This window comes from Olea europaea, chromosome 13 (genome assembly GCF_002742605.1).
Source record: "Olea europaea var. sylvestris chromosome 13, O_europaea_v1, whole genome shotgun sequence".
Taxonomy (NCBI): Eukaryota; Viridiplantae; Streptophyta; class Magnoliopsida; order Lamiales; family Oleaceae; genus Olea; species Olea europaea.
Genome location: NC_036249.1, coordinates 1,293,885 through 1,365,973, shown reverse-complemented (window position 1 = coordinate 1,365,973; position 72,089 = coordinate 1,293,885). Strand labels below are relative to the sequence as shown.

Here is a 72,089-nt window from a genome sequence, read left to right as displayed (position 1 = left end):
TTTGAATGAACTATTATATAATATATTATGGCCAATTTTCTTGGCATAATACACAGAAATCATGACATTGTGCTATCAATATATCAGCTGTCCTTGGTTTAAAATTAGGTAAACTATCTTGTTTGAGTTTGAAATGAATTGAAGAAACGTACTCATCAAAAGACAAACCAATAAATTGAGCCACTTACGTGGAAAAACACGTGGCTTTATGTTGTAATACAAATATCATTGATAGTATACAAGTAAAGAATTTTTGTCTACCTTAAATAAATATTTCAAGTTCGGAATAAAAGTTGGATATACACGCACTATATCGGAGAAAAGTCTTACATCTTGTTTGATATTTATTCTCTAAAAATATATTTTTCTCTCTCTTCTTTTCAATCATGCATTATTCATTAAAATAATATTACAAGTAAATAAAAATCTTTTTCATATTTTTCAACTACACATTTTCCATTAATCTACTATTATAAAATACACTTTTCATAAAATTGGGGCTCAAAAACCCTCTTAAATCGTAAAACTATTGCCTTTTTTAAATTTAAAAAAAAAAAAAAACCTCTTTTTATCAATCAAGGTAGGATTTTGAGGTGCAAGTGATTTGTTCCATTTAATTTTATTACTTCTTGTTAATAAAGATTATGCCGATGAATTTACGCGATATGATATGATGTAAGCTTTTATCAGATTTTTAAAGATACGATATACGTTATTATTATTTTGATGCAAGAGTTTATATTTTTATTTGGGACTATGTAATACTCGTGTCCTATTGAGTATTCTCGTATACTCACTTCTTTTCTCAAGTTAGAAGGGGTCCTTGGTTAGTGAATGATTAAGTGTTGCTATTGTAACTGGATCTAATAAAGATAATAAATTAAATTCAGTGTAACATGTCTAAAATTTATTCCTTTATGTTATGAATCCATCTGCATGTGGAATTTGAAATATATTTTATTTGTCAAATCAATTTCATATTTGTTGGCTATGATGTAAAATAAAATGACCATTTGTATGATTTCATCACATGAATTACGATGTGCAGAAGTTATGAAATGAACATACGTAAAATTATCGCTGAACTTCAAATTTTGAGGCACTAGCAGCAAGTTATATTTTTATGGACTTCTCCTTCTAATTTCGTGTTTCCTTACAATTCTAGAAAATAGCTTTCGGTGGCATTTACATAATATACAATTCCAGAAAAATTGCTTGTGCGAGATTTATATAATATACATTAATTCAGTAATAAATAAACCTTATGTTTCTTTTATCCTTGATTTTGCATATCATTGAAAATATGGATACTGTAGCTTCAAAGATTAATAAAATAAAATCAAATATTTAATTATCATACATATATGTAAATTTTGGAAAATGATGAAATGTAAAACACAGAATCAGGAAATGAACAGAAATGATTGAAGAGAAATTCTCATTCTATATTTATCAACTTGCTGAAAAATTAATTATACACACCTTACGTTATATACACATAGACGAGACAAAAAGAATATTCCAACCTAACCAACTCTATACATGCAGCAAAAGAAAAAATTACACATCACACTATTCTGTCATAATTGCAGTAGATAGCTAGTCTTGTGTATCAAAAATTGTCTTCTGCATATCTGGGCTTAGATGGGCAGCTGCTGGTGAAAATGGACCACATGACAGATTTGTTACTGATGCTGTGTATCTGTTGGGCTTGATGGATTTCTTATTCTGCAAGAGCCCCCGGCAAGATGGAGAATAGATGTTAACTATTCCCATCTTGGACATATAAGCAAAGAGAAGAGAGGAAGGTAAAGCTTTGGTAAGCAAGTCTGCAAGTTGAAATTGTGTTCTAACATGTTTAGTGATGATAGAGCCTTCTTGAATTTTATCTCGTACAAGATGACAGTCCAATTCAATGTGTTTTGTGCGTTCATGAAACACCGAGTTGGCTGCAATATGTAAGGCAGCTTGGTTGTCGCAATGTAACACAACTGGTTGGATATGAGGAATCTGGAGATCAAGAAGAAGATATTTTAGCCAAGTGATCTCACAACAAGTGCTAGCCATGGCTCTGTACTCGGCTTCTGCAGATGATCGAGATACAATGGTCTGTTTCTTTGAGCGCCATGAGATTAAGGACTGTCCTAGGAGAATGCAATAACCTGTCACTGATCTTCTAGAGTCAGGACATGAGGTCCAACTAGAATCACAGAAGGCTTGTAAAGTCAGTGAAGATGAAGAGGGAAATAAAATCCCTTGGCCAGGAGCATTCTTCAAATAGCGCAAAATGTTGTTCGCAACTTGAAGATGTGGAAGCCTTGGTGAATCCATGAATTGACTCAAGTTGTGGACTGCATAACTCAAGTCCGGTCTGGTGATAGTAAGATAGAGCAAACGCCCTACCAACCTGCGATACATAGAAGGATCTGTAAGAGACTCCTCTGTGGTTTTGCTCAGATTCAAATTAGGGTCCATTGGAAGCTTCAAAGGCTTAACACCAAGGGCACCCGAGTTAGCTAGGATGTCAAGAGCATATTTTCTTTGAAAAATATGTATTCCTTGATCTGATCGAGCCACTTCTATGCCAAGAAAATATTTAAGAGCGCCAAGTGTTTTAATTTGAAACTGATCACTTAGAAAGGCTTGTAAAGCATGAATAGAGTTCATAGAAGTACTTGCCACGATAATGTCATCTACATAAACTAAGAGAGCAGTGAATGTAGAGTCTTTAATTTGAGTGAAGAGGCTGTAATCTGCCTTTGATTGGATATAACCAAATTGAATCAATAGACTGGAAAATTTTGCATACCATTGTCTCGAGACTTGTTTCAAGCCATAAAGACTTTTATTCAACCTGCAAACTTGTTTGTGTTCTCCTTTAGCGTAGCCTGGTGGTCTCTTCATATACACTTCCTCATCTAAATCTCCATGGAGAAAGGCATTGTTAACATCGAATTGATACAAGTGCCACCCCTTAATGGCTACAATGGCCAAAAGAGATCTAATGGTAACCAACTTAGCTACGGGGGAAAATGTTTCATGATAATCTATTCCTTCTTGTTGTGTAAATCTCTTAGCTACCAACCTCGCTTTATATCTCTCGACACTACAATCAGCATGATATTTGATTTTGTAAACCCACCTACAACCCACTGCCTCCTTGCCAGGCGGTAAATCAGTGAGTGTCCAAGTGTTATTGATTTCAAGAGCCATCAACTCATTATCCATAGCTTTAACCCAATGGGGACTCCTTACAGCTTCACTGAAATTTGTCCCTTGACCCTTGACAGTGAAGGAGAAGAAGTGGTGGAAGTGGCTCGTACAGGTTATGTAGAAACAGCTTGCTTACAATGAAAATCTTGTAAATATTGAGGAGCATTTCTAGTCCTACATGATCTGCGAAGAGATGGTTCAACAAGCCTAACAGGTGAAGATGTTGTTTGCGGAGAAGATGTAGGACTGGAGTGAGAAATGGGAGAATCGGAAGAGTGAGGTGCAGGGGAATCGGTTGAGTGAATTATGGGAGATTGAGTGGAGGTAATAGAAGTAGGTGGAGAAAGAGAAAATGAAGAATTGTCTGGTATAGGATTTGTGATAACATGTTGATTAGGGAAAGATTGATGTGAAGGAATAGGTGTAGAAGACTTAAGAGGGAACGCCGTTTCATGAAAAATGACATTGCGAGAGATAAAGATGGTGTGAGATTGTAAATCAAGTAACTTGTAACCTTTGACGCCGAAAGGATAACCAATAAAAAAGGAAGGTCTGCTCCTAGGATCGAATTTCTTGCGGCCTTGTGAGAGAGTAGAAGCAAAAGTTAAACAACCAAACACTTTCATGTGGTTGTATTGAGGCTTGACGCCAAACAAAATTTCAAAAGGGCTCTTGTTGTGCAATAATGGAGTAGGAGTACGATTTATGATGTAAGTAGCTGTGAGGATACATTCTGACCAAAATTTGACAGGAACACCAGATTGGAACAATAAGGCTCGTGCTACATTAAGCAAATGCTGATTTTTTCTTTCAGCGACTCCATTTTGTTGTGGGGTTTCGACACACGTTTTTTGATGAATGATTCCCTTTTGGGAGTAAAAATCATTAAGGTGAAACTCTGTTCCATTGTCACTCAGAAGTATTTTTATTCTAGTTCCAAATTGATTTTTAACTAGGTTGGTAAAAGACACAAGGCATTTCTTAGTGTCTGATTTGTGTTTGAGCATGTATACCCATGTACTACGTGACAAGTCATCAATGATGGATAAGAAATATGAAGAACCATCATGTGAAGTGACAGAATAGGGCCCCCACAAGTCACAGTGAATTAATTCAAACAAATTAACTGATTTGTGCTCACTTAAGGAAAAAGAAGATTTGTGTTGCCTAGCCAAATAATAGTTAGAGCAAGGAAGAGAAGTTTGTGACTTCAAGTTTAAAGATGCAGTTACAAACGAGTCTTTTATAAGCCCGAGTCTAGCATCTGCAATATGGCCTAAGCGATAGTGCCATAACTCATGCTCAGTGAGTTTGTTGATTACAAAAGCTGAAGAGAAATTTAAATTGCAAGAAAGTCGAGAGACGGCATGTTGGAGAGCTTTAGGGGAGATCTCGTCAAGCTGTAGGTAGTACAAGCCACGCTCCATCCTACCCTTCCCAATCGTTGTCCAGGATGCAAGGTCCAGACATAGGAGTGGATTGAGAGTTAGAAGAACTAGTAGGAAGCAGAGATTGAATCTGGTTAGCCACATGTGAAGTTGTAGGAGAGTCCTTGTGTTTGAACAAAGCCATGAGGTCATTCTATTGATCTTTGGTCAAAGAAACGCTATCACAATTATCCTCCCCATTAATGTCCATGCTCTGAACAGAAACATGATTAGCAAATTTTCCAGTTCCCTTAGACTTGTTGTGCATTTTATGACTCGCTGGGTAGCCATGTAACTTATAACATCTGTCTACCATGTGTCCTGTCATATTGCAATGGCTGCAAATTGGTGCCTCTGCATTACTAGCTTTAAAACACTTTTCAAAATGATGACCAGGGATTTTACAGAATTTGCAGTATGGCCTTTCCTTATTGGGATCAGTATTTTGTGGGTTTTGAGGTTTAAAATTGGGATTGGTGTTTCTGGTGTAAAAGGCAACAGAGTCAGAACCAGCAAGAGTGGAGGTAGTTTGTCGTTGCCTTTCCTTCTGTTGAACATACGAAAAGACTTTATCGACATGGGAAAGTGGCTCAATAAGCATGATTTGGTCTCGGGTATGTTCATAAACATCATTTAGGCCCATCAAAAATTGAAAAGTGCAGTCTCTATGATATCTATCAACCAATACCTTAAGCTTTCTTTCCACAATGACAATCTGGAATTGGGTCATAAATAGCAAGTTCATCCCAAATACCTTTTAGTTTACCATAATAAACACTAACAAAATCTCCCTCTTGAGACAAATTGACCAGTGCTCTTTTGAGTTGGTAAATACGTGGAGCATTCTGCAGAGAAAAGCGTTCAGCCAATTCATTCCAAATCCCAGAGGCATCATCCATGAAGGCAACACTAGACCGAAGTTCTGGACTGATAGCATTATGAATCTAAGAAATTACCATGTCATTGCACCTTGCCCAAGCTTCAAACAGATCATCTGTCGGATTGAGAGGTTTGGAAATTTTTCCATTGATGAAGCCAAGCTTGTTCTTGGCTCTAAGAGCACGCTGCATCGAGCGTGACCAGGTTTCATAATTGTTTGTAGTTAACAGATCAGAAACAAGATTTGCTCCTGGGTTATCTGATGTTTCAAGGCGAAAAAGGATTAAGTGGGTCTGCAAAATTGGTATGTTGGTTGGTCTTTGATTGAAGGAAAGAAGATGTATTCTCGAGAGGAGTTTCAATAGGAGGTGAAGATGTATTCTCAAGAGCCGCCATTAAAGCTCTGATACCATGTAAATTTGGGAAAATGATGAAATGTAAAACACTGAATTAGGAAATGAACTGAAATGATTGAAGAGAAATTCTCATTCTATATTCATCAACTTACTGAAAAATTGAATTATACACAAGAGGCACCTTACGTTATATACACATAGAGGAGACAAAAGGAATATTCCAACCTAACCAACTCTATACATGCAGCAAAAGAAAAAATTACACATCACATTATTCTGTTATAATTGCAGTAGATAGCTAGTCTTGTGTATCAGAAATTGTCTTTTGCATATCAGGACTTAGATGGCCAGCTGCTGGTGAAAATGGGCCACATGACAGATTTGTTACTGATGCTGTGTATTTGTTGGGCTTGATGGATTTCTTATTCTGCAAGAGAGAATAAGAAGAAGGGAAGCAATGCTACTGACTTTGCTTGCAAGTAGGAGCAAGGCAAGACGACATGCTAAAATGAGAGGGCACAAAAGGAAAGAAACGGCATACAATTTGAGTTTGCTCGATTGAGCAAACAAACACTACTAATGGCTTGCACCTGCGAGCGATTAGAGGAAACTTACGATATTTCTCGCTTGCTATTTTCCGAATTTGGTCTAGTTTGCACGACCTTCAAGGACATTATTGGTACTTTTTGCACGAGATGAGGGGTCGAAAACATCGGAGTGTATTTTGTGCCTTTGATATAGGCCTGGGCATCAGGTGGGTCGGTCCGGGCATTGAAATACCCAGAATCACCCATTATGTTTTGGGTATTTCGCAAATGAAACCATTCCGATCTTTGTAAATACTGGAACCAAACTCAAACCCAAATCGTAGGCTCCGATTCAATTTCAGTTCTACCCATAACATTTTTATATACATTTATTTAATAAATATTTCACATAAACCCCTTGTACATATACATAATACGCTGCTACTTGAAAATATATGTGCAATGGAGAAAATCCAGTTAAAAAATCTTCAAAAAGCAAAATATTGGATACTAAAAGTCACGAAAATAGGAGAAAAATAAAAATAAAAAATGAAATTATAATTTGAGGAAAATCACTTTTCTTAATAAATCTTATTCGATCTCTAAGAGATGCATACTAGGCATGTAATTTAATTATGAACAATGCTTGAATTCTTCTACTTGTAAAACCAACTGATATAAATAAATAAATAAATAAATAGTTAATATAGTATCAAAAAATTACTGTCTACATATTGAACTTACCCTTTTTGAATAAAAAATAAATATTTAAAAAGAGAATCACGAACTCAAGATAACAAAAAGGTACAACACGACATGAGCAATGAATATATCAAATTCAATTACCACGCATCATGAAATAATTAAAAAATCAGTTAAATTTATTAATGATACAAGAAAGTAAAAAGCTTGGATTGCAAAAGAATGAACGCTTTGATTCATGAACTTATATTATAATCTATTTGAAATTTTTTATTTATAAAAAGCTCAAATTGTAAATATTAACATATCATAACCTCCGAGATACAACATTCTGATGTAAGGTGAAATGTAAAAAAGTAAGAATCAATCTTATTATTTTAGGTTGGAGTTTAAAGTTTTAGACTAGTTATTACCAAAATTAGGATCTCTAGGTTTTATATGTTTTTTCCAACCAATAAATTTTAAATAATTTTTTTTTTTATAAAAATTGGTTCATTCGAGTACCCACGATTCTGATTTAGGAACCAAGAACCGAATCGAACCCTCATTCCATTTCCTAATTTATTTTTTCGGGGAACCGGACCGAAACCTTCTATTCCCGTTCTGTTTCGGTTCGAGAGTTTTGGTTTCGATTAAAATGCCTAGACCTACTTTGATACGTTAGTGAGACATAACAGGTGATGACCTCAAAAATTCCTAAAGCTTTACTGATCTCTTGCCAAGCCTCCATCAACATAAATGTTATCTTCAAGACTTTGATAAAAATCGTTAATTAGCATTAAGATCACCAAACAAGAAAAATGATCTTCGAATGTTGGTACTCTGACTGTTGTGAGCTGCCCCCAAACTTGCTTTCTTTAGATCCTTTTGATCGGTCACATATAATTTGCATATAAAGTACAAGGCTTTGTCTCGAGATGTGCATGTTTGATATTAATTTTTCTCCCCAAAAAATTATTTTTTAATCGTTATTTTATTATTTCAGTGGTCATTTTTTACTTCTTCTCTCACAGGTAAGACCCACTTTTCTCTCTAACTGTCAAAAAATTAATTCTCAAAATCACTATTGAACAAGCTCATGTAATCCTTCCATTTCACAGTCAGAGGCAAAAGTTGAGCGGTTGCATAAGGCGGCGTCATTGTAAGGGCACCAAAACATTCTTGTTATAATTACATATTTAAAATGTTTTATTAATTTTAAAATTTTAAATTATTATTATGTTAAGTTAAAGGACAAAATATTTATAAAAAAGAGTACAAATATTTATATTAATATTTTTTAATTTAACATATTATTAAAAAAATTATTTTTCAAGTTTTAACTATCTTATTTTCCAAAAAAAAATGAAATGAAACTATCTATTTTACTAGTCCTACCAATTACTGATCCAACAAGACAATAAACAGTCAAAGATTCAAGTGATTAAAGTGAAGAGTGAAAAACTAACCTAGCATCCTTTTTCGTCATTTCTCTCTCTTCCACGCTTTAACCCACGAAAAATCATCAAATAGACAAGAGAAGAAACTCTACCATTCGTCTTTGTTGCTTGCTATACAATAATACAATCTCGTAACATCGTCTTTCTATTGGTGTTGGTTGTCCACTCGTTAATTACTATTTCATATTTTTTGTTCTGAAAGGATAAGTGATAAGACAAATAAACAAATAATGTCTCTTATTTAATATTATTTTATTTCTTATAATTCCTAATTCTTCTACACTTCCATTTGATTGGTGGTACTTAGGTTTTTGAAGATTCAAGATAGCTTTAATTAAGCTTATAAAGCTTTTGCCAGTTCGATCTTTAATTAGGTGCTATCTTTTTTTTTTTTCCTTTTTTTTTCAAATCTCTTTTGAACTTTATATACTTTTATTATAATTTTTATTGTTACCATAAAATAAAATTTTAAAATGTATCCTCAAAAACAACAATCAAAATTCGGAAAACAAATGAAAAAGAGAAAAATTGAGGAGTTGATAGAGTCTCAAAAAGGCGCTCTTCATAGATTTATTTTTAAAGAAGCGAAAAATATGGACCAAGTACTTGGAACTAGTAAAAGTGAAAATGATGAAAATGAAGATGCTGAGGAATTAAGACAAAATGAAAATGACAATGTTGATGATAAAATTTCTAAGAAAAGATATGTGAAGATGTTGATGATGAATCTCCTAACATAAATGATAATAACGAAGATGTAGATGGTTTAATTCATAATACGTCCACTCCTTTCAACATCTATTATACAAGAATTTGGGATAATCGTGACATAAAATCAAGAGATAGCTAGTGATCATATTGACATTGTTCTATGACATGCAATTTTTTGCAAACTTGATGACAAAGATTTGTTTTAAAAGTTAAAAATTTTGCAATATCTTTAATCCAAAGAAATAAAGAAAACTTTTGATATATTGACTTATTTGAAAAAATCGGATTGCTTTCCAAATACATTTATTGCTTATAGAATTCCATAGATAATTCATATTACTGTTGCATATGTCAAAAGAAGTTTTTCAAAATTGAAGTTATTAAAATCTTATTTGCGATCAACCATATTACAAGAATAATTGAATGAGCCAGCTATCTATTGAACAAGGTTTGCTAAAATATATTGACTACGAAAGTTTAATTAGTAGGTTAATTTGCTTCTAGAAATGCAAGAAGAAATATTTTTACATGATTTGTTGCATTTTAAGGCTTAAAAATGGTATTCGCTATTTTTTATTTCAAGATTTGCTCGTATGAAATTGCACGAAGAGGTTAGTGGCTTAGACAGTTCTTTGTAGATGACATATATATTTTGATGAAGTTGGGCGTTGCTTTTGAACTTTACTTGTACTTTTTTTTATTCATGACATGTAAAAAAAAAAAGAAGCAAATATTTAAATGTTATATTTTTACAATGAAATAATATTATTGAAATATTTTTTTCCTTAATATATGTTTTTAATTACACGAAAGGGATAGCATTTTAAAATGTCATACCGGGAATCCAAAATTTAAGGGTCAGCCCTTTTCAGAGTGTCGATTTCTTCTTCAATACATTGTAAGTTTGGCTCTCTTCTTCCGAGACTCCATGATGCAAGCCATAAAGTATGTTTTACCAAGAGTGCTGAAATTCCGAGATTGTTTGTCTCTCAATAACTACTTCTAAATAGTACGTAAGACTGCCTCTTGTCCTACTATCTTTCTCATCAGTGCTATAGCAACTACATTAGCTTTCTTGAGATGATAGTGAAATGCACACTCGTGGTCATTGATTGGCTCGAGCCACATTGCCTCATATTTAACTCATTTTAGATAATGCCTCCATGGTGATAGTCTCCAAGTCTTTAGTGCATGGATCACTACTGCCACTGCTACCAATTCTAAAAAATGGGTTAGATAATTATGCTTATAATGTTTTATTTATCAAGGCACATAAGCAACAACCTTGTCGTGCCGCATGCCAAGCCTTGCTTCGATGCGTTAAGGTAAATAAAGAAAACCTTTACATTCCTTGTACAATAGTTAGTACTAGAGCATACATTAAGCTTTGCTAGCACTTATTAGTCTACTAAAACTTGAAATTCATCTTTGTTAACTGGCTTATTGGTACAACCATTTTTTGCAAACCTTTCAATAATTCTTCTTTAACAACCAACCAATCTTAAAAACATGTGGACCTCTCCTACTTTAGTCGGTCAAAACCAATTGGTGATCTTCCTTTACTGCATCAACCTCAGTGCCTCAAGCTGTAACTATGTGCCTCATGAGTCAATTTATAAAGATAATGGAGAGTCTCGTGAGTGTGTGAATAGTAATTATGAATATGGTTATGAAATTTTAATTTTCACTAATTTTATATATCGTTTATGAGTTGATTGCGAAATGGAGGTTGAAACAAAATATTCCAAACAATTCAAGTACGAACGTAATTGTGAAATCATGTAAAAACTGATAAAAATAGAAATAAATAATGAATCAGGGAGAACATCATTAGAACATCTCTGATCATGCTCTCATATTTTGTAATATAAAGAATATCTTAATTTTTTTAAAAATAGTGACTGAATTATACAATACACTATATGTCACTCTTTATTTTGCTAATTTCCATAAATAATTATGACCAACATTTTTTTTCTTCATTTTCTTTACTTATGTAGAATTAGGGTGTGATTCGAATTCTATTTGGAAGATGATTGAGACTTCTATTAAAGTCGACTTAAAAAAGAATTCTCTTTAGAATGCTATTTTGGAATCCTATTTGACAAATTCTAATTGAAATTTTATTTGGAAGCCTAGTTGGGAGTTTGAAGTTTGTGTTAGATTTGAAGAGTCAAGGTATGGACCAAGGAGAAATTTTCAATGTTTTTTTTGCAAGCTGATCGCTAGCCTACCGTTTGAGTGACACTGTCAAAATCTTGTACAGAAAGTCGGTGCCTAGCTTGGCGCCAAACTAGCGTTCGAGCTATGACAACGTCGTTCACTTGGCACCCTTCTGGTGCTTGAGCCGTGACTCGTGCGACCCAGGCCCGTTTTCATTTTTTGGCGCGTCTTGAACATTCATTTCTATCTATAACTCTACTCCTAGATTTGAAACATCTTTTATATATATTTAGCTTTTCATTGTATTTTAGATTAAGTTAGACATTATTTATAAACACGAGTCTTTGTATTCTTTCTCCATATTTTACTAAATCATTTTTACCCTGTAAATTATATTGTTCTCGAGTGTTTGTGATTAATTACTCTATATTATGCGTATAGTCTCATATTTTCTTCAATAAATTGGTATTAGAGTAATCTAATATCATCTTTATTTTCAACAAATTGATATCAGAGTCAGGCTTCAAAATTCTCGGGAGATTGAGATTTTGATGAAGTTAGGGGCTCGACTTGATCTTTTGTGATGGCAACCACGAGTACGATATTTCACTTTTGAATGGCATCACAAGATTCTCATTGTAGTAGGTTAAAATGCGAGTAGTACTCGCTCAAATAGATTTGGGCAATGAGTCGTTGGGCTTTGATAAGATACCCACAATTTGGACGAAGGAGGAGAAACAACAGAGGAATCGAAAGGCCCTATCTCAGATTCATCTTCATCTTTCAAATAATATTCTTCAGGGTGTTTTGAATGAGAAGTCAGCCACTGCATTATGGTTGAAATCGGAGCAATTATACATGATGAAGAGTCTAAGAAGCAAATTGCATCTGAAGCAGCGTCTATGTTATCATATGACAGAAAGTACATTCCTTGAAGATCACCCAACTATTTCTAAGAATAATCGCTGATTTCGAAACCTTGGAGGTTAAATATGATAAAGAGAATTCGGGTTTGATTTTATTGTGTTTGTTGTCCCCATCATATATATCTTTCGAAAACATGATCTTATATAGTCATTATACTCTCACCATTGAAAAATTCTATGATACTCTATATTCAACAAGAAGATGAAAGCATTTTGTTGGATCTAAGGTTCATGGAAATGGCCTCGTTGTTGATAGTAGTTATACAAGGGGCAAATTAAAGTCTAACTTCAAATTTTGTAATTATTGCAAGAAAAATGACACCTGATGAATAATTGTTATAAATTGCCGAATGAAGAAAAATTGGCTGCAAATCAGCATTTAGAAAGTTTAGAAGAAGCCAAAATTGCAGAAAGTTGTCATAGTGATGGGGAACTTTTACTTAATTCTGACTATGACTCCAAAACTGATGAAGATTGGATTTTTGATACATCTTGCACTTTTCAAGTGTCCCAAATAGGATTTATTTTTAACATGTAAAATAGTTTCGAAAGGTATTGTGGTAATAAGAAATGATAAACCTTGTAGGAGATGATATTAGATGGGTTAGAATAAAGATTTTTAATGGGACGGTTAGAATATTTGACGCAGTTAGACACGTTCCAGATTTGAAGAAAAATTTTATCTCCTTGAGTACTCTTGTTTCAAAATTGTACAAATACACTGTTGAAGGTGGAGTCTTGAAAGTTAGTAAAGGAGCCCATGTTTTGATAAAATGACGTAGAAAATCCAAGTTATATGTCTGTAGTGTTCTACATATCAATGAGCATATTTTAAAAACTCAGGCTAATTTGGAATTGGAGTCAAGTTTGGGGTCTTTGAAGAATACATCTTAATTGAGTTCAAAAGTTATGGGTAATTATATTTTGCCACCAATATCGACAATGCGATTTGTATTCAATTGCTATTAACAGGCTTATTTTCATCTTAAGCATTTACATAGGTACAATGTTGCTGATTCAGTTGATTATGGTTTGAATGTGGTTAAGGATGTTAATTATAGCCATGACCTTATTTTGATTCATTCAATTGTGATGATTATGTTTCAGGGCTTGTTTCTGCCTTGTTTGGTGATATGCAAGCCCATCGCTTGAAATTTTGTTAATACTTAGTTATTGAGTTTTGCCCTGGTTGGGTGGCAAAGTTTTGGAGAGTATTTTCAGTTGAAATTTTTTATGGAGAATTTCGCTTGTGTTTTTGTTGAAAAGTTGAAGTTCATTCCTTGTAATTGAATCTGTCTCTTGGTGAAGAACTTTGAAGTTTACTCATTACAATGAAATTCATGTTAAAGTGGAGTTTGTTTAAATTAGGGTGTGACCCGAATTCTATTTGAAAAATAATTGAGAAATATAATTAAAGTCGACTTAAGAAAAATTCTATATGGAATGCTATTTTGGAACCCTATTCAAAATTTATTTGAATTTTCTAGTTGATGTTTTATTTGAAAGCCTAATTGGGAGTTTTGGAAATTCTATTGGTCTTGAAGAGGTCAAGATATGGACCACGAAAATTTTTCGACGCTTTTTCACTAGAGCCTACCACTCAAGCGATGGCGTTGAAATTTCATGCAGAAAGCTGGAGCCAGATTGGCTCTTGAGCGACACCAACATCGCCCACCTGTCACCTTCCTGGTGCTCAAGCAGTGGCTCGTCTAGCCCATGCCCATTCTTGCGTTTTGAGCATTCTGTTCCATTTATAACACTACTTCGAGAGTTTGAAATGTTTCCTATATATATTTAACTCTAATTGTATTTTAGATTAAGTTAGACATTATATATAAATATAAGTATTTATATTCTTTCTCCATATTTTAATTAATCTCATTCATAGTTATTAAAATCAGATCGGACCAACCTGTCCAAATCGAGAACCGCCGAATTGGAACTTAATCCAATTCGAGAGATTTAATTGATCTAGTAAGCATGTGAATCGGTTAGAACTTAGTTAAACCACTAATCAACCGAATCTGATTCAACGAGTGAACCGAATGGTTACTGAATTGAAGTAAAATTTTAAGTTAAATTTGATAGAACTTTGATTCGAACCCTAACAACAAAGGATATATTTTACCTCCACGACCATTATGGCAATTGATGGTCTTTAGTCAATTAATGTGAACAATGTGTGTGTGTATTAAATTTCGGAAAAATTGTTTCATTTTTATTTCAAAAATATAATATAATTAAAATTAAAGTCTAACAATAACCTACCGGTTAAATCGTCGACCCCGTTGACCCGACGATTTTTTCGGGTTGAGTCGAATAACTATGATCTCATTTACTTTGTACATTATATTGTTCTTCAGCATTTTGATCAATTACTTTATATTGTGCCTATAATTTCATATTTTATCAATAAATTGGTATCAGAGTAATTTGATATCACCTTCATTTTCACCAACTTATTTTCCATATCAAATAAGTGTATAAGAAGTTTTACCCGTTTGACATAACTTTTACTTTTGTTTTTGTTTCCTGTAGAATAACTTTTGGAGAAAGTTGCCTTAAAGGGTGTTTGAATTCCATTTTTATGAAAAAATGCATTTTAGAATAGTAGATTAATAAAAAATGTGTGGTTAAAAAATAAGGATAAGTTTTTTATTTACATGTAATATTATTTTAATGAATAATGTGTTGTTGAAAAAAAGAGAAAAAAATATTCTGAGAACCAAACAAGGCTTTGATTTTTGTTTGAAAAACTAATTTTTAATAAAGCTTTCTATTCTGGAAGTATTTTTAGAGGAATATATATTGAATCAACTTCCTTTAAAAACTCTTCTAACTAAAAGAAACAATTTCATAAAATTAACAAAACGAATCCAAAAACAATTTTTAAGTCTTAAAACTCCTTTTGAATTTTCAAAAGTCATGCCAAACGAGCAATTATAATCTTGTGTGAAGGTATTAAAATCTCTACTTGTGAAGATAGGGATGACAATGTACCGAGTCAAGTTGCTTTGGCCCTTAAAATAAGATAAAAAAGGATCAATTTTTTAAAAAATTGATAAAAACAAGTTGACACACAAACCTACATAAGGTAACTTGTAGAGTTATACTAAGAGCTCAAATGAGCTAGCTTGTGAAAAATAATGTGAGCTTGACTTGATTTATAGCTCATCTCTAAACGAGTCAAAGTTGAGTCTACAAACCTGCGAGTGGCTCAACCAGTTTGTCAGCCCTATTTAGGGATGTCAAAAGGGCCGAGCCACTCGGCTCGTTGAAATAGGGCTCGTGCACGGCTCGATCTCGTAAAATCACGAGCCCGAGCGCGAGTCGAGCGGGCCTCGTCGGGAGGCGAGCCGAGCTTGAAGACAAGCCCGGCTCGTTATTTTTTAAAAAGTGACTCCTTCTACTATAAATACCCCTTAACTCCCCTTTTTTTTCATATTAATTACTCAATCACTACTTCAACTCTCTTTTATTATATCAATTATCGAGTTTTTACTCTTTTGTGCTGCAAAATATAAAATATCGATTTAATTTTTACAGTTTATTATTTACAATTTCAATTCATCCAATTCTCAATTCTCATAATTTCACTACATTTATATTTTTCTAATTATTATATTTGGATTTCATCATAAACAATCAAACAAATGGACTAACGTTCATTTGTTGAGAGCTTATTCAATACGAGATGTGGGCTACATCATGGCGAATCGCATAGGACACCACAAAATCAATTTCCAAATGAATTTGTCGGTCTAAATAACGTGCTCATATCTAAAGATGTTCACATTCACGGTCAGGGAAACCACGATTCAATTGATTTGAATGATATTAACGTTCCCGAAGAGGAACATTAGGATGAAAATGTCGAATTAAACATCCCAGATGCGAGGGGAAAGCGAAAGGACAAAAAACAAGTAAAATGTTGGGATCATTTTAAGTTGATTTCAACGGGAAAAATCGTCGATGGCCTTACAAAATTTAAAGCAGTATGTAAATACTGCCAACAAAGATTGGCATGACAAAAAGGAATTGGTACCACCCATCTCAATTGTCACTACAAAGCATGTGCAGCCAGATATAGACTTCTTCCAGATGGTCAAACACAATTGCAATTGGCAGTCCAGGCGCCGGTTCTATGACTTCACCCCTATCTACGTGGGTGTATTCGGAGGACAATACTCGAACCAGAACGGTGAAATTTTTTGCCGCCACTGAGTTACCTCTGACTATTGCAGACAACCAACACTTCGTCTCGTTCGTGAAAGAATATCTGCAACCAATGTACATTGGGGTAAGTCGAAACACTCTTCATTCCAATACAATACAATATTTCAATAATTCAAAACAACAATTAATTATGAATTTACAACAATATGGAGGTGTTATATCTTTAACTTCTGATATATGGGAAGAGGTTAATAAAATATCATAAATAGCTGCAACTGTACACTATATAGACTCACTTTGGTGCATGCATAAAAAAATTATTTCTTTTAGAATTATTGAGTTTCCTCACAATACTAATAATATATATAATTTTATTATCAGTATTGTTAGAGAATATAATTACAAGACTAAAATTCGGTCTATTATTTTTTATAATGCTAGTGTTAATAAAGTGTCAATAAATTGTGTAGGACACTTCAACCTGATTTTGGTGAGTATTTGTTTCATATTCGTTGTGTGTGTTATATCTTGAATTTAATTGTGCAAGATGGCTTAAAACATATAAAAGATGAATTTCAAAGGATTAGGAATGCATTAGTATATATTACGATCTCTCCTAGTAAAAAATAAGTATTTGAAGATTTTTGTGTCGAATTAGGAGTGACGACTGCTAAAATATTTGCTAGCGACGTAGGTTATAGATGGAACTCTACTTGCTATTAAAGTCATGTAAAGGTTTTGAAAATTTAATAACTGACTTTTATAACGATCGACTCGTTAGAAGTGATAACGATGGTATGTTAAATGAATCTGATTAGGTTTTAGCTTTGAAAGTTAAACGATTTTTAACATCTTTTTATGAGACCATAAAGATTTTATCTGACGTTTATTATTCCACAAGCTGTATGGTGCTTAAACGCCTTTATATAATTGCAAGAACATTCCATAAATATAAAAATGATCCTGATTTTAGTGAAATTATAATCGTTATGGAATTAAAGTTTAGAAAATATTAGGAAGAACTGCGTATATTATTTCCATTAGCATGCGCAATGGACCCTCGATATAATATTTCAGGAATTAAATACGTAATTGATCAAATCAATAGAACCTTAATATTTGATACATCTATCACCTATAAGAATTTAGAGCAAACATTATGTGTAATATATAATTTATCTGCGGAAAGAATGGGAGCGAATGTTAGTAGGCTACCCTCTGCACCTACTCCTTCGGCTAAAATTGAAGAAGATGGTGTCGAAATAATGAATTTATTTCAAGGCATTAATACATTTAAATATGATGCAACTGATATTGGCCGAAACTCAAAATGTGATGCCTGCCTAGTTAATTGATCACTTCTCATAATATGCCAACAGACGGAATAATTAAAAAAGTTCAGAAGAAGTAATTGAATTCTGGCGAAAGTATGAAAGACGTTGGTCAATTGTTTCTGCAATTATGAAAGATCTGCTGACACCTCCAATTAGCACTATTGCTTTGGAATTTGCTTTAAGTGCAGGTAAAAGAGTTTTGACCGATGTCGGGAGAGGAGCCGACTAGAAAAAGATGTTTTGAAAATGTTAATGTGCTTGAAAGATTAGCAGGACGCTCATTTTCGACTACAAGATAAATACGCTGAAATTGTATGTCGTCAAGTAAGTGATATTTGATTTAACTATATAAATCAAAATTTCCTTATTTTTTAATCGTTAAATTTAATTTTATTTAAAAAATTGTACACGTTACAACAAGTTGTTCGTGTAACGTGTACAATTTTTAACTCCGCTTATTTAAAATTGATGTGGCCGGTCCCAAACCCGGATAAAAGAGGAGGATTTACATTTTATCTACTTTAAAAAGAAATAAAAAAATATTTTTTGTAAATATATTTCAAAAAACAATTCGTTTTCATTAAATAAATATTTTATACTTTATAAAAAATATTACAATATGATATAAATAAAATATAAAAAAAGTCTTCATTAAATTATTTGTATTTTTTTTAACACTTTTTACTTTTTAAAAAAGTGTTTTCATTACATTATTTGTGTTTTTCTCTATTTAAAAAAAAAAAAGACGAAGCCACGAGTCAAAGCTCTGCTCGACCCACGAGCTCGTCTCAAAATCAACGAACGGAGCCCAAGCTCGGCTCATTGAAAACGAGCCGCGAGTGTGAGGTTAAGGGCCGAGCCGGCTCGACTCGACCCATTGCTACCACTAGCCCTATTTGAAGAGTCATATTAACTATTGTTATTAATTTTTATAAATAAAGAGTTTAACTATCTAAAATAAAGAGAACGAGAGATGTATAAAGTCTATTGGAGAAAAAAGATCATAAAAAAGAAAATTATTGGAGACTCTCTTAGTCCATCAAATTCAGACATTTTTAATGTTTCATATTGAAAATATTTCAACGGTAAAATCAAACCACTGTCTGGGTTTCATTTTCTTTGTTAAAATTTTACTTTTCAAAAAATGAGTGATGAGTAAGTGAATTGTATTTATGAATCGTACAAATGTGGGGTCAAAAATAATGTTTGATTTTGAAAAATATTTTTTAGTGAAAAATGAAACTCATACATAGCCTAGGTATAAAGATATCCATAAAAGATGATTTGGTGTCGTAAGTTGTAGTTTTATTTATCTGTTAAAAACTTGTTGAAGTGCTCTCGTTTATTGAATGGGACAACGACAAACTTAGCCCATAATTGATAATCATTATTTGAAATTTCTATTTTTTTCCTACATATTAATTTTCAACAACACATTCATATAATAAAATACTCTGTATGTAAAATTAATGGTTTTACTATTTCATAAATTTTGACAATAAAATTAAGCCTATATTTGGATTTCATTTTCTTTTGCTAAAATTTTACTTTCCAATAAATGATTAGTGAATAAATGTGTAGTACCCATGGATTTTACAAATGTGAGATTAGAAGTACTGTTTAATTTTGAAAAGTATTTTGTTAGTAAATAAAATGAAACCCAGACATATGATACGTATAAATATATCCCTAAAAGATGATTTGACATCATAAGATGTGTTTTATTTATTAGCTAACGTTAAACTCATTAAATAGGCTAATTTACTTCCTATGTATATAAAAGAGCGAAAGCATTGGCCCGCCCCGTTTGGTCAAAACTCTGCCCCACCTTAGATAGGGTAGGGCGGGGACAGGGCAATTTTTTGTCCTGTTTAATTTTTTTTATATTTTGAAAGTTTCGAATTATGTTATTATTAGAAAATAAAATACAAATTTAAAATGAGCTTTTAACGGATAAATTGTCTAAAAATAAAATTATTATTATTATTTTTTTATTTTTTACTTTTTCTTCACGGGACGGGGTAAATTGCCATCCCTATTGGGCCATTGGAAGGAAGTATGGGCAACTGAATTTTTCCATTTTTCACTCAATCTATCATACATCTATCGCTCTTCTTATTCGTCTTCTTTCTCTTCATTTCTTATTCTGTTCAAAATTTCAAAAAATTGAAATCTCAAATTCGAGTTGCAATACATTGGAGGGGGTTCATTTGTGCTCATTGTAAGTGAAAATCTTCTTTACTTGTGATTTGTTTCTCGTGCTATAGTTCATTTTGTTTCATTATTTACTAATTCATAGTGTTAATGATAAGTAAGATTGTCTGGATAACTTTAAAGACCAAAATAATCAGATATTACCAAGGTTAATTTTTTAAAAAAATTATAATGATTTTAAAAATTTTGATCCTTTTTGGTTTACTTATATTCGAGTTGCAGTACATTGAATGTGATTCATTTGTGCTCCTTATAAGTGAATTTTTTTTTCAATTTAAAATTCTTTTTAATTCTTTTCTCTTCATGATAAAACTTAATTTTTTCAATTTTAATTAAATAATATTTATATATTTTTTTATTTAATTTTCATAACTTTCTTTTGTTTTTATTATATATTTTTTGAAAATTGTTTTAATTTTTTTCATATTATAAATAATTTTTTTGATTTAAAATTATTTTTGTAATTTTTTCAATTTTAATAAAAAATAATATTAATTTTTCATTTTTATTATTTCAATTTAATTAAAAAACTTTATAATAATATTTTTTCTATTTTTACTTGCAATTCTTTTTTTTTTTGTTCTTTAATTTGTTAAATCATCTAGATTCTTTTCTTTATTAGTATTGGATTGGATGAAGTGAAGTGGCGTATGAAAATGGAGAAATGTTACAGTAGAGGTGATGGTTACAGTGAAGTGATATGTGAAAATAAAGAAATCATTGAAGGCAATACGCATCGTTTTTGCTCCCACGATGAAAACAAATCGAAATTCTTTTCTCTTTATGATAAAACTTAATTTTTTAATTTTAATTAAATAATATTTATATATTCTTAATTTAATTTTCATAACTTTCTTTTCTTTAATTTGTTTTGTTTTTATTATATATTTCGAAAAAAATTTAAAAATTTCTTTTTTCTTCATATAATAAATAATTTTTTGTTCGATTTAAAATTCTTTTGAATTAAACTTTGAAAAGTTTGGAGAGGTTTTCTCCCTTTATGGTTATGCCCATGTCTACGTTATGTCTAATGTTCTAATTACTTTTTGCAATCTTACAGTCAAGTTCCAATGACAACAAAATCAAGTTCTCGGAAGAAGGTTAATACATGAACTTGCATTTAACATTTTTATTTATATATTCTTAATTTAATTTTCATAACTTTCTTTTCTTTAATTTGTTTTGTTTTTATTATATATTTCGAAAAAAATTTAAAAAATTTCTTTTTTCTTCATATAATAAATAATTTTTTGTTCGACTTAAAATTCTTTTGAATTAAACTTTGAAAAGTTTGGAGAGGTTTTCTCCCTTTATGGTTATGCCCATGTCTACATTATGTCTAATGTTCTAATTACTTTTTGCAATCTTACAGTCAAGTTCCAATGACAACAAAATCAAGTTCTCGGAAGAAGGTTAATACATGAACTTGCATTTAACATTTTAAGTTATAATTTAGGATTCTACATGATGGATGCCAACATAACATAAAAAAAATGTAATGAAATAGTGTAGATATTGTTATATTGTATATTTTGGTGATATTTAATTATTATAATCATAGTATCGATTAGGGGCAAAGTTTGAGTGGGCTAAATCATATTTCAAGCTGAGCTAATATATATATAGAGAAATATATTTCGCATAAAAAAAATTTTCACAAACTTTTGTATAGAGAAATGCCTGGTACAAATATATGTAAATTCTCAAAGGTTCATATGAATAATAAAAAATATACATAAAAAATTGACAAAAAATAAGTCATTTTCATCAAATTTATAAATACCTTTCAAATTTATAAATGATTTTTTCTAAAATTTACATACACGTATTTTAAAGACTAACCAATTGCAAGTTCACTAACTAGTCTTACTAATAAAAATTGTTTACAAATAGTTGAAGAAGGCGACAACAATAAACCTAATGTTGAGGCTCACCCTTCGATTTTCATCACATTAGCCCTTGTGTGAACTTTGAGCTCCATTAATTTTAAAATGTATTTTTCTCTCTTTCCTTTTAAACACACATTTTCCAATAAAATTATATTACATGTAAACTCAAATTTTTTTTTCTTTTTTAAACACATATTCTTCAAAAAATTACTATTACAAAATACGATTTTTCTACAAAAATTAATCATAATGGAGCTCAAACAAGGGCTCAATGTTGAAAGTCATATTTTACCTTACACTTTTTTAAAATATTTTTAAGACACTAGAGACAAGCAATTCACGTAATCATTGACCTTTTGGGAATTGATTATGAGTAACTTCGTCGACATCCAAAGCAAATTGTACAAAGGCTTCTAATTCTGCGAATTGCGCCAGTGGCCGATTGTGGGCAATGAGGGATTGACCCCCCGACACCCTGGTCTGTAGCCATGTGCTCTAATCTTTTGAGCTACAGGCTCCACCCTTCTCCACTGGATTGTTCCCAGGAGTACCCTGAAAAAAAAGGAACATTTCCTCTCCCCTCTCTACCCATTTCATTTTGGGTTAAGAAGATGTGAAAGTGCGTAGAGAAATTGATTGTTGATCAGAGTGTAAAATATGATATTTTCCCCTATTAATTGTTGCATTTGTGTAATTATTTGATGATAAAATATACTCATTACTTTTATGTTTTGATCTAGATCGCAATTTGATGGAAAATATGAAATTTGGAAGAAATGAGTAAAAATTGTCAAAGTGGAAGAAAGTGAAAGTTTAGAAACCAAGTTACAAATAATCCATAATGAGACAGGCGATGAAATGATGATTCAAGAAAGTTAGAAGTCAATTGGGTGTAATTTGAAGTCAAAAAAAGTAAAATATGATCATAACATCTTCACAAATCATTTCCCAATTGAAAAAGTTACGCACCGATTTTCAGCCTTATATTAAGACCCATTTTTGACATGAAAAATGATCGAATTGGAAGTTGACTTCTGAAGCAAAGTTGTAGCCCTTCGAGTTAGCTGTCCAAGGCAACTTAAATCATCTCAATCGAACATTGAAAGGAAAAGTTATAGCCATAAAATATTAAAAACTATCCGGCCAAAAAAATTTGAACTATGCGGTCGCATAGTTCAAAAGCTATGCGACCGCATAGAAGGGTCCTGGGAACTTTTGGGCTCCACACATTTGTTCTATGCGATCGCATGGCTTATAACCATGCGGTCGCATAGTTATCCTCCAAGACCAAATTTGCCAAATTCCTAAATTGATGTTATAACTTATGGAAATACGTTTTGACACGTTTCTTAAGCTCAAAAACACTCCAAAACGTGGGGGATTGAACCTGGACTCCATTTTTCTCTCATCTTTAGCCAAGAAACTCCATGAAAGACTAAGAAAACTTTGGTAAAGCAAGTGATGAACTCGATTGGTGCCGATTATGTTAATGTCTCTTCACGCATGTAATTTGGTTTTTCATTGATAAACAATTATAGGTTTATGATTTCCTGTTTATTGAATATGTTTTGAAGTTGGTTTAATACGTATTAGATTTTCATGGATTTAATAATGTTCTTTTCATTGAATAATTAAAGTATGTATTGAATTCCAATTTCAATCATCCCATTGGTGTGATTCACTTATATTATATGCTTGATGTATATGATTGATTTTGAAACTGATTCCAATGAATTAAAGTGAGAATATCTTGGAGGAAATCTAAATTCTAGAGTTATAAGTGAAATTCAATTGATTTAGGTCTCAACTTTAAGAATTGTTGTGAGATTGGTTTAACTTTTATTATATTTCTCATAGACTTATTCATGTTTTGTCTATTGTGAAATTAAGTATTTGTTGAATTTTAATTTCATACAATTTTATTGATGCTTTTATTACTGCATTATACTTAAGGTATATTGTCGTTTCTCAAAGTGATTTGAAAGAGTGATTCACATTGATTAATCCAAATCAATCGAGGGAATTCATGTGCTTCATTATTTCACACATCGATTCAAATTTCGTTACTTCAATAATTGATAGTTACATTCCATTCAAGCTGATAAATTCCTTACACAAAGCACTAAGAAAATCCTAAACTTTTGATCCTTTAACAAATTTCTCATCTCCCTGTGAATACGACACCCCAAAGCCATACTATAACTGCCGCATTATACTTTGGACGTAATCAATTGTAAAAGAGGGAAAATCGACCAAATTATCATTTGGGGAAGCCCGTTTGATATCCAAAAACTGCTCAGCAACAGCTAGACAAATGAGAAATGTTGGGGCGAACTAGTAAAATTTGGGTAGAGTCGGATTTAAGCATTGGTTATCCTGAAATAACTTAATCAATTTTTGGTAAGACCCGCATAGAAATATGACACTAATGTGAGTAAAGTCAAAGCAACGGTAATATTTATATCATTAGTAGGTCGGCTAATTCTTCATGACGTAATTGTATAATTTTTCAAGGTAAAATTGAGATATGGTGACATAATCGAGGGGCTTCCAAAAGTGGTAGAACAAATAGTGGCAGATCAAATTTCCCTCTATTAAGGAAAAAAAGAAATAAAAATGAAAATCCCCCGGAGCCAAGGTAGAAAGAGAGTACAATTGTAATGAGCCGTTGAAATAAGGTGACTCCGCATGCACACATTGAGCGCCAAGACTCGAGAATCGGCACAGTGCTCGTCGAAACCGCACCCACCGCGAAAATCCATTATTCCCTTTGCCCGTTCTTCATCAAATTCCTCCAATTTTCTGTAACACTGTAATAATTCCTCAAATCTACTATTTTTTCTTTTCAATTTCAATAACATTTACAAATTTTTGGAGTATAGAATAAATCTAAATGGGGCAGCCATCGGTGCCGCCGCCCCCGATTACCCATCCTCCTCCGCCTCCTCTAACGCCACCGCCTCCAGCTCCCGCCCAATTTACCGGAGGAAACGTTGGGGGTTGCCAGGTGCGTTGCGCGGGATGCAAGATGGTTCTGACAGTGGGCCCGGGTTTGACGGAGTTCGCGTGCCCTAGTTGCAAATTGCCGCAAATGCTGCCGCCCGAGCTGATGCAGCCCAACCAGGCAGAGGCCCATCAACAGCGCAACGTTCAGGCCTACGGCATTGATCCGACGAAGATACAGCTGCCTTGCGCGCACTGCAAGGCCTTGCTTAATGTTCCCCATGGCTTGTCACGCTTCAATTGTCCTCAGTGCGGCATTGAACTGACAGTCGATCTCTCAAAGTTTCGACATCTTTCTCCGGATTTTCGCCTGCCCCCGCCTTCTGAAGAAGTCAATGAGGTTTCCTCATTTTATTTCTCCTATTTTTCGCTTTTAATTTTTTGTGGTTGCAAAGTATGTAGTGACATGGAAATTGGAATGTTTGAATGCCATTGGATTTCTTTGCTGTGAATGTGAATTTTGGACTCCCGTGCAAATGGATAGCCAAGTCTGGGGATCATTTATAAAAATTTGCGGGACATTACCAATTAAGTGTATTACACTTGTGGATTTTTGAGTGAGGGAACGTATCATACTACTGACTATGCATTATATTGATTCATGATTAATCGTGCTCTGTTTAGTAAGTAATAGCTATGGATTGCCTTATGAAGGAATCTCTACTCAGAGCTAATTGCAATTTTTATGCCGAAAAGACTAAATGATAGTCCATTATGAATGGTTTATAGGTGGATTTTTTCATAAATAATTTGCTCCAATCTCAGCAATTAAGATTCGTGTGATGTCTATTCAGATAAACCCTCTTACCTCGGGGATTTCACTGTGGTTCATGTGAAGTTTTGTGAGATTATTACTTCTGCATATTCAGTTGGTTAGTCTCAACTGATAGTTTAAAGTTAAGAGACCTACTTAATAAGAATAAAAAGTTCAGATGTTGAATCATTGGAAGAACCGAAAATACAAAAGTTAGTGAAAGGTGACTTTCCAGTGTCAAAGATTAAACCTTGTCATTCTTCACTGAGATACTTCATTGGAATATACATTCTTATCTCGTATTTCAGCTTTAACATTTGGACTAGTACCCATCACATTGACTTCCGTCAAAAAAGTATTGATTTCCGTCACGCTCCATTTTAAAAGTTAACGAGCTTAACTTTTAAAGTTGCAATTGCGAAATATTTCAGAAAATTCAGTGGCAACTCGGAAAATGTTTAGAGTTTTACAGAAAATTGTAAACATTTGGGATAGTATAGTGGCAACTTGGTCCTTACGAACTTTAATATAGTTTTCATTAATTACCTGTTTTCAAATGACTCAAGACCTTTGTTTTTCATGTTTTAAACTTCGACGTTCCTTTGTAATTATTATATGTTTAACTTGGCAAGCTTGCCATGTCCTAATAGAAAATATAATAGAATTCAATGCAAATGACTGTAGATCCCATTTAATGCGCAAAATTATTATTCCTTGCTAGAGAAGTAATTATTAAGAATGAAATATCTTATAGAATAGTACATGCTGGAGCTTTTAGTCATACAAAACCCGTACTTGCCCCTCATGCATCCAAAAACACATTCTTGCAGGAAGATCTAACATCTATTCTTTCTCTTTCTTTTTCCGATTCATCGATTTTAATACGATCCTCCTTTCATCCAAAAAAAGGAATTTTTGTACATTGCTTATTTGTCATTTGACTCTAATTATACTCATTGAATTATCAGCCTCGGATCCCTCTAAGAATGAGTTTTACCATTTTTAGTTACCTTAAAAATGCTTCCATATTAATTCTATGCTTTTCCTGTATGGCTGTATCTGTTATTTCATTTCTCATAGAAGAAAACGGAAGAGAACTGAACCAAAATATTGGAACGAAAAAGTTAGATGATGCCGGTTGAGTTCCGTTTCAACGGCTCTTGTTTGAAAAGATAATTTTGAAGGGACCTTATGGAACCATTCTTCTCTTAAGAAGATATAGCATTACAATCAGGGTAATACGACAGTAGTCTCCTTCACTTTGTAAAAAAAAAAAAATGATTACTTGTGCAGGAGACATCCATTAGTCCAAAGACCTTGATTTACAGTAAGGGAGGATGACCCAATTATGGGCCTGTCTCTTTTTTTAGTTGGAGAAAAACATTGTATTTACCATGTTACGGGTGAGATTGGTCGTGCTTATGGTTATTGAGGCTTATTTTATAATCCTTTTAACGAGGATGAAGGAGTGAGACTTTAAATGAAACTGCAAGTGTCTTAATTTGGTCGATTTGGAGGGAAGGAACTCTAAAATCTAGATCCTTTAGTTGAAGCATTTTGCTTAAAAGTTCCCATAAAGTTGGGTCTCCTAACACATTTTTGGCACATGCAGATATTTTGTTGAGTTCTCTGTGAGTTTAATACGGAATTTTCTAACTATTTCATTTTTTATTACAAATTGCATCTTTAGAAGTTGCTTGTTTTAGAGTTTATCTTTCAATAGTGTATTTTCCCTGAATTACATTAAATTTTTGATATTGTCCTTTTGAAATAACGCCATTTAGGTAGCCATCGAAGTTGAGCGCGAAGAAGATGAAGGTGGAACGGTGGGAGATACATTCATGGATTACGTATGAGTCCTTATCCTCCTTGAATAATCTGTTTTCTCTAGCAACCTTCACTCTGCATTGAGCCGTTCTTTTGAATTTATGGACCTTAAGGAGGACAATTTTAAATTTTCTCCTGTTTTTCTTTGCATTTTCAGCGTCCTCCCAAACTGTCCATCGGGCCTCCCCATCCAGATCCTATTGTGGAGACATCTTCCTTATCTGCAGTGCAGCCTCCTGAACCTACTTATGATCTGAGAATAAAGGATGACCTGGAAAATTCAAAAGCACTGTCATGCTTGCAAATTGAAACGTTGGTCTATGCTTGTCAGGTTGCTTGTACAACTTGACACACATAGAGACATATGTATGTTGTATTTAATGTTTACAATGTTATTCTTGTTTCCATGACAGAGGCATCTCCAGCACCTTCCTAATGGTGCAAGGGCTGGATTTTTTCTTGGAGATGGTGCAGGTGTGGGTAAAGGACGGACTATTGCAGGGTTAATATGGGAGAACTGGCACCAAGAGAGAAGGAAAGCATTGTAAGTGTTCTGTGATATGCACTGGTTAGTGCAAGTTTGGTATCATGAGGTCTAATTAAACCTGTGTTCTATATTTTTTTCTTTCGTTTTTATAATGACCTTATGCAGGTGGATTTCCATTGGTTCAGACTTGAAATTTGATTCTAGGAGAGACTTGGATGACGTGGGTGCAACGTGTATAGAAGGTACATGCTGCTTTTTTTCATGAATTTTTTCTGTTAATTGCCTTGAAATTGGGGTTGTTATTTTCTCATGTTCCTGTCTTTCCATATGTTTGGGGTCATTGAGTTTCTTTTTATTTTATTGGAGGGAAGGTGGCATTCAGTTGCACACACATTTGAACTGAACTATTTATCAAGACATACACTATCATAGGTGATATGTGATGCAGGACGAATTAAAGAATAGAAAGAAGAAGCAAGAAAGGGGGAGAAACCGGAGAGAAGGGGGGGGGGGAAGGAACCGGAGAAGAAGTAGAAATTTAGGGGGAAGGGAAAGGGAGAAGAAGGAGATGCCACAACCAATATCAATAATTCATATTCATCAAAACTAATGAAATTACATGGAAAATTAGGTTTAAATAGTAAAGGCAAAACCCTACCTAGAACAGACTTGGGTCAATACAAACCTAATTACATAAATAAAATCTAAAACATAAATGAAGTCCAACTAGAAGTAAATAAAAAATGATGTCCTCATCAACTCTCCCGGGGTGGGAGAAAAACTCGTCCCCGTCGAGTTGATAGATCACTATAGGCTACAGTCAATCTGATACTCCAAATGCTTCAAGTCAAGCCACGGAGGACAATCTTTTTGATGAACCAAGTATCGAAATTTCATGATTGATAGTCTTGAAAACTGTAGCTTATTCCCAAGAATATGATTTGGCCAAGGGTGGTGATCTTTCCTTCTAATCAAGTAGTGATACTGGACTCCAAATAACCAATACTCATGCACCTCATTGTCAAAATTTTCACATGATTGTACATAATGGGAGCATGAGAAGCACGTCGATCTACCCAACAAATAAGGAAGTACTGAATCTTGCCATCATTGGTCAATACAACACGTTCATCTAAAATAGTATCAATTTTATCTTTGTGTGCTGTGACAGATGGTATTGAAGTAGACATATCAAAAGATTCAGTGTAGGAATTTCAATAAGGAGGTAGAAAATGATTATCAGAGGGGTTAAAATAGCCTTTGTAAGCAACGAAGTCCTTAACAGTTAAAATAGAATGGTGGTCAAAATGTGATAAAAGATCGATGATATATGTATTTGAACCAACATGCTTTATAATTTCACAAGGACCAGCACTATGGGCTTGCAATATAACATAATTCTCAATATTAAATTCAAAATGTCGTTTATGCAAATCAGCTTGAAGTTTATATAATGCATTACTTGTGTCAAGTTGTTTATTGATCTTAATATGCAAGTCATGAATGTGACTTGCAAATGCTCCAGCTAACATCGACACACTAGTATGTGGGAACATAGAAATAAGGTCTAACAGTCTCCTAGACTTATAACCAAGAACAACTTCAAAAGGACTAAGACCTATAGATCCATTTATAGAATTGTTATATGCAATTTGAACAATCGGGAGGACCAAATTTCAATGTCCCAGATTTTCCTTGCAAATGGCATGATTACGCAAATCCTCGACATATTTGGGTTGGATAAGAGTACGACATACAACACTTGATTGAGAGGTATCGAGATCAAGGGGGACAATACCTAGATTCATAAGAAAAGTCCGAATACTATCTAAGAGAGCGTAATCAATATCATTCAAGTCATCACATTTTTCAAGTATAGGTTTATAGATTTGATCTTCTAACCGATTATCTATTAAATCATTTTGTTCCTCAATGACTAGCGTTTGACTCGGAGGTTAGGGAGAAGTGTGACCATAGTCCTTACAGTTGAAGTACTGCAAGTGAGAAGAAATCATTGGAGTTTCAAAACCTTGACCCTTATTTTCCAATAAAAGAGGAGCATTAGATAGGGGTCCTAGAAGGGACTTAATAGGAGGAGGCGGCGTCGATATGAGATGAACATTAGATGGGGAAGGTCCTATAATAGACTTATGATGAGGTGGTGCTGATGAGACAAGTGAACGATGTGACTACGCTTTTCATATGGAGCACTAATAAGTAACTCTTAGTCTCGAGCTAAAGAGTAAGCGTGATCAAGAGTAATGACACCTCGAAAGAAAAACTCACGCCTAAGTTCATCTCTTAGACCTTGTATTAACTTACTCAAAGTTAAGGCCTCATCCTCAATGACATGACGCTTCATTCGAAACTCCTCAAATTGAGCAATATACTGAGTCACTAACTGCTTCCTTTGTTTAAGGGCATTCCATTGAGTAAGAACTTCAAAATCTAAGCAACCATCAAAAGTAGGAGTGTCTAAATTAGTGTCTCTAAAGGAACTCTCCTTATGACGAGAAAGAGAATGAGTACCATGACGAATATGGCCTCGTTCTCGCTCACTCACCTTATCCCTATCCTTACGGTCGTATTGAAAATATTTTTGATCACCTCGTCGACGACAATATTGTATATTGTGGGACACTTTAGAATTATTAATATCAATCGAATGAGGGATTTGCTTAAAATTGTTCAGATTAGCAACTAGATCTCTGCTCTTTTCAGGAGTAGCAACCATCTCGGTTTGGAAAGCTGTTAATTGAGTTTGTAAGTGTTGCTGGCTAGTGACAAGTTGAGCCAATTGTCTAGTGAGTGCCTTAAATTGTGAAGAGTCCATGTCTAAGTACTGAAACAAGGAGTGATAAGACGACTAGCCGACCACTATACATAACTATATTAGCAGCTAAATGACGTGTAATAGAGATATCAATGAACAATAAGTGCAAGCAATGGAAATTAAAAACTTGAACCATTTTTTTAATTTTAGGTTTTGGGATTAAATAAATCCAAAGTAAGCTAATACTGCTGGTACATGTAAAATAGCAAAGCAATGATCAAACACTAGTTAAAGTCTCTAATCACGTTGATAAGTGGGGAACAATGAAAAGTCAATTCGTTCAATAATTCCGATCACGTGGGGTTTAAGGCTAAAATTATATAGATAACAGCAACACAAAGAATTTAAATGATGCAATTTTAAAATGTAGTAGTGTAAACTAAAGATGGATAAAAACAGTGACTCCTTGTAGTTCGGTTGTGACTTCGAGTATTCCGATTGGTCTGAATTGCCAACGCGTGGGCCCCAAGTATGCTTATGTTCCCTCCTTTGTGTCCAACGTTTTTTTAAGCTTCTGTTGACTATAATTTTGCTGGTTATGGTGTATATCGCTAAGACTCAGTTGCTGGCTTTAATCCCTTTCCGGATGGATTGGTGGTGGATTAGTGATTATTTTCGGCCAACGGGATTGCCTGTGGTCATGAGTATACGATAGTGGTTGTGACTGGGTTAATTGTGTTGTGCTGATCTCTTTGGTTGCTGGTCAACTACTTTTAGAATTGGGGGTGTGAGCAAGTTGTGGTAATGATTTTGTTTTTCAATTTCACTCCAATAGAACTGAGATTGTGTATTTATAGTCGGTTGTGAGTATTGTGTATGTATGTATTTATGGACTGATTGTGGTATTTATGTGCATGTGAAAATAAGTGCTGGTGGCTTTGGGTGCAGCGATGGTGGGTTTGTGCATATAGAGTGAGTACTGGTGCAAACCGGGTGGCGGTGGAATGAAGACAACTATAGAGTTTCTCTGATACCAAATGGGTTAGGGTTGAAGAAGATGATGACGGCGATGAGGCTACCGGAGACGAGTATTTGCCTGCCAGTGATGACGGAGCGACGGTGATGTCGTGGGTTGGAGATGTTGGCAGCGATTGGTGGAGATGGCTAGATTAGCAGTGGAAGTTGAGGCAGATGGAGTTGCCGGCGTGGAAGATGTCGGTGGGAATCGCAGATGTGTGGTCGCCGACGTGGGGGATTGAGATTCTGGAAGTGGTAAATGGACGGGGAAGACAGAGCCTTGGAATTGGGTTTGTCTGCCACTGTTTGGGCTGGGAATGGGTTGAGTTATGAAAGGTCAATGGATATTGATTAAATAGGCCCGCTATTACTGGGCTATGAGTGTTTGGATTTGAATTATGTGTTTGTGGATTGGGATTTATGGTCCGAGCGTGGATTTGGGATTGTGAAGGTGGGCTAGGGTTTGTTGTAGTTGTTATATGGTGCCAACGTGTGATGAAAATGTTGCAAGGGCGAACAGTACAATGGAACTGAAATTGCAACAGATGTGTAACGATTTATTTTTTTTAATAAATTGCAGAAGAATCTAAAAAAAGGAAATTCCGGGTGTGAACAGTAACCTACCTTTTTTTTTCAACTAAGAAAGAAAACTGAAATAAAAGAAGACTGCTACCTGACTACAAATTCCTTCGTTTGTATTGTTCTACAAGTTTTTGGGAAGGGGTTATGAGAAAGTTTTGGATTGTAGATGAAAAATTACCCAGATTTTGGCTCTGATATCAAATTTGATGCAGGACGAATTAAAGAATAGAAAGAAGAAGTAAGGAAGTGAGAAACCGGATAGAATGGGGGGAGAAATCGGAGAAGAAGCAGAAATTTAGGGGGAAAGGGAGAAGAAGGAGACGCCACAACGAATCTCAATAATTATTATTCATCAAAAATAATGAAATTACATGGAAAATTAGGTTTAAATAGTAAAGACAAAACCCTAACTAGAACGGGTTTGGGTCAATACAAGCCCAATTACATAAACATAATCTAAAACATAAATAAAGTTCAACTAGAAGTGAATAAAAAATGATGTCCTCATCAATATGTCTAGATTCTGGAAACACCTTCTGGACTTAGCGAAAAATATTAAATTCTCAAATTTGGTCCTTCCATCTATTTTGAGACTGATTGGTGAGGTGGCCATTTAATTGAAGGTGTTTGATGTTAGACGGAAGCACAATAGTGGAACTAATTTCCCAATTTGAAAGTGGAAACCATAGGAAGGGGAAAAACAGAGAATAAATCTGCATATGGAAGCAATAAGCAAGGGCAAATTTCTTTTTAGTCTACACTTGGTCAACCAATATCAAGGTTTTCATTTTTTGATTTACGTAAAAGGTGGTGTAATAAGGTCTCAATCTCCTGACTTTTAATTTTATACCTTTCTGCTTGTGATGTTTCGAATTTAATTGACATCATACTTTTTGTATAAGGGTATGCTAGGAGTTAACTAAAGTTTTTGAGGTTTAGAGGATTTCTGAGTTGGTTTCCTTGTACTTTTACTTTGTAGTGCATGCTTTGAACAAGCTTTCTTATTCTAAGCTTGATTCGAAGTCCGTTGGCATTAGGGAAGGAGTTGTTTTCCTGACGTATAGCAGCCTCATAGCATCTTCTGAAAAAGGTCGTTCTCGTTTGCAGCAGCTTGTACAATGGTGTGGACCCCAGTATGATGGTCTAATCATATTTGATGAGGTATCAGATCTTCCCACGAAATGAATATATCAACATGACTTGCACAAGCTAATCCTGTGTGATATCAGCATATTTCATGCAAGGAAAACTTAAACATCTTTTTTAATTGCTTATTTTAGTGTCACAAAGCCAAAAATTTGGTCCCAGAAGCTGGAGGGCAACCTACAAGAACAGGTGAAGCTGTTCTCGAAATTCAGGTGTGTACTTTGCTAAACTGGATAATTAAAACTTGTGTTAGAAACACGTCTCACTTTCAATCCTTCAGCCGTACCAGGATATATATTTACTATTGGTTTTCTTCCAGTTAAAAAGGCTTAACAGCTTCTGTTAATTTGAAAAGAATGATACAGATATATGGGACTAGAAATTACAAGATAGAAAAGAAATAATGTACAGCTATTCAAAAGATCCTAATGACTAGACAAACTAGAAAGGATATATTACAGCCTATAAGGATATCTGAATGTATTAGAGTAATTTTTGCACCTCTTTCAAAATTTCATTCTGTCACTTAGTTCAATGCTTGCTGGGGCACCAATAAATGTTTTTAAAAAATCCAATTGAAACCTGCCTTAAGGCCGCCTCATAATGAGGCATGCAAAAAATGTCGCAAGGCTTAGTTTTTTGAGGAGTGTGCCTCTGTTGTATAAGGCATACACCTCACAGCACCGCCTTAAGGCTTGTGGCCCACACAACATAAAAAATCTAATTGACCCATTTTGAGAATAGCCTACTGTCACAAAACCTATGTTGGGAATGGCGTACTATCCCCACCAATGAAAACAATAGTTTCTTTGAAGATTCTTCTTCTGTTTGTTGGCACTCTATAAATTGTTCTATTGTGAATTTTCAAGAATGTCTATGATGTATTATGAGCTTAATTTGTATTTTAATAAATTTTTGAATTTTTTGTTTGCTATGAGGCTTACGCCTCGCCTCATGAAGGAAAAAGTCTTAGGACCCAATTACGCAAGTTAAATTTTGCCAGGAATCTCTCTCTTTCTCTCATCTTTATCCCCTTTCCTCCACTACCTCTATTTCTGTATGCTTACATCAGCATTACTATCCCGCTTCCACTGAATATCTATATTTCAGTAATGATTGGTCTCTCTACAAGTTTTATTTGCTTTGTTTCTGTTGAATCCTATAATATGATTGTCAAATGTCATTTTTGTCAAGCAAAGAATGAAGGGATATGAATTAAGTTGGATACTGTTGGCTTTTTTAAAATATTAGAAACTATCTATTCATTTAGCAACCTAATACTCCACCATCGTCTTTGTTCATTGAATTGATACCCCAAAGTAGCGGGTTGAGTTGTAATATCGAAGTCCTGAAACTTGAACGTGTCAAATTAAGTCGATCATATTAATGAATCATGTAAGTGATTGTAATCTTTAGAAGAAAAGAAGAGAGAAGACAATCTTTTAACTGCTTATGCTAGTGTTATATTTTGGTTTCTGGAACATGTATGGGAAAAAGCTTGTGTTGGTGGGATGTTCATCCCTTCTTACATTCTGAATGATGCACATGGAAGAGACTATAGTTTTGATATTGTTACGTCTCTGCCCACGTAGTAAGCAACATGACCTCCAACTAAGAATACCATTTAAGTGCTCTCTGAGGCAATTAATTATCTTTTGAGGCGATGAAGAACATTCCAACACCTCGTCGACATAGTTTAGGAGACTAAATAACTTATGCAGGGTCGTCACTTTCCTCCTTGATGATTTCTGGATTCTCAATGCTTAATGGCATAACATTACGAAGCGGTAGAGACCGACCCTCCCCTTAAATGTTGGTCTGACTTATGAAGCCACATGAAAAGAGACTAATGTACCCTTACCTATAATAACGGTTAAAAGCAGACATCTTTTTACTCGCCTAGGATAGCACGTGGGCTCACAGAACTATTGATGCATAGGATATGACATTGTGACGTGATGAAACTTGACCAATGAGACATTGGGTTAAGGTTATGTGTCAAGCGTCCAGAAAGCCTCCATTCTTTTCTCTATCCTATAAATATTCACTCTTTGTGTCATTCAAAGGTAATCAACATTTTGAGATTCTCACTCTCTAAATGTGAACCCTAACTCCAAAAATTACTCCTCTAATTGTCACTTCCACACTCAAACATATGTCTTAGTGTCCTTTTGACTGACATGCGTGTCGATATGTGTACGATTACGGCCTCCCCGCCCTTCTTGTGTTTGAAGAAGCTCCAGTCTTGCACATCTAACATGTGCTTTTAAAGTGGGTAAGTAACGCCCTTAAGGAGACGGGATCTGATGATGCACTGGGTCTCAACCAGATTCAAAGGTCACTAGTGAAGATGCAAGACATAATTTATATTGACAGGGCTATTGAAGATCTATTAAATGGATACAAGATTATTCAAAACCATGATGACGTTAGAGTTAAACTGTACAAGAAGAATATGTTTGGTTTCTTGTTACTTAAAATGGATAATTCAGCCATGCTATGGAAAGGCTTGCTAAAATTTTGTTAGGATATTGGAGGTAATTTTGTACGGTATGATGGGAAGGACAAGACTTGGAAGCCAAAAATCTTGAAAAAAGAGTGAAATGAACTGTGAAAGAAACAATATTAGTCCTCAGGAAATCTGTTTAACTCCTGAATCTTACTGCATCTGTCTTTGGAAATTGATAAGCTTGGTAGAAGTGGAATTCAAACTCTTACCTTAGTTGCGAGGATGAGCAGTATGCAACAAGCTCAGTTTGCCTTTGAAATTCTCTAGTTCTGCTGATTATTGTTCTAAAGAAATTTGCAGTTAAATCTATTTTGCAGCTTGCCATATTCAGATGACACCTTCTCCTCCAGGGCTGAGTTTTGAGGAAATATATTTTGAAATTCAGGACTGAAAGTAAATGAGTAAATGTTGGGATCATCCTTGAATTGTCTAATAAAAGCTCTAAATATGAAGTGGGAGGGTTATGACCAGTTTTTGGAGAAGATACATGTCATGGAAGACATAAGAAACATGGATTCCTCTAATCTTTGAGAGCAATGTGTATAAATTCAGCTTCGTAGAATTGTTCAAGATGATGCTGTATCTTACCTTCCATACTGTAGAATGCTTCAGCAATTTGTAGTCGTTTATAGCCTTTTCTATATCGTATTATGTTTTTGTTCTGTCTCTATCATATAATTTAAATCTTGCTTTTCTGTTTTGGCCTGCCATTTCATGTGATTGTATTCTTGTATGTTACCCACCCTTGTAGTTTACTGGTTTGCGATTTCCTTTTATTGATGGTGTACATATGCTTATCGATATTAGTTGCAGCAATAGTGCAAAAATATTCTCTTTCTTCCAAGTGAACTAAAGAATAAGCAGTAATAGCATTATGCTTTGCAGTTTCTTAGTGGACATTTAATTGTCAATTTGATTTCTAAAATATTAGGCTCGACTTCCTGAAGCTCGTGTTATTTATTGCTCGGCTACTGGTGCTTCTGAACCACGCAATATGGGTTATATGGTTCGCCTTGGTCTTTGGGGAGTTGGAACATCTTTCATCAACTTCCGTGAATTTTTAGGTGTGATTTCCATTTATTGCAGCAGACAATCTATTGCATTTTTAGTTTAAATTATGTCAGCGTTAATCTTTCATGAATTCAGGATCATATGTAGCTACGCTGGAAGATATCCTTTGGCTGAATTATAGACTTATCTTCAGTTTCATCATTAATTTCCTTGCTAATTGCTTTGATTGAATTTTTTAATCCAATTTAAGAAGTACAAGCTTATTTCTTTAACATTCCATCCCATTTCCTTGTTTGCTCAAAATTTTCAAAGAAGAACCTCATTAATTTTACAATTTGAAAAGCTGAAGACCCTTCTCCAAAACATTAGGGAAGAGTATGCTCACAGCCTCTTTAAGAGATTAATAAAATGGTTGTTGGACAAGAGGGATAATTCTAGTTCTTCATCTATGCATGGAGAAAATTAATAGCAAAAGGAACTATGATTATGATAAAGATAATTTGATACATGCTTTGATTGTCGAGTCAATACGATTCCTGCATTTCATCAACCTGGATGTTGGTGAGCTATACACATTTGCTTGCTTGTGCATTTCTTATAGACACATGCTACATTATTTGTTTAGTATGTTCCCTTAGTTATCCAGCACGGTACAACTGTAGGTCTTCAGGCATATATAATGTGCCGTTCATGTTTATTTTATGCATTCACACTCGTATAAACTCTCATCTCTAGTTTTTGCTTCTCTTTTCAGTGAACATAAAGATTTACACGATTTTATTTTTGGATTATGTTTATCCTATGATTGCAAAGTTGTGGCTACCTGTCATGATTCTATGCAGGTGCAATGGAGAAAGGAGGTGTTGGAGCCCTAGAACTTGTTGCCATGGACATGAAAGCAAGGTTTTGATTTAGCATACTGCATGGAACAATTAACATGAATAATGATTTTGTCAGTTAAAATAACACTTTGTTTTTTAGGGGTATGTATGTTTGTCGTACATTGAGTTATGAAGGTGCAGAATTCGAAGTTGTTGAAGTACCCTTGGATTCGAGCATGATGGTATACTGCAATTTCTTGGTTATACTAAATTATAAAGGAGATTGATAACTGCACTTATGGCAATTTAAAAATTTGTCATTTTCTCACATCAAATATGGTCCTTTGAGGGCTAGTTACCGAACTTGGCTTATACATTCTCCTATTATACTGCATCCACTAGTCGAACAAGAGATTTCTCACCCAGTGTGCTGCCTTGGGGATAGCTTCTGTGTTTTATTGTAAAGTTTTATGAAAAAATAGTCACCTTCCTCTGAAAGCTCTTCTTGCCCGACAAAACACTTCCATAAATTATCCAAACATCTCCCAAAGCAGCTTTTAGTCCTAGAAGTAGCTTTTGACTTTTCAAAACCCTGCCAAATGGGCCCTGTATAGTGTTAATTGAATGTCTGAGGAATGCAATCGCGTCGAATATTTTCACATGTTATATTTTTTGGGTTCAGGCTTAATAGGAGTTGATATCCTGGAATGCTGGCTACTAAATCTTCCTAATCATGCTGAATTGGTGGACTTTCATGAATTGTAGTAATCTGATGGATGCAGAATTTCTTTACAGTATTACCATCACGTGCAGATAACCATGCTTTATATATGTTTACTGAGGCACTCTGCTATTATGTGTTTGCACCACCGATAGCCTGACTGTCCACCCTTCACCATTTATCTGCCTCTAATGTTATGTTGATGAAAAATGACGCTGTGTTAAAGAAAAAAATTTCATGTCTGTTCCAGCAAGTATTTTTGCCTTAACAATTTCAAGGTTTCAGTATTGGGATTTTCTAGACAAGCTTCATCCATGTATAAACGATAATTGTTGAATGATTTTCCTGATCATATAAACTACTAACAGATGCAACTATCTTTTTTCCACCTGATATTAGAGTCTATTTCCGGCAATTAAGCTAATTAGTTTATTTTATTACCTTGTATAGCCTAGCTAATTGGCGCACAAAATCAGGGATTAATTCCCATTGTAATGTTTCCATATATAGCTATGTAGTATTCTAAAATTTAAAGGCAATACAAAGGAGAAATTATCGAGCAAAATTGGCACATGACACTTGGCTGTTCTCAGGATATGTATAGAAAAGCAGCAGAATTTTGGGCCGAGTTGAGACTGGAATTACTATCAGCATCCGCATTCCTCACCAGTGACAAGCCTAGCTCGAGTCAATTGTGGAGATTATTCTGGGCTAACCATCAGGTTTATAATATTCAACTCTCCATGTTTGCAGCAAATATACAATGTATATTGAACACGCTCAATGTTTTCATTATATACACATTTCATATATGTTTTTGTTTCATGCACCGCTGTAGCGTTTCTTTAGACACATGTGTATGTCAGCCAAGGTGCCAGCAGTTATAAATCTATCTAAGCAAGCATTGATGGAAAACAAGTGTGTGGTTATAGGCCTCCAGAGTACTGGAGAAGCACGGACTGAAGAAGCTGTGTCAAAATATGTGAGCCCCCACCCCCCCCTCCCTCCAATAATGCTTAAGTTTCTTGGATTTCCAAATCCCTGCCATATATGTTGTCAACTTGTCATACTCTCTGGTAAAATAATTAAAATTGCATCCATATCAAAATGCTTGTTGAATAAACATTTTACCTTGAATTTTGGTTATATTTTCTCGATGAATTTGTATTCAACAAATTTTCCTTATAATTTTATTTTGCATGGAAATAGGGTCTTGAACTTGATGATTTCATCTCGGGACCTCGTGAGTTGTTGCTAAAATTTGTCGAGGAAAATTATCCTCTGCCAGAGAAGCCTGAACCTCTCCCAGGTATCCATATTGTTTGTACAGTGGAACAGTATGTATCTTCCTCTCTTTTTTTTTTTTTTGAATCCTGAAGTATTCATTTTCTACCTTTGTGCTTAGATGAAAGTGAGAAAGAGCTACCAAGAAAGAGACACTCAACAACACCTGATGTTTCCTTCACCGGGAGAGTAAGGAAAGTCGCTAAGTGGCAAGCTGAAAGCGATGAAGAAAGCGAGTGGGGATCAGAAAGTAAACTATAGGAGTCCTTAATCTGATGAGTACTTCAGTGCAATATTGAACGAAATCTTGCCATGGTTCTGAAAATTAGCATTATTTTTGTCTATCACAACATTGATGTCTTCTCATCTGTGATATTATTAATTTATTATTTATTCCTTTTGACTTCAGCTTAGTACATGAATTTGTAAATGACATTTGGAATTTTTAAGTCTTGCATGTGTTGTTGGCCTCGTGGATGGAACATGAGGAGAGAGGCTGGGGCAAGATGACAAACTTTTGACTAGTGCTGTGAAAATTAAGTTAGCCTTATCATTAGAAAACTACACGGTCTCCGTATTCCCTCTCGACCTCTCGAAAGAGTGGCCCAAAGACTTCTTGATTATATTTAAGTCACAGTCACAGTCTCTTGGCTCTCATATGCCTTGTTTAGTGGCCAGATGTACTTGATATGTTTTCCTGCAGTACAATCTTCTCTCTATCACGAAAGAAAATAGTTTTGGTTATGACTGAGAAATTATCATTTCGTTGTAAACCTGATGAAGCTTGTCAAGAGCATTGCTGCTTATGAATAACATTTGAACAGCTCATTGATTTTCTGATATACATTGCATATATCACTTAATCATACAAAGATTTCAAATTTATGCTTAAGATCCCCCAACTCCACCGTTATCTAGGCATTTGTGTTGATGACTTCGTTTTATTTGACACCCATTCTTCACTCATTAAACTTACATTGAATTTATGATGCTCTCACTATCTCTCTCAGAATACAAGGTTTTCATTATTGCTGATTCTCATTCTGATGACTGCAGCTGACACTGAGCCTGAATCTGTTGGATCTGACGATGAGTTTCAGATATGCAACATATGCAACTCAGAAGAGGTCTCTCTCTCTCGTTTAGACTTATAGGACATGGTTGGTGTGTTTTTTAATCTATCCAGCTGTGATACATCTCTCTACTTGTGTAGGAAAGAAAGAAATTATTACAATGTTCCTGCTGTGGCCAGCTTATCCATCCTGCATGTCTAGTTCCACCTGTTGTTGAAGCAGTACCTGAGGATTGGTCTTGTCATTCGTGCAAGGAAAAAACAGAGGAATATCTCCAAGAGAGACGTGCCTATGTTAAAGAATTGTTTAAGAGGTATTATTTGTGCAATAAAAGGTTTTCTTTGCCAACCATTTTTCCTTCCTAGATAGCATGCTAATGTTAATTTTGAACCTTGCACACGATTTTGATGGCATTTGCATTTAGCTAATTAATGGAAATCGAAATATATGATTAGGTATGAAGCAGCAGTTGAGCGTCAATCAAGGTTTTTAGAAATAATTCGTTCAATGGATCTTCCAAACAATCCATTGGATGATATTATTGATCAGGTATCTGCACGATCCGAACTAAATACCTGTCAACATCACTAATGTATCACAATTTTTTTCTGCTAATAACCTCACAATGTCTGTTCAGCTTGGAGGCCCTGATAAAGTCTCAGAAATAACGGGGAGGCGAGGCATGCTTGTCAGGGCTTCTGATGGAAAAGGAGTCACTTATCAGGCACGAAACACGTGAGTTTTGGGAACGAATGCACTTGCATTTTTCTTTATTTTATTTAAGATAGTGAAGTCACTATCTGGTATGGTTTAGGAAGGATGTAACCATGGAAATGGTCAATATGCATGAAAAGCAACTATTCATGGATGGTAAGAAGCTGGTGGCTATTATTTCTGAAGCTGGGTCAGCTGGTGTTTCATTGCAAGCAGATAGAAGAACCTTAAATCAAGTAATTTTCATTATATTTCAACTTCATTCCATGAGTTCCTGTTGGATAAGAATTTACTCAACTACCTATTCGTGATTCTTAAGTGCTATTTGAGTTTGGATCTGTTTCTTACTCGTCTTCTCATTCTCCCCATATCTCAACAGAAAAGAAGAGTTCATATAACTCTAGAACTACCTTGGAGTGCAGACCGGGCAATTCAACAATTTGGAAGAACACATCGATCTAATCAAGCATCCGCACCTGAGTACAGGTAGAGATAAATTTTACAATTCTGATCTGATTAATGGGTGTCACAAATATTAGTGCAATCGGTAAAACTATAAGCTTAACTTTGTGCACATTTACGTTCAATTTAAGCAAGCAATGCAAACTGAAAATGTTATTCTTTTGATACAGAAGTGTAGAAAGGGCATTTTTGTTCATATGTAGACAATTAAATACAAAGAAGAATTTATAGAGCATGCATGTTGAATTATTATTGGAAAAGCTATTTTAGGAACGGTAGTATAATTAGCCTAATACTTCCAAACCAGCTATTACAAAATATTAACCATCTCAGAAACATACAACAGAATCTTCAAACAAGAAATGGATTCTACGATAATTTGAATATGCAGTGGTCATTTGTACTGTACCCCTATCATTCTACTTAGACTTCTGGAAATGTTTTGTTGTATGGATTACACTTTTTTGGCATACAGCCGAAGTATGCTTAAGACTACATGTAGAGTTTGTCAATATTTACACCTGTCATTTTAAGACTACAAGTGGCAAATATATTTTATGCTTCACAGGTTGCTTTTCACAAACCTTGGTGGTGAACGCCGGTTTGCATCGATTGTAGCGAAGAGACTTGAATCTCTTGGAGCATTAACACAGGGAGACCGGAGGTAACTCTGAATCATTCTCGTGTATTCTGATAGAGAGCCTGTGTGACAATTTATTTTACCATACCACCATAGCCACACATGCAACCCTAATATATTGTGAATAAGGCTTTGTTGTATCCATTCATGGAAATGTGGATGTTAGCTTTGTTGACTGTGTTGTAGGGCCGGACCAACTCTAAGCACCTATAATTATGATAGTGTTTATGGGAAGAGAGCCCTGATGATGATGTATAAAGGACTCTTGGAACAGGTCTTCATTTATTTTTACACGATGGTCTCATACTAATTTTTATATTTCTCTAATGTTTGTATAAGTTATCTTTGCTTTGTTTTAATCGTCTTTTTTTTTTTTTTTAATCAGGAATCTTTACCAGTTGTACCACCAGGGTGTTCATCTGAAGAACCAGAGACAATTCGAGATTTTGTTCTGAAGGGAAAGACTGCTCTTATATCTGTTGGAATAATTAGAGATTCGGTTTTCGGTAATTTTCTGATTTATATGTTGGAAAGTAAATGTAGATAGAATTTCTTCAAGGTTTTTCCCTGTTTCTTCTTCTTCTTCTTCTTCTTCTTTTTTGGGTTGGGCAGGGGGTGGGGTTGCATTTTATCGTGAAAGAATTTTGGTGACATTTTGTTATCTCTATTGTTGAATGTTAAAATCAACTTTAATGCATTTTTCATCAGTCTTAAGTGGGATGTTATCTGTACTGCCAAGTGATAACCTTAAAAAGGATTTCTTCATTATTTTTCATTGAAATCTTCTCTTGATTAATTCTCTGTCTAGGTAGTGGCAAGGATTCTGGAAAAAATTCTGGACGTATAGTTGATTCGGACATGCATGATGTTGGACGTTTTCTCAACAGGCTTTTAGGGCTCCCACCGGAGATTCAGAACAAGTATGTGGATTGATGTCAAGTTTTGTTGTGTTTGCTCCTTCAACGTGGCTTCGTAGTATTGAATGCTAATACTGTTGCAGGCTCTTTGAGTTATTTGTCAGCACCCTTGATCTTCTCATACAAAATGCGCGTACTGAAGGACAATTGGATTCTGGGATTGTTGATATGAAAGCCAACTCCGTTGAACTAAAAGGAACTCCAAAGGTCGTGCCACTATCCTCATTCTTATATATTTAAATTGCTGATAGATATTAACATCCGCATTTGACAGACTGTCCATGTTGACCATATGTCTGGGGCATCCACTATGCTGTTCACTTTTACTTTGAATCGAGGAATGACATGGGAGGTATTATTTTGATTCTGTGGATGCAAAATATTAGAAATGATTGGATAACTATAATAGTTCTGTGACTTCTTTCATCATATGCAGTCTGCACTGTCTTTGCTTGAGGAAAAGCAGAAAGACAATTCTAGTTCGCCTAATAATGGATTCTACGAGTCCAGACGGGAATGGTTGGGAAGACGGCATTTTATATTGGCATTTGAAGGGTATGGATTTTAGATTTATTTTGACATGTTACGCTAAACACTATGCTTGAATTTACTTTATTTAATAATAAGCATTGTCAAGTGTCATGGTAAAATTGGCTGACAACAATAAGGTTTATTTATTGCTTCAAATACGAAGCAATCACTTTAAACTTGTATCCTTGAGGCTTGGACAGTATCATATTCATCTCTCAAGGTCTGGATGGTTTATAGCCATTCGGCTATTTTTAATAAATCTAGATTATCAACCAAGTGTTGGTTCATGCTGCAGTAGCACAACAGATCTAATGAGCACGCAAGCTTTTTAAACTATGAAAAGATAGGATTTGTTCATGTCTGAGCATGTTGGTGCATTTGTTCGTATTTAGATTTTTTATTTTTTCAATTGCACGTTAACTTATAGTTGTTGATTGCGCACCCATGTAGAATAACTATACTCTATTTGTGTATTTTGGGTTTCGTTGGAAAATTAATTTTCAATTTTCTACCTCCAGATTATTGTTTCTACTTTCTGCTCTGTTTTCTCTGTAAATATGTTTCTCCACCCCATCTTTTTGGAGTAAAAAAATGGCTTATTCACTCTCAAAATCTAATTAATTTTGGAGGTGGTTTGAATGGTTTATTTGGTGGTGCTGACTTTCATATGCCTTGAAAGTGTGGCTCCCAATTGAAATCCATACCTCTGGAATTTCTCCTTAAAAGTGTAGGTGCTGCTGAATTGGGCTGCACATGGGGCCTTTGCTGTGTTTTCAATAACATTTAAACTTCATTACATGGTGATTTTAAAGTATTCCAGATCTTTAATTCCGCCTAGTACGTTTGTTTACTGCAACTTCTTTTCTCTTGTTTCAGTTCTGCCTCTGGAATGTACAAAGTATTCCGGCCAACCATTGGAGAGTCCCTCAGGTGCCAAAATAAATTATTGTCAGGATATCTTTGTATCATTTTCCTTATATAGTTTCCATATCATTTATTAAACATTCTATGTGGCTTTCATTCAATATCCAGGGAGATGCCTATAGTAGAATTAAAAGACAAATACAGAAAAATTTCATCTTTGGAGAAAGCTCGTAGTGGTTGGGACGATGAATATGATGTTTCATCAAAGCAGGTAATAAACAATTATTAATTTGGTTGGTGAGTTATTTTGCCAGAAGTTTTAATCCTCAGTTTTTTTTATTGCAACAGTCTGTTATATTTATAGTCACTAGTGGATATTGGATAATATAATAATTCAGTGTCGATGAAACATGTGAAGAACACAAACCAAAATAATCTGTGGAGTTTTATAATATCTTGATTACAAGACATCTGGTTATTGGATGGTTGTGATTTCATTTAATTTAGATCTGTTTTACTTTCATTCTTTTTCTCTCTATGGACCTTAGTGTTGTCATTTTAAACATCATTTTTTTACATTTACATATCTAAGTATCCCATTAATCTCTGAGCTCTCACTTGGTCCATATCTAGGTGACTAAAAGTTAGAAGTCAGCAGATGCATCATTTATTCAGAAATAGAAGAGAGAAAATGCACCAAGTATATTTATGTATACAGACAACCGAAAACAAAAATGAAACTCAAGCTATGAGCGTGCAACATATATTATATTCATAGTAATTAACATATTTATATTGTATTCTGGATTACAAAATATCTCACGCCTGTTTGCTGATTGGTTTTAATTATAATTTGATTTGGACTGATAATAAAAGTATTATGGGAAGTGAATGGTTTCACTGAAATGTATGAGCATGATTTTCAAATTGTCAACTGTCATACAGTGTGCACACCAATATTGATTCCTTGAGCATACCAAGTAAAAATCATACAATGACCCTACCATGATGTGAGATTCAAGTCTTATTTCTCACATTCCAGCTCTTAAAAATCTCATCTAATGATTCGATAGCTCTTGTCAAGGATATTTTGAGTTCTTCTCATTTTCATCAATTGATGGTAGTTATGGTTTACTGTTGCATTATATCGGACAAATACCTTGCTTAGCATAATCTTTTACCTGCAGTGCATGCATGGCCCAAACTGCAAGCTAGGAAACTTCTGTACAGTTGGCAGAAGATTACAGGAAGTGAACGTGTTAGGTGGCCTCATTCTCCCTGTCTGGGGAACTATTGAGAAAGCACTTTCTAAGCAAGTAAGTTGATTTTATTTTTATTGCGCGTGCTTCGTTTGATCAGATGGATTTTGTGCCTTGTGCTCATCATCGCGTCTTCAATACGTGGAAGTATTTGTATTTGCATTTGTGATGATTCTTAATGTTCTTGGTTCCCACTTATCAGTTCCTCTCGGCATTAATTTTGGAGTTAGGCAATATGTTGCGACATTCATCCTGTTTCATTTCTGAATAATTTTTTCTTGCTGTCCAAATTTAGATTTTCTTGGAAGTGATAGATATTGTCAGATGCTCTTATTAGCTAGTCTGTGGCTGCCAATGTTGAATTGCACACTTCACTTTCTCTGTGTTTGCATGTGTGGTGGTGGTATCTTTGTCACTGGTGGTACTTCCTATCAGCCTACCTTCCACGGCACCTTTCTTGATGGCAAAAATATCTGTCAAACTCGATAGCCGCTTAATCGGGTCTGGTATGGGGTGGGGAATTTCACCCCGATGTGGGTACTGGTAACAGGGGCCCGGCCCGGCCCCGCTTATTTATTTATTTTTTAAAAATTCAATACTTTAAATGGAAAAAATCCATAATATTTCATTAATTATAATAAAAATGGCTACTAAGATTATTTAAGGAATATGATAAACAATAAAAATCTTAGTTTACTAAATATATTCTAATAATTTAATTTCTAAAAATAAAGAAATTAATTTAAAAATTTAATAACTATATTATTGTCTGACTTGAATGAATAGGAGCAATAAAATGAATTATCAAAAACTATAAAAAAAAAATAAATAAATAAATAAATAAACGGGTAAGTAATCTGCCCCGCCTTAAACAGGTAATGGGGCGGGGGGAAACCAACATGCCCTGTTGCCAACCCTACCCTACACGGATTTTGGGCATTGGTGGAGGGAGGAAAGGTGGTGTTTTGTCATTTGTGAATTACCATAGATTAGTAGCAATAGTTGCTGTTCTTGGCTTTTCCAAACCGAGGGCGTAGCCTACCTTACTTTTTAGTTAGTGGACTAAAAGATGAACTGTAGTTTGGAACCACAAAAATCCATATTCCTCGTTAGCATCAAAGTCAAAACAAGAAACGTTTACAGATTCATTTTTTTGCTCTTCTACCATGTGTTGTAATTAGAACATTAACATCATTTTGTGCAGGCTCGCCAAAGCCATAAACGGATTCGGGTTGTGCGTGTAGTGGCCACTACAGAAAATCAACGAATTGTTGGGTTGCTTATCCCAAATGCAGCAGTTGAATCAGTGCTTCAAGGTTTATCTCTCTTTGGATTATGCTATATGTACATTATGGTGTCCATAAGGGTGTGTGACATAACATCATTAGAGAGTTGAAAAACAGTTTTTCCAAAGAATTTCACATGTACATTATGGATACATTTATGGATACCGTAATGTACATTTAGAATTATCATAATAATTGTACCATGGACCAAAAGGTATTCTATTGGAAGATTATTACCCAACTTTAGATTTGAAATACTTCACTAATTATTATTATTATTATTTTTAAATGACGTTGTCGCATTGGCAGATTTGGCTTGGGTCCAAGACATCAACGAATGAGAGAAACGTCTGGAAGTTTTGTTCAAATTTCCTCAAGGGTTCGCCCACAACTTTCTGCTCTACACGGTCAAGATGCAGCAAAGTTGGTGTGCAACATGGAGTTCAACTGAAAAAACCTGCCTCAGCATCACCATTGAAAACGTGATTATTCTTGAGATTCATGATTGATACAAAGCAACATTGAGGATATTTAATTTTTTGGGTCCCATTTTTTGGCATATAATTTGTAAATCATAATAGGCAACGAGTTATATTCAAGTGGATTCAGTTTCGATGCAAGAAGCTTGTAACGTTCACAATTCATAACAACGCGAAATTTAGTTTTGTTTCAAATACATGTTTTTGTAGACCAACAATTAACCAAACCTAGTATTTGGAAAATATTCATAGAGGGGAAAAGGAGTTTCAATGCTTGTTTGACACCTAATCAAACTTGCTTTTTATGTTCTTGGTTGTTTATCATTTTTGTAAGAATGAGAATGAAAAATATAATTGTTATGAGCTTCATATAAGAGATAGAAATTCAAATTTAGTGGTTTGATGTGATAAATAATGGTTATATTTTTCATTTTAATGGAGAAAGAATGAAAAACAAACGGGAGATATACACACATCATCGTGAGATCCAAAAATATTATATCCAAAAATATTATTTACTTATTCACAATTCATTTTTATTTGTTTATAATTTAAACTAATTATAACATATTTCCAAATGTGTGCTAGTTTGCTGCTGTGTTCTCTGACTTGCTACTCAAAATACATGGCAGAATAATTTTGCCCAAATAATTATTATACACAAGCACGAATAGAAGCACCAAACCATCACGAGCATTCCATACAAACACCCAGCAAAACATGTAGTACCGTTCTTACAACTGCTTTTGCAGCACTGGATTATTCTTCGAAATAGCACACACCTGGCGTTCTAAACTTACCAAGGACGACCTTATTAGCATACAAAAGGAGCATCAATGTGTTGGTCACTGCAATAAAGTCCTGGTCGCTGCGTGAAACCCTGTCTCTTCAACATCTGCCTTGCCTTAAGAACAAGCTCCTGGTTACTCACTTGACCATCTGATTCTGCAATAATTGTCTGAATTGCATTGCTAAGAGCACCATAAGCTTCGCTGGCATTTCCTGATGGGCTAGCGTCAGCAGATGTTTGGTCTGTTTGGCAGCCGCTGATCAGAATCCCGCCACCCGGGAGTGCTCTTTTTGTTGAACCAGCATAGGCTTCCTGTTTGCCACCGACATGTGTTTCCAGGGCGGGTTTAGCATAGCTCTCATCATTTTCTTCAAGTTTCTGCTGCAGAAACTGCTGAGCCAAACTTCCAACCATCCCCAAAAACCCACCACCCTCGCCTTCTCCTTCACTTTGATGCTGGAGTTTGCTCATGATGACATTCATGAATTTCTTCACCTTAGGACTAGAGTCTTCTCCAAAGGCATCATAAAGTGTTGGCCTTATCTTTCCAACATCTATATCATCCTTTCCAGTTTTTTGCTTGAGTATCTCAATGAGAGTTGAAAGCGGCAAGGATTTGTTCTTCACGTAGCCTAGCCCTTGACCTCCTTCAGTGAATTCTTCTTCCCCAGCATCCTCATTTTGGTGCTGATGATGATGGCCAAATCCAAATTCAGATGGAATGTGAATTCCACGGGATTCAATAGCATCTTCAACACTACGTTTTAAAAAGTTCTTGAATCCAAAACCAGATCCATCATCATCATTTCCCCCAGTGCTCTCTCCAATCTGCTCCTTGGCCTCATCTATGAGGCCTCCACTGTGACAAGAATCAGACACAATCGTGATGCAGCAATCCTCGGGAACTTGGTCTACTAGCTCTCTAAAATCATCATCTGATCACCAAACATTCTCCAACAAGTGAGCCCAAAACACCAACATTTTTTATTTTCGAATGTAATAGTTATTAGACTAAATGCCTCCTATCAACAAGCATTGTGACAGGTTAAGATCTTGCAGAAATCAAAGCATGAAAGGCAAATAACTGTCTAGGGCACTCGCTCGGATGCTTAGACTTGCCTCTATGTCTGTTCCTTGCTTAGGTGACATAAATATTATCATGTTGGACAAAAAAATAACAATCTTTCTACTGTAGGCATCCCAGGTTAAATTTTGATATACTATTTTCCTAATTGTTTCTTCTTGAATTTAAATCATATTAACCTGATACATAAACCAACTAGAAACATGCGACTTTTGTTAAGATTACCCAGCCTTTGTGAGACATATAATTTACAAGTAGAAACACGTAACTTTTGTTAAGATTACCCTGCCTTTGTGAGACATAATTTACAAGTAGAAACATGTAACTTTTGTTAAGATTACCCTTACCCTACCTTTGTGAGACATATAATTTACAAGTAAAAACCTGTGTGTGCAGATATATTACAGTACACAAAACCAATATTGATAAACATCGGAAAAGTGGAGGTAGCACACAACAGAATTTAACTATTAGAAATTAGAATGTAATAAATTTTGGACTGTCCCGGAGCAATACTGTAGTTTTCTAGAGAGAAGTTAGTCCAGAATCATTCGACTGTCCATCAAATTCGTACCAGTTTAATCCTTTTTTGCTAGTTTACAATTCGTCTAATGAAATATTCAAAGCAATTACATCCTTAGAAATTTTGGTCTAGACCATTTGCGAGGCCAGGGCCGGAGTTAGATCATAAGCATGCACTCCCCACGAACACACAATCTGAGATTAGAGACAGGTCAATTGAAAAATGGACAATTGTCGTCCAGTAACGCATCTACCTTGATCTTGCATCCTGATCAAGATTCAAAGCTATCATCTCCAGATCTTGATCCATCTACCCGCATCCCCACACCATTTTTTTAACACTCAGCACAAGTAATTGTATAATCACCCACACAAATCATCAAATCGTTAGAGAGTGAGAGAGAAATAAGGTACCTACCTGTGATTAGATTCATATCAGTAGGAACAATGCACTCATCATATCCAGATCGGCAAGTGCTTTTCGTATATTCCTGCCAGTAGGCTGCGTGAACGAATCATCTGTATCTATAAGCACCGTGATATCGTCCTCCGAGAATCCGTAGCGTTCGATCAAGCACTTGTACATTCTCCGCACGTCGTTGATGCATCCTTTCAGCTCAGCCTTTGTTCCTGGATAGTTGCACCCAATCAGCACTGCCTTCTTCGCCATGAGGAATTCAGATACGGATTATTTGCGGGATTTGGGCTTTTTTTTCTCCTAAAAAGTTGGAATTTATGTTTCTCTTATGGACCTCTTGGATAACATTTATTTTGGAATAATGAGTTATTGATAGTATTTTTTTTTTTAAATGTGTGATTAAAATGTAATAAAATTTTATCGATTTATGTGTAGAATATTTTATTGTATGAATATGTAGTGGATACTATAACCAATAATTTAAATTTTTAAATGATGACAAATAGAGATTAAATTAGTGCTTGTTTGGTAGAAATTTTATTAATTGATTTTTTCATTGTTAAAGATAAAGTGGATTCTACTTATAAGAGAAGAATTCAAAAATGACAGTTGAAATAGTGAACTAACAGTTAAAAATTTAATGTTAATTGGATTAAAATCTCTACTAAACATGCTCTTAATAAAATTTATTTATTGCATTTTATTTTAATTGATTTTAAATTTCTCAATCTAAGTACATTGTAATATTTATGAATTTTGATCTTTTAATTTTTAATTAATTAGCAGATGATTTTAATAAAAGGAATATTTAGCACATAATGTCCTTATATTTTATTTATTTTACATTTTCGCCCTTATTTCCACATTTTATTATGCAAAAGGTCATATTTATTCATTTTCTCAATGAAGAGCTATGAAATGACAAATATATCGTAATATTTAAATAAAACAAAATGAAATGAAAGAACTATAATCCTTTTTTTTTTTTTAAAGTGCAAAATCCCAAAATAAATTATTAAAGTGGTAATTAGTACACAACATTCCTACCTTTCACTTTTATTGAAAAAAAAATAATAATAAAATCCTTACATTTCATGTTTTGCTATTTTCACCCTTAATTACACATTTAATACACAGACTATCTTATCTATTCATTTTCATCCAATTTTTGAATAAAAGCTATGAAATAATGAATATACCCTTTTATTTAAATAAAAATAAAATTAAAGAAAAAAAATTTAATAATTTATTTGGAACTTATTTGCACTTTTTTTTAAAAAAGAATCTAATTTTTAATAATATATTTGGAACTCGTTTTTTTTTTTTTTAAATTGAGACTATGGTTAAAATTATTTTTTTCTTTTTTTTAAATTTAAATAGAAGGGTATATTAATTATTTTTATTAAGAAATTGAATGAAAATTTATATATATATAATAATAATAATAATAAAAGGTATGAAGATTATGTGCTAATTAACTTTTTACTTATTTATTTGAGAGTCGTTTGCACTTTTAAAAAAAAATGACATTCTAGTTGCAATCAGTTCTTTTTTTCTTTGCTTTATTTAAATGGAAAGGTATATTTGCCATTTCACAACTTTTATTTTAGAAAGCGGATGAAAACGATCTTTTGCGCAATGAAATGTGGAAATAAGAATGCAAATGTCAAAAAATAAGAGATAATGACGTTTTCTGCAATAATAGTGAAAGATAAGGACGTTATGTTCTAATTATCCTAATAAAGATATTGTATTACTACACGTTGAAATGAGAGAAAAATATGTATATTTATTTTATTACTCTTACAAAAAGAGGGTAAATAAATTATTTTGTACTCTCTCAACAAATTTTTTGAATGAAAATCATTATTAAAGACAAAATGTGTTTATTAACGTAAGATCACGAGTAAAACACATCAAAAATTCGAGACATGAGTGCTACAATAGGGAAAAGAATGAAGTAATTTAAATGAATTAAATTGTTGTATAATTAATTAAAATTATAGGATAAATATTAATCTCAATCAAGTAATGGAAATTCTCATTGATCCATCTACTCACCCACGGACCACGAATATATAGTCAATCAATTATTGAATTGAGTAATATAATATCCTCCTTTACATTAAAAGAGATGATGGTTGCATCACTATTCATCTTGAAGCAGAGGTTTCACACTCATCTCGTTTTGTACTGTAGGTGAACTTGTTATGCACTATTCATGAAAAAAAAATTTCTCTGGAGAGAATGATGAAATTTGATTGCATTAATTGTTGCTGCCTTTGTTGACTTTATTCAACCATCTAATGCCGGTTACTGTAACTTAGTTTCAAAAATATCTTATGACTTCGTTGAATGATGTACCTTCCAGAAATGAAATAATATAAATGTGAAAATTGTTCTATATTATTACTTTCACGTAAATCTTCTTCCAACAAATTGCTAAGATACTATTTCACTCTCTCAAACAGAAGGACAAGAAATCTGCAAGTAAATTAAATAGTTGGGACATGAAGTATCGTAATGAGCTTTCTTAGGTTAGTTAGTTATTATTGTTATTTTTTTTTCATGTTACGATATTATATATTATTTCTTCTTTTTCTTCGAAAAAGAGGGATTCTTTATGTCCTTTTTGATTTTTTATTTCATAATAGAAGTTCTCCAAGTTGTAACTTGTCTTTGGATGTTATGTTTTTGGACAGTTGTTGCAGCAAAAACTAACCATTCTTGTAGAATCATTGGCGTTGTTGCGACGGTAATTTTTGGGTAAGTATTATTACAAAATTTACTATTTTAATTGATTCTTTATAATTTGTTGTATATATTTTACACCCTCTTCATTAAATGTTATTTAAATAATTTTTTACTTCTTGGTTATGTATTCTTTGGGCACAAATACTTCTCTCTGTGTGTGTGTGTGTATATATATATATATATATATATATATTTTTTTTTTTTGTCTTTTTAATCACTTCTTTATAATCGGTTTGGGTTTCACACATGTAATACATTATTTTCTCTTAATTGTGTTTATTCAGTATACTAACAATTTATCTTAATTTTTTGATATCACTTAAACAATATTTTGACACATACTATTGAGGTCGATATGCATGTGCTGATGAAGAAAAATTATGAAATATCTATGATTAATTACAATTTCCTCAAAATAAATAATAAAGATATAAATTGACGGGTTATATATCAAATTCATTATACATTGTTTGAATTTTAAATATAAATTTATTTATTTTGTTCGAAAGTATTGGAATGATTATTATATAATTTTGTTCTTGTATGTCGACACAGAATTTTTTTTTTATTCATTCCTGTAATTGACTTTACTTATTTTTATAGTTATATATTTTTTAATCTTATTTTTTACAATTATTTTTCTCCATTGTTGAAAGTTTTTCCACAAATGCTTGGTTATCATTAATATTTAAATCTTTATGTAATTGATGTTATATAATTATTATATTGTTAGAAAATTTAAACAATTTAATGTCTTTAAGAGTTTATTGTAACCAATTAATTTAGCTAATTAGTTTAGTCTTCGTTTGTGAATGGTTTAATACATTTGCTAATAATGTTCTTCAATTTTTTTACATCATGCTCCTTCCATTGCAGTTGAAATCTACAATAATTCTTTTGTTATTATAATGGATATTTTGGAAACGTTTGTTGATGAAGACCGTGTTATTGTTAACTTTGACATTACGCCCGAAAGTGGAAATGAGTCACATAGAGCGTTCATTCGTCAACAACGAGTTCAAAAAGAGAAAGAGAGGTGAAAAAGACTTAGAAATAATTGCAGTGATTAGCATAAAAGGAGAAGTGATCCTATGATATCTGAAAAGAATGATTTTATTGATCGCAACTTAGATGAATCTATAATGCATCAACATCCTTAAGCTTCAACTTTAGATCAAGAAATGCATAATATTGTCAGTTTTGAATTAGGAGAAACTTTCAAAGGATTGAACGTACTATCTACTGCATATGTATTACCAACATTCAGCTACTATAAACATTGTAATGCACACAAATTTTATAGAGAAAGTAAGGATTTTTGTTGTTCTGATGGAAAAGTTAAACTCTTTATATGTGATTCATCGGTTGAATTATATAATATATTTACTTCTAAAGAACTACATTGTACGGAATTTAAAAAAATTGTAAGGGGATATAATAATCATTTTGCTTTCACTTCATTTGGTGTGAAGTACGATAAGGAACTTTTTAAAACGTATAAAGATATTTAGACATTTAGAGTTCAAGGACAAGTACATCATTATGGAAGTGACCTTATGCCGAAAAATAATACACCTTCTTATATACAATTATATTTTTACGATACAGAAAATGAAGTTCAAAATCGTATGAACATTTCATCAAACTTTGTTGAATCTACTTTAATTGCTTTAATTGAAATCTTAAAAACAAATCCATATAGTAAATTTTTTAGGTCGTTAAGTGATGTCACTAACTTGCATGATCATCAAATACAAATAGATGCGATCCAGGATTTGATCAAAGAGTTTTCAGTACTCCTACAACATCTCAAGTAGCTGTTATATGGGTCGAAGATAATGAAAATACTAATGTTTGTACTCGTAACATTTCTATATACGGCCATTTATAGGTCGAAGATAATGAAAATACTAATGTTCGTACTCATGACATTTCTATATACGGCCATTCTGACGATTCACACAAAGTTCATTACTATTATGGGTGTTATGATTCATTGCAATATCCGTTACTGTTTCTGTATGGGGAATCTGGTTGACATGAAGGCATTGAGAGATGCAGAAGTATATACTTTCAGCCTCAACATATGTTGACATCTGATGTTATTCTTAACATAACTACTTCTACAACTGAAATTATCGAAAAAGAGAATGAAAGTTTGCAAATATATCTTCTATTAGAGTTCTCTATATTTTTTTAGTATCTTATCTTATTAATAAATGTTGAATTTGGTTTGTATTTGGTTCTGTAGTGCTCAGTGAAGCGAAGAAACGCACTCAGGTATCTTGTCGAGAATACTATTCATATAAATTACAAATTAGGCATTCTGGTAAGTCTGTGTTACTTCACGCTGGTAGATTATTTCAACAATATATTGTAGATATGTACGTTAAGATTAAAACTGTCAGGTTAGACTATTTTCGTAATAATCAGAAACAAATTCGTGCTGAACTTTACCAAGGTATTGTAGATAGTGTCAAAAATGGGGAAACTAGAGGATGTAAAGTTGGAAAAATTTTGTTTTACCGCACTCTTTTACATATGGGTCTCGTGATATGCTAAGAAGATATATGGATGGAATGGCCATTGTACAACGTTATGAAAAATCGGATATATTTTTAACTATAACGTGTAATCCAAATTAGCCAGAGATTAAGCAAGAACTAAAGAATAATGACGAAGTTCAAAATTGACCTGATTTAATTGTACGTATATTTAGAGCAAAATTAGAAGAATTAAAACATGATTTATATAAAGCAAGCATTTTAGGGCCTGTTATTGCACATATATATGTGATTGAATTTCAAAAAAGAGGTCTTCCTCATGCTTATATATTGTTAATATTTAACTCTGGAAATAAAATCACTTCTGTTGAAGAAGTTAATAGAATTGTGTCATGCGAAATTCCTGACAAAATGAAATAACCTCATCTTCATTCTGTTATTGTTAGACACAATATGCATGGTCATTGTGGAAATTTGAATTCTAAAAATACATGCATGGAGGGAAATTAAGATTGTAAAAATAAATACCCTAGAGATTTTTGTAATATTACTGTATTCGGTCAGGATTCATATCCATTGTATAAGCGTCGTGATATTAATATTTCTGTTCGAGTTAGAGGCAAAATGTTAGACAATCGATGGGTTGTACAATACAATCCTTATTTAAGTGCAAAATTTGACTATCATATTAATGTCGAAGTATGTTCTTCTATCAAAGCTGTCAAATATTTGTACAAGTATGTTTACAAAGGATATGATCGTATCAATTTTTCAGTTCACATGAATGAAATAAAAAAGAAATAGATGAAATTTCTGCTTATCATTCTACTAGATGGATATCTCCACCAGAAACTATGTGGAGAATTTTCTTGTTCAATCTATTAGAAATTTGTCCGATAGTCTATTCTTTATAGCTTCATATCGAAAATCATCAGCAAGTAATGTATGACAATGAAGATAATTTATATACTGTTGTTCAAAATGAAAATACAAGAAAAACAATACTAACAGAATTCTTTCGAATGAATGAAGAAAATGAGTTCGCGCGTACATTTTTGTACCGAGATTTTTCAACACATTTCGTTTGGAATACGAACAAAAAAGTTTGGACTCGTAGAAAGAAACAAGTTGTTATAGAACGAATTGTTACAGTAAATCCATCTGAAGGAGAACGATATTATCTTCGTGTTCTTATGAATATTTGAGGTCCAACATCATTTCAAGATTTACGAACTTCAAATGGGATTACTGTTGTCACGTATCGAGAAGCAGCACTTCTACATGGTTTATTGAGTGGAGATAACCATTGTAAAGAATGTCTATCCGAATCTATTATTTATGAAATGCCTATTTGTTTAAGACGTCTTTTTGCTACTCTTTTTGTGCTCTGCAACCCTAATGATCCAAAGTCATTGTGGAATAAATTCAAATCTTATATAATTGATTATTATGTACATAGAAATATACCTTCACATGTTGCTGAACTACGGGCTCTAGAGGATATTAACTGTATTTTAGAATCCTTAGGCAAAAACATAAACGACTATAAAATTGTACCATTCAATGTAGATATAAATGAGAATGATAGATTAAGAAGAATGGTTGAAGATGAAACAACAAATTTGAATCTCAAAGGAGGCCACGTTTGTGCATCAAGCTTAAATGACAAACAACAATTTGCATATGATACAACTATGGAAAAAATAACATCGGAATCAAGTGCTACTTTTTTCATTGATGGTCCAGGCGGCACAGGTAAAACCTTTTTATATAAAGCATTACTAACTGCTGTAAGGTCTCAAAATTTTATTGCTTTGGCAACTGCATCTTCTGGGGTATCAGCATCTCTTTTATTTGGAGGTCGAACTGATCATTCAAGGTTTAAAATTCCTTTAGAAATAATTGGTGAAGTAAGGTGTTCAGTTAGTAAGCAATCAGCTTTAGAAGTTTTGTTGAAAATGTGTAAGTTAATAATCTGGGATGAAGCACCTATGGTAAATCGGTGTGCTATTGAAGCTGCAGATAAAATGCTAAGAGATATTAAAAACTATCTACCCACATTTAACCATTTAACTATTCTCTTTTTAGCAAACACATTAAATAGATTAAGACCACATAATTGCAACGCAAATCCAATATAATTTAAATCAATTAAAATGAACTGTATTAAAATTAAATTTACATTTACATTACATTTGTCTCTAACGCCTATTTACCAACATTTATCTACAAACGTCTATCTATCAACATTCAAAAGTATATCAAAATATGTATCTATGTCCAAAACATTATATAAAATTTATCTACCACATTCAACTAATAATTGTTATTTTTTTTTCAATTACTCACATACAACCATACACATTTCAATTACTAACATTTACTCGTCAATATTTATTCACTAATGTTCACCTACGAACATTAAAAACGCTATCTACCACATTTACTCATTCAATTATTTAATTATTCTTTTTTTGGCAACTACCACATACAACCACTTAAATATTGCAACTCCCAAAATTTATTTACCAAATATCTACATACTCACACCTATCCCTAACGTTTAAAACAGTATATAAAAACTATCTACCCACGTTCAACCATTTAAGTATTCTGTTTTTCACAAGCATTTCATTTCTAGATTTGTTAAGCGTCCAAAACTAAAGTTCGCCACCGTAGCAGCCGCGTAATCAACAGCTGAAAAAGGTAATCTTTACAAAAATGTTTGTAGAATTTATTTATCATATAAAAAATATGTATTTTAGCCAATATATTACATTGAAGAAATTATGCAACACGAAAAATGATTTTTATAGAATACTCCTCAAATCTTTTCCAATTGAAACTTCACTAACAAAAAAATGTCTCGCAAAAGCTATGAAACAAATGATAAGCCAACTTCACAAACTTTAAAATTAGTGAATTAGTTTTGTACCTTTGAATTAGTTGACTGCTTTTGGATTGCAATACTGAACAATAAATTTCCTAGCAAGAATATGTCAACTAAGAATAGTTTGTTACTTTAGAAACTTAGGAAGTTTCAATGTATAGTCTGTCATCTTGTGCGAACCATCTTTATATTTTTGTAAAATTACATTTTGCAGCTTCGACTACACAAATACTTCTTCGCTTAGTGACTGAATTTATAAAACATTAAATAAGAAACAAAATAAAATTTCAACCATTAAATACGTACTCTATTACTTTTGCTAATGTATAACAATTTATTCAATTTTACAGATTCTTTCTATCTTTATAAATTTTATTTACCAATTAGTAATTTTTTATGCAATGACTAAATATTTACAATTTTGAATACATTAAAAACACTTCGTTCCAATGCTTAAATACTTAATTAAATGAATGGAAATAAACTATATTCAAATTCAATTTGCATTTACACATTCCAACTACGAGTATTTACTCCTCCCACATTTGAACTACCAATATTTACTCACCCCACATTTCAACTACCAACATTTACTTACCAACATCTATCCTTCGTCCATTTACATAAACATTCGAACTACTACTCACCTTTAACCATTTTCTTTTTGGCAAGCATTTTGCAAGCTTCCTGCCTAATCAAGCTTCCTGCGTGATCGACTACAGCAAAAAGGCAACCTTCATGTGATAAAAATAAATTTAAAATCTATTTATGAATACTATTATGTTAAAAAGTTATACAAATGATCTTCAAATTTTTTGCAATTCAAGCTTAAATCTGTAGTGTTGAGTTCTCCTATGATAGTTTAAGGTAGCACACTAAAATCATGTTTTACAGTACGACATGCCCATATTAATTTTTTTTTTCTTTTTTCTTTTTTTACCTTAAGAAGACGTCGAAGTGTAGCACTCCGCCCAAGACGGAGTGGGAATGCCCACACTCCGCGCATTAATTTTTTTTTCTTTTTTCTTTTTTTACCTTAAGAAGACGTCGAAGTGTAGCACTCCGCGCAAGACGGAGTGGGAATGCCCACACTCCGCTCTGCGCGGAGTGTGAAGACTCCGCGCTGCCTGGAGCGACTTCGCGCTGCACAGAGCTACTCCACTTTGCACGGAGTGCACTCCGCGATAAAACTGATATTCGCCTTTAAAAAATACTCTCCAACTATATTCTAAATAGGATCTCAGATACACTGATGATCTGAGTAAATGATATTTAAACAAAATTTAACATTCCTTCTAAAAAAATTATTTTAATCCCTTTTGGATATAAAATTTAGGTTTTTCCAATTTATCACTTCAAAAAAATAAAAATTCAATAGAATTAACATGTATTTTCTGAGATCAACTAACACACCTAATGTGGAAAATTTCATTTGTCTATTAACACTAGAAAATCTTCTTGTTTAACTAACTAATTTTTTACTTAACATAATCATCAATTATATTATACCATTGTTTTTGTCTGCATAATTAACGCAATTATTAGAAAGCTTTTGACAAGCATACATATCTTCATTTTAATTTATTAAGATGATACATATTAATTAATGACCATTTTGTCTAAAAATGAAAATAATGAACTCAATCAAAATTCTCGTTTTTCTATATTTTATACATGTCTATGGTTGATAACTATCATTACCCATCATTATTGACTTATTCCAATTTCATAAATTCTTGTATAACATTTTCTTCAAATATATTGCGCAATTATTAAAGTTCACAAAATTTCTTTATTTAAACGGTATATCAATTATAGTGCAAATTATATTGTTTCCATCTATATATTGTACTATTAAGTTTCAGATATGAAAATGTGATAAAGTTTCATAAAATTGTAACTAACTGTCATTTCTATCACAATACATATACAGTTTCAGATCAACGACAAAAAATAATGCTTCAAATAGTATAGATATAATTTTAAATTTATTTTTAATAAAGTTGTAGTATGTAAAATATCATTCATCATAATAAAAAAAAATTGCCAGCTTCTAAAAAATTATGTTAGATTAGTATATGAATAAATTTTTTGACTAATAAATAGTTTTTTTAAATAATTTTTGCAGATGTTATTAGAATACATATTATCTCCAAATCAATGGTTCTCTGCTACGATTACTCAATTTGCAAATCATCAATATCTTAAAGACTTTGTTGAACTTATAGATGCAGACAATCAAGCTTCTTTATTGTGCAGTCCATTCCATGGATTCATTTGCGGAAGTATGTATAAAAAGCAAAATGAAAAATTTAGCAGCAAATTAATACATGAGTTCATAATGAGACTTATAAATTGCGGTAAAAATAACGAAATTTAGGTATAATTACACGATCATGTAGCCCGTTTTGGCTTGCAAGAATTTTGTCTAATCACTGGATTACCATGCCATGAAATTACTGTTAATCTCGATTTTAGTAATACTCAACTTAGGGATGAATATTTCAATGGTTCAAAGAGAATTACTATGATAAAACTTTCTGAAGTATTTCATATGTGTCAAGATCGACAAAATAAATTTAAGTTGGGATTAGTTATGTTCGTCAAATGGGTTTTAAAACCAACTGGAAGACACATCGATTTCAGAACTCTTGAAATGGTTGAACAACTTGATGAGTTCCTTATGTATCCATGGGGACGTAAGACATGCTTTATTTTATTAAATTCATTATAAGAATCGCAGCTTGAAAGAATACGAAGAATACAACAAAATGATCAAACAGACTGTAAATATTCGTTGCATGATTATCCGCTTCCATTCCAGGTATTTTTCTTTCATTTTTCCCCATTACATATAATTTAGTCATATAAAAACTTTAATATTTATTTTTACTTATATTTCAGTATTGGATATATGAAGCTTTTCCTCAAATTAGATGAAAATTCGGTCATTGTATCCGTACAAGCTTAAAATGTCCACGAATGCATAAATGGCAGCCTCAAATAGTATTAACGGAACGTGTTTAGATAATTTTTGGATGCTCAAGAGGTATATTTATTTCAATAAACAATTAAATACATATTTAATTCTTTATAAATAAATTTAAAAAATACATCTGATATTTTATTACAATTATAGATTACAGTAATTGCAATGCTAAATCTTACTGACGTAGAATTGGAAACATTCTGGTATACAAATCTTTCGTTACCAATTGACAACCAACATCGTACACTGGACAACATTGTCAATGGTGAATTGGACAATGTAACACAAAAAATTCCAGCAGATAACATACATACACAAGAAAGATCTATCCACGCTTCAGATGGAATTGAATCTACTTCTTCTGGTAACTCAAACTATGTAACTAAACAAGATATGGAACATATATTCAATATACACAGACAAGATGTCTTTGGTTTCCACGACAGCTTAAAAATACAGATGATTCAAGAATCAACAAAGCAAGAAGATTAGTATCATACAATTCTTGAAAAGCAAGAAGCTCTCTGTTAGACAATTCTTGACAATAAGAAACAATTTCTTGAACATCAGCAAAAAGACGAACAAGACTACTTCCAGGGCATACAATCTAATATGCAATCTTATGTGGATACCAGTTTCGATTTAACGAAGTCTTACATTGATTAATAAAATCGAAATATGCAGAATCAGTTATCCGACTGAAAATCACACATGGAAACAATTGTAGCCCCTGTACAACGAGATGTGCCTCCTCATATAAGTCCAGTTGAATTCGAAATCTCTTCAACATCTGAACATATAGAAAACATTGAAAGATCGACAAAAGAAAAAAAAAGGTAAGCAGAAATAGACACAATCTCCATCAACGTCAACTAATATTTTAGAAGACTATAACATCGACAGATACAAAAACATTAGAGAATAGATATCACAAAATTCATCAGAGTAAGATATTTAATTTAACCTCGTTAACTTAAATATTCTAATTTGTATTTTACTTATTTGACGACAATTTAATTTTTTCTTATACAGCGCATACTGGAAAGATGAAATCGGCAATCTATACGGAAGACAGTCGCTGATAAATATAATAAATCAAACGAAAGATATGAATATTGTGGTAAGTCAACTTTAGTAATCATAATTAATTTTACTCCATTATTAATATATCTAATTTACATTTTTTTACTAGCATATTGATATAGAATTAAAGCTGTTGAGAAGACTTATTCACGATGGATCTCTCCCGCTTTCTAAAGAATATGCAATCATGGACCTTAGATTCGAGAATGAATGTATTCATTGGTATACAATTATAAAAGGAGCAGCTGCCCATTCTACAAGTAATTTCAATGCATTACAACAGTATATAAAAGGAAAATTACCTGTATTTGCTCGTTCGTGGATAACATACAACCATTTATTGATTCCATCCACATATCCAGGCAACATTTGGTTTCTTTTTCTTGTCGACTTTCAAAAGTGGAAATTTCATGTATATGATTGCAGCCACAACATTCATATACCGGACGTAATTAAATTATGTGCAGAACCAGCTTTGACTGTAGTACAATCATTATTGATATCTACATATATTTTCTTCGACAAACCAAGTTTAAGAAAACATAGAAATAAACATATGAAATTAGAAATTATATCGTATCTACCTTGTCAAAATAATGGGTAAGCATCTAAACAATTTACTGTAATATTTAATTTTCTATTTAATTTTATTTTACATTTACAACATTAACATAAACTAACTTCAAATTATTTTTTCTATAGGCCAAATTCTGAAGTTTTCCTTCTCAAATACATTGAATGCTTCATTTTCGAATATCTATTAGAAGCAGTTTCACCAGAGAAGATACGTTTATACAGTCAAAAGATTATCACAGATATCTGTCACAATGAATATTTTTTACGTCAATGTTTATCCTAACCATAACAAATTATGAAAATTCAGTAAGATTCCTTTATCAAAATTCAATCTATAATCTTATATTCATAGCTTCAAAATTACTTATTTTAAATATTTCTATACATTAGAATAAATGTAGGTTCTTCGGTGGCAAATATGAGACATTAAATCTGTTCCAACTTCAGGTTTTACGAAATGGGAAATGGAATGAGGAAAAAGCCTCAATGTTGGTTCCTTCGAACATAGTCAATATCAAACTTGAAGATTCAACCCCACCTAACTATTATTTTATTAGCTAGATGCATCGAGTACCAGAAGCTAAAGGTACTCAGTAAGCTGGTGATCCACGTATACTTTAACAGGAGTTGATGTATCTTCATTTATTAATTTTGTACTCTAAATGTTCAATTTCAATATCTATTATAGTGGTTTTGAATTTGAAGGAGAAAATGCTTTTATTGTTTAAGTCTGTAAAATGGTGCTGAAGTTACTTTTATCTGGTTAATGAAGTTTAATTCTTAAGACAAGGTTAGTGTTGTTTAATTTAACATTAACTGTGTTTTTGAATGTCACTACCCACTTCACCACTATTTTATGTATTTTTGTAATACAGACAAGTTAAAGTTGTTGTAAAAGTTATAAAGAATACCTAGAAAACAAAGATTCAAACACACAATTGTTTACAGTACTTGTAGGGTATATAAATTTTTTGCTTTTTTTGATGGATCTCTTTTAGTTGCGATGGATTATATATGTCCCCCAGACCACTTGCTTTGAAACATTGATAAGACTTTGTTTTTTGTTGGATTCACAGCTTCTTGAGATGTTGATGAACAATATTGGAGAACATGTTCATCATCAGGTTATAGGCACAGCCACGGATGGATATTCTTCCTATATTTGTGATGATAGTTAAAAAAAGGTAGAAATTATTTTCCATGTCTTATTCTCAGTCATTTATTGATTAAATTAATAGAAGTAATTTTTTTTTTATCACTGTTCGTACAGCCTGATATTTGTGTAAAGGAAATGATATTTCTCTTCTTAGATGCAACTCAAACATCTCTGGTGGAAATTCTTGGGAGATTTCCTCAATATTATTATGCTTATTGTGAGTAGGTGGTAAGTACAGAGCAAACTATATATTAATTGCAAGCTTTTAAAAATTTAAATCGAAGGCCATATTGAGCAAAGGCTTTGAGCCATTCTTGTCCTATTTTCTTCTAGATATCGCTTGTCCATATAATTGAATTCTGTCAATCCTGCTTCTCTAGGCAGTGGTGATCATATAATTGGTTGATTCCGGGTGCTATTTATTACTAAAGTGATTAGGTCTTGAATCTTTGAATCTGATGAATGTGCAATCACAGTCTTTTCGTCAGTGTAGAATATTTTTCCTTGGCTGATGAAGGGCTATTGGCACTGAAGTTATTCTTTATTTCTTACTGTACCAGCTCATGGTTGTCTCCTTTATTTCTGATATAAGTGGCAAAACAGAATTTAAAAATCTGCCCGCTTTCTTCCTAGAAACATGACCCATCGTTCGAGGAATATCTTCTTATTAATCAAAAGGAAAAACCAGGATTACAATGCTCCAAGGGATTAAATTGAGTTCGCCTGTAAATGTTAGGTCAACACATCCTTCACATAAGTCATCACATTTTTTTAATTTCATGTTAATTTGTTTAAAAAATATATATTTATGTACTCTCTTATGTTTTCGAGTTAATTCCAGATTAATCTCTTTTTTTTTCTTTTTTTTTTCCTTTTTTTACTTTCAGGCTATTAAAAAAATGAAGTTGGGCAATCCAAAAAGTTCCGTTATTTAATCAATCAAATTGCTACGAGTTAGACGAACTTGATGAATCCAGAGAGTATATAGAAACAAAGAAGGCAATGGATACTATGAGAATAAGTTCAGAGGAACATGTATAAAGGACAATTGTTTCAAACTCGAGGAGTGTTTTTTTTTACTAACTCTATTTCATTTGTAGATGACAACAAAAAAAAGATGAGAAATCTAATATATCACTCGACGACTTAACCAAATTAGAGATAGTGCAATCTTCTCATCATATATATTCTGCAAAAAAAATAAATTGAGCTATCTTTATCAGATTCTTTTTCTCAATGTATAGCATTAAAAAAAAGTAAAATATGTACAACATTCTTTAATAAACCTTTAGCTTATTTACCCCTTCGTTCAAATAATTGACATGTAAATATTTAACTTTTAACATTGTACCAATTATTATTTTCAAAAAATATTAGATGTAGTATATAAGTGATAAATGGCGCCTCTTGCTTTTTCTCAATTTGTGCTTTACTTCTAGATCTCCATTTCCATCCAACAACAACATACACTTTCAAAAGGATAACATAAACAACCAAGAAGATCTCAATTTTTACGAATATAAACACATATCTTTGTTCAACAGTTTCCTAATTAAAAACTTGTTCATTACTCCTCCCGCTTTGAACATAATTTACTTTATACAATTATCAAAATTGAAAATGCTAATATCACCCTTCAAATAATACAATTCGTGCATTGCACGGAGCCTAAACTAGTAAAATAAAAGGAATGAATCTCAGTATATCATCACTGTCGGCACTCTACAGGGTAACAAGACAAAAACATTTAAAAAGAAAAAATAAATAAATTAAATTAGTGTGGAAATGTCGATATTGGTTCAATGAGGCGCACAGCTCTCTAAACTCTAGCCGGTTCGAACAGTCTCTGATAGGTTCTCATGCGGCTTGGTTCAAGGAAGTTACATGACCTGGTTCTATTTCTGGGTCAGACTTACCAATTTAGTCAATTTTTTTATAACTACTAGTCGATGCCACGTGCATTGTACGATTATTGTATTTAATGTGCCTTTATTAGCGTGATGTAGAGATTTTTGTTTTCATGGCATAATCCTAACATGTTTTTGATGTTTGAATTAAATTTTTCGGCATGAATCTTCTTTGACAGTTAGTAAAAATTAAATTTGAGATTGTGGGAATGTAAGTAAAAGATAATTTATAATTTTGACTCCGCACAGACTGTGTGGGGACCCCGCACCAATTCGTACGGAGTCCCTGCACAGACTGTGCGGGGAGCACAACCAATTCCGTGCAGGGACTCCGCACCAAGACCATGCAGATCCCCGCACAGTGCTACAAGAAGCCATACTTCACAATTTCTGTCAAAATTGCTGATGCATGAGATAGAAAAGAGACATAAATGAATTAACAAGCTAATAAGTATTTTAATTTACATTAAACTAGGAATATACCTCTCTATTCACACAAAAATCCAAAATTGTGAATCAAATAAACAAAATTATAATTATCAGATAAAATCGAGGATATAACTCTCTATTCACTCAAAATCAAAAATTTTGCATGTAAAATTTTGAATAAACAAAATCATAATCTGAGAAAAACGGTATGCCGTGCGGGGACTCCACACGAATTGGTGCGGAGTCCCCGCACAGTCTGTGCGAGGACTCCACACCAATTCCGTGCGGGGACTCCGCACCAAGACCATGCGGAGTCCCTGCACGGTGCTATAAGAAGTCATACTTCATAATTTTTGTCAAGATTGCTGATGCATGAGATAGACAAGAGACATAAATGAATTAACAAGCTAATAAACATTTTAATTTACATTAAATCAGGAATATATCTCTCTATTCACACAAAAATCCAAAATTGTGAATCGAATAAACAAAATTATAATTATCAGATAAAACCGAGGATATAACTCTCTATTCACTCGAAATCAAAAATTTTGCACGTAGAATCTTGAATAAACAAAATCATAATCTGAGAAAAACGGCATGCCAGGATTTACCTCTCTATTCACGAGAATTTTGTATGAAGAGATTAATCACAGAAAAAACGAGAGAATAATTAAAGATGAAGTGAGAGAAGAAAATAATGATGATGAAGAAAAAAGCTTCTGTCTGTAGAAAATGGGTTTGCATGGGGAAATGGCTTCACCATCCTTTTGAGTAAGAAAAAATAGGTATGGCTAATATTTACAGCGAAATCACTCTTTAGCTATAGTAGAAGTCCCGAGCACTATTGCAACTAAAGTAAATTTTATTCATCTTTCTATAAGTAGTTAGATAGTTAGATACGCATGCAATATTTAGAATAGTAAATGGTATAAAACAGAGGTTGGTCCGACCTAGTTGTTATGTCTACGATTATATTGTACTTTAATAAATAAAATTAAATTTCCATTTTTATAAATTTACAACAAAAAAAAATCTTCCCTCCCAATACAAGATGTAAGAGTTTTAAAATCTATATAGCCAAACATGGAACAAGGTTTTATTACATTTTTTAAATCATCCACTAGAAAATTAAAGAGGTCACAGTTCAAAGATTAGCACTTATGAACAAAATTTTATAGTAGAGACCAATTTACAATTTTCAATCATCGATTCAAGGTTAGGAATAATTCAGTTTGAAAAACCTACTTTCCTTTACAAGATAGATAATTTGTCACATCTCTTGACAATTATGGGAATGCATTGGTTGTAAACTCGACCAGCCCCTAAGCCCTAGATCACTAACATCAATCGTATCTTGATGGAGTGTGAATGCCTTGTTATTCATTTGAAACTAGGTTAGTGATGAAGTTCATAAAGGATTAGAGTTTATAATGAAATGGGACCGTCGCAAGGCAAAATAATGGTTTTTGATTTCATGATAACTTCGAATTTGTTCATTTTTTGGCGAATTGCAAGTCTAATTGATTGGAATCGAGCCAATGAATAAAACTATCCCTCGTTTAAGCGTTTTTGCTATTTATGGTAATTTTTGTTTTTGAAATATTTCTTTCCATAAAATTCGAATTTGTATTCCGTTTGTTGGAGGATGATCCTGAAGATAAGGATTTTTCATCTTAATAGTTATCTCATATTTTTCTATTTTGGAAAAATATTTTTTTTATACTATTTTTCGAAATTTGCTAGATTTTTTTTTCTATTTAAGACATTGTAAGCCCTTTGAGGTGGCAGTATAAAAACTTTCTTGAGAGTTTTCTTATTTTGTGATTATTCATCTTTCCTATAATCTTCCGCTACGTCAATTAGAATATGTTAAGATGTCACTATAGTGCTTAATTAGATGCTTGAATCGAGATTTAGAATTAGGATATCAAAATATTTGATTGTCCAGACTCAAAATGGCTTGACTAGTGAAATCATGACATGATCCATCTTTTTAATAGAGTTGGGCCAAGCGTGGTTGCATAGGCTTATTGCATGTGCTATCGTGTATTAAAAAAAATTATATAAAAAACTCCAATTTCATTATTTTCAACAGAAGAAAAATAATTATAAGAACTGTTGGCACGAAATGGCCGAATTGTGCCGTCTAGTGCATGACCGGCACGGACAGTCTCAAAACTAGATCGTGCATATATATATATATATATATATATATATATATATATGCCTCTACCCTAGACTCATACAATACTAATTACTTGACAACTCACAAACATGTTACAGCAATAATAATAAAGTTAAAAAAACTCCCAAACACATTAAGAAGCAGCAGAATCAACCGATGGAAACATTAAGGCAGATACAAATGCTCAAGAATTGACAAAATTGCAATTTCTTCGTATTTCCCCTTGCATTTTGCCAGTAAGAACTCGCACATTTCCCAACTTCACCATAGACACTGCAAATTGGCTTGTAAAGAGCTGTGCCTGAGATGCCAATGCATCAACAAGAGGTGAAGTTCTTGAATCTGAATGAAGCAATTGATCAGTGGACAGCAATCCCAGTTTCTTTTCAAGATTTGTATAGTAGGCCACATCAAATGTCCTTGGAGATGTGACATCAAGGTTAACAAAATTAGTGCCCAATTTACATTGTCTCTTCAGAGAACTCAGATAATTGATATCAATTGATGGATCGAATTTTCTTGTTCCATTGAAGTTGGAGAACCTTTGCTGAATAGAAGAGCAACTGCTTCTTCCTATGGTGTGTGCACCCGAGAGGACAACAAGATCGACTATGTTTAGACCGAGTTTTTGGAATAAGCCAATCAAGGAAGTGATGTTGTCGTGCCCCTGGGGAACAAGGTTGGCTTCTGTACCGAGAGATACCTGTTGTTGAAGACAAAATTTTGGCATCACCTGTCAATCTTTAAATGGAAAAAAGAAAAAAAAGGGAATTTAAGATCTATAACGGTTTAAACTTTTAGATGAGGTAGTTCAACAATACCCGTCCATCTTTCCTCCCAAATGGCACTTCCCAGAAAGGACCTCCTGCAAGAATAGTTGCATCCCTAGCTGCAGCAGTGAGTATGTCCGCACAAGAGACCGTTCGTGGACACCGCCTTTCCACCTCGGCCTTGATCTCGTCAATTAATGTGAACCCTCGTAGTGTCTTGCTTGCATGAGCGCTCCTTTCACTGCCTCGATGATTCAACAAAACTGAGGCATCACACCCCTGCAAGTGCATAAATGATCAGCGGCAATGGAACTTAGACACCGTTACCGCAAGATAGTGGCTCACTTGAGCAAACAATATTGAAATTCTCATGCTCATTTTTTTTTAAATTTTAATTAGATCGAATCGTTCATTGGAGTTTAATGGATACTGATACCATATTAAGACCTACAGTTTCATCTGAAATGGTCAAACTTATTAAGAGGAGTGACTCAAATCCTTATACATTTTTCTATGTTTCCATCTTTATTCGATGTTAATAGACACGATCCAAACCCCCACACTAGGCATCAAAACTATTAGGGTGTGTTTAATTACATTTCTTTTTCATGGAAAATATCAGTTTTCTACCCAAATTCCTACTTTGAGTGTTTGATTGTTATTTTTTTCATAGAAAATATTTTTCAACTTTTGAAAAATGTCTAATTTTCCTTGTTTTTAGGGAAAATATTTTCCTTAAGTAAATGTGGTTTTTATTTTCTACAAAAGAAGGAAAACATTTTCATTTCTAAGTAATATTTTCTATGTCAATCAAATACACTTTTAGTTTTCAAATGGAAATATCATAATTTCATTATAAAACATAAAAGGCATATATAAAATCAATTGGGACACGGACACGGTCCATAGGACGCTAGAATTAACCTTATTTGATTAGACTCCGAGACATAACCCAAACTTATATGAGATCTTGGTAATAAAAATCATATTTTGGTTAGAGAACATAAATTAGAAAACGAAATTAATTACTCTAACGGCGCAGTCGTGGAAATGCAGACGGATAATGCTGGGAGCAATAGTCGAATCCCGTTTAATCCAAGCATTCACTTTCTGATTGACGATGGCTTCAAGATTTGGGCATGATTTTGCATAATATGCTGTGGACAGATGATCTGCTGCAGGTCTAGTCGTTGGCGCTGTCCGTGGCTTAGTCTTGTTACGAATCCGAGGCGTCTGCGCTGCAGAATTGGGCAGATGAAGAGTGAGGACGAAGGCAATTACACAGCACCACCACAACCTCATGTTGGCTCTCTTTCAATGTGAAATGGACTGATTTATTTTGTTGGCAGTTTGTGCTTCTGAATGTGAAGGGTGCATATTCTTGGAAGTTTTTATATGCTTGTGGATTGTGGGATTTTCGAATTAGACGTGAGAAGCATCACTGCAGTGGGTGACATGCCAACATGTTAAAAGGTCTACGAGTCAAAATTAGCATCTGCACGTGGATCAGTGTAACAAATAGAATAAAAGTCTGTTTGGGAGTGATTTTGAGAACTAATTTTTCGATCGTTAGGAAAAAAGTGGGGTTCATCTGTGAAAGAAGAAGTCAAATATGACAGCTGAAATAGTGAAGTGATGGTCAAAAAATCAATTTTTTGAGAAAAAAATTACTCCTAAACAGAATCTAAATTTTCCAGTTTGAAATCACTTAATAGTCCATTTTTAGCGATTTGATTTAGTTAAAGTCTATCATATTAATTTTAATTATATAATTTTATGGAATTCAAAACTTTATTATCTCGATCACACAATTCATCAATTTGTGTATTGGCCTGCCATTGCATTTATTTATTTATTTTTTTGATACCCAAGTCTCCCAGCTTCGTCAGACTAATTCCTAGACCTCAAGCCTC

General features: G+C 33.3%; 3 protein-coding genes, 1 long non-coding RNA gene and 1 pseudogene across 4 annotated transcripts; 2 read left to right on the top strand and 3 right to left on the bottom strand.

The window, feature by feature from the left end:
• Positions 1 to 4,794: 4,794 nt before the first annotated feature.
• LOC111408153 lies at positions 4,795 to 6,669 on the bottom strand. Its single transcript, XM_023037955.1, has 5 exons — positions 6,491 to 6,669; positions 6,344 to 6,378; positions 5,610 to 5,778; positions 5,423 to 5,567; positions 4,795 to 5,355 (listed from the first exon to the last, which is right to left on the bottom strand). The coding sequence occupies exons 1-5, from the start codon at positions 6,667 to 6,669 to the stop codon at positions 4,795 to 4,797; spliced, it is 1,089 nt and encodes a 362-aa protein (XP_022893723.1).
• Positions 6,670 to 24,601: 17,932 nt separating this feature from the next.
• Positions 24,602 to 48,387, top strand: LOC111407205 (protein FORGETTER 1-like). Its single transcript, XM_023036544.1, has 32 exons — positions 24,602 to 25,299; positions 27,498 to 27,563; positions 27,698 to 27,871; positions 27,954 to 28,084; positions 28,193 to 28,269; positions 33,379 to 33,560; positions 33,680 to 33,757; positions 36,986 to 37,118; positions 37,908 to 37,968; positions 38,047 to 38,128; positions 39,201 to 39,329; positions 39,446 to 39,589; positions 39,817 to 39,916; positions 40,013 to 40,141; positions 40,948 to 41,018; positions 41,105 to 41,277; positions 41,420 to 41,513; positions 41,602 to 41,699; positions 41,779 to 41,914; positions 42,058 to 42,164; positions 42,709 to 42,804; positions 42,967 to 43,054; positions 43,166 to 43,286; positions 43,589 to 43,700; positions 43,781 to 43,904; positions 43,972 to 44,049; positions 44,134 to 44,252; positions 45,105 to 45,158; positions 45,261 to 45,363; positions 46,280 to 46,408; positions 47,556 to 47,667; positions 47,947 to 48,387. Exons 1-32 carry the CDS (start codon positions 24,850 to 24,852, stop codon positions 47,976 to 47,978), a joined length of 3,783 nt encoding a protein of 1,260 aa, XP_022892312.1. The 5' UTR covers positions 24,602 to 24,849; the 3' UTR covers positions 47,979 to 48,387.
• Positions 48,388 to 48,738: 351 nt separating this feature from the next.
• On the bottom strand, positions 48,739 to 51,246 carry LOC111407204 (annotated as a pseudogene).
• Positions 51,247 to 58,823: 7,577 nt separating this feature from the next.
• On the top strand, positions 58,824 to 59,911 carry LOC111408174. Its single transcript, XR_002705289.1, has 2 exons — positions 58,824 to 58,894; positions 59,751 to 59,911. It is a non-coding gene; the product is annotated as an uncharacterized LOC111408174 (long non-coding RNA).
• Positions 59,912 to 69,362: 9,451 nt separating this feature from the next.
• On the bottom strand, positions 69,363 to 71,549 carry LOC111408173 (peroxidase 7-like). Its single transcript, XM_023037972.1, has 3 exons — positions 71,206 to 71,549; positions 70,228 to 70,455; positions 69,363 to 70,109 (listed from the first exon to the last, which is right to left on the bottom strand). The coding sequence occupies exons 1-3, from the start codon at positions 71,476 to 71,478 to the stop codon at positions 69,591 to 69,593; spliced, it is 1,020 nt and encodes a 339-aa protein (XP_022893740.1). The 5' UTR covers positions 71,479 to 71,549; the 3' UTR covers positions 69,363 to 69,590.
• Positions 71,550 to 72,089: the final 540 nt, after the last annotated feature.

Excerpts from the sequence above, each read along its gene's own strand:
- LOC111407205 (XM_023036544.1), top strand. The coding sequence starts at position 24,850 with ATGGGGCAGCCATCGGTGCCGCCGCCCCCGATTACCCATCCTCCTCCG. Across the intron at positions 43,055-43,165 it reads ATAAAGGACTCTTGGAACAG|GAATCTTTACCAGTTGTACC; the intron begins GTCTTCATTTAT and ends TTTTTTAATCAG. Across the intron at positions 44,050-44,133 it reads ATCGAGGAATGACATGGGAG|TCTGCACTGTCTTTGCTTGA; the intron begins GTATTATTTTGA and ends CATCATATGCAG.
- LOC111408173 (XM_023037972.1), bottom strand. The coding sequence starts at position 71,478 with ATGAGGTTGTGGTGGTGCTGTGTAATTGCCTTCGTCCTCACTCTTCAT. Across the intron at positions 70,456-71,205 it reads TCCACGACTGCGCCGTTAGA|GGGTGTGATGCCTCAGTTTT; the intron begins GTAATTAATTTC and ends ATGCACTTGCAG. Across the intron at positions 70,110-70,227 it reads TTGGGAGGAAAGATGGACGG|GTATCTCTCGGTACAGAAGC; the intron begins GTATTGTTGAAC and ends CTTCAACAACAG.
- LOC111408153 (XM_023037955.1), bottom strand. The coding sequence starts at position 6,669 with ATGGGTGATTCTGGGTATTTCAATGCCCGGACCGACCCACCTGATGCC. Across the intron at positions 6,379-6,490 it reads AATAGCAAGCGAGAAATATC|CATGTCGTCTTGCCTTGCTC; the intron begins GTAAGTTTCCTC and ends CTCTCATTTTAG. Across the intron at positions 5,779-6,343 it reads TGCTCCTACTTGCAAGCAAA|ATAACCCAGGAGCAAATCTT; the intron begins GTCAGTAGCATT and ends TTGAAACATCAG.